Genomic DNA, 72089 nt, shown 5'->3' with positions numbered 1-72089 from the left:
TGTTTTCCTTCAAAACAAGGCTGAGACAGGAGCATATATGAGGGTCTTATATGGGACTTGATGCCAGATGAAGAGTGAGGGCATACAAAATATGAGAAGGGGAAGCAAGTTCACAGAAGAAAATGCTGGTGAATTGGTAGCTAATGTGAGCCAGCTGGTATCCATATCAATTTTAACTGTATCCAGCCAAGAATTTGCTATCAACTGATGTCCTAAGATTTGGAGTCCGATGCCATTGTGAATTGCTGGATATTGTCTGTGAACTTTTTATAGCTCTGTTAACTTTAGTGAGCTTTAAGAGAGCCTGGCATAGTCAATCTAGATGAATGAAAGATCTTTGTAGATTTGTTATAGCAAAAAGTGCCTGGAGATGAAGAACAGGTCATATGGGGCCACTTAATAGAAACACAGTTAGCCACAAGACTGAAGGAATGAAATGTTGTGAACAAGTATTATATTATGGATTCAAGTTTAAAATTAGTTGATTTGGAGAAAGATCTTTGGTGCAGTGCTTAATAAAGCACTTGGGATGTCTGAATTCCTAGATTTGAGTCCAGCTTCATTTCTGATTCTAGTTGCCTGATACTACACATATTTGGATCTTGCCATTCAAATTGGAAGACCAAATTGAGTTCTAACATCCTGGCTTTAAGCTGTGCTGATTCAAGTGCCAGCTGCTCCACTTCTGATTTAGCACTCTGTAATGTGCCTAGGAAAGCGGCTTAAGATGGCCCAAGTGCTTGGACCATGCATCCATGTGGGAGACTCTGAAAAAGCTCCTGGCTCATGGTTTCAGAACTGTTCAGTTCCAGCCATTGCAGCCATTTGGGGTATGAACCAGCAGATGGAAGACCTCTAGCTCCCTCTGTCTCTCTGCCTCTGCCTTGCCCCTCTCTGTAACTCTTTCAAATGAATAAATAAATTTTACAAAAACCAAAATATTACATAAGTTTACTAATCCCTGTCCCCCTTAAGGTAAAATATCAGTCAATGATTTCTTATGTGTCTGTCCTGGATGGACAGATATACAGTAGCTCAGCTCTGAGGGTCCAAAAGAGAAGATGCTCTTGGTGTGGTCAACCATGGCTTCTCAGGAATGGCATTGTACAACCATAAATCCAGAGACTAGATATTGAATAAACACAGCATTTTCAAAATGGTGAACAACAATTTAACCCATGAAATTTTCACATCAGGTTTGGACTAGACCATTTGGGATATAAAGTATTTTATCATGAGATTAAAATTAAGATCACAAATAGAAGTCTTTATAATTTTTTATTCAAATTATACAAATTGCATGTACTTCATATGTACAGATTCAGAAACAGTGATAATTTCAACCCTGCCCTCCATACAACACATGTGCCCACCCTTTTTCTTCCCCCATCCCATTCTTATTTTTAACAAATATCTATTTTCAATTTGTTATAAAAATAACCATGCTCTAAATAGAGTTCAACAAATAGTATGAAGAAAAAAACACAAAAGAACATTGAACCTGAACAGTAGAGACAAAGACTTAAAAATCACTGCAAGGGCTTTCACTGTGGTGCAGTGGGTTAAAGCCCTAGCCTGCAGTGCCAGCATCCCATATGGGCACCAGTTTGAGTCCCAACTGCTCCTCTTCCTATCCAGCTCTCAGCTGGTGGCCTGGAAAATCAGTAGAAGATGGCCCAAGTCCTTGGGCCCCTGCACCTGCATGGGAAGACTGGAATAGGATCCTGGCTCCTAACTTTGGATCAGCTCAGCTCTGTCCATTGTGGTCATTTTGGGAATGAACCAGTGGAACGGAAGACCTCTCTCTCTCTCTCTCTGGTTCTATCTCTTTAACTCTGTCTTTCAAATAAATAAAACAATTCTTTAAAAAAAATCACTGAATTCAAAATGTCGACTTCATTCCTATAGATTACTTTTTAGGTACTCTATTACTTACCACAATCAGACTGGCTTATTTCATTAAGTATAATGATTTCCAGTTGCATCCATTTTTTTTTGCAAACAACAGGATATCATTTTTAACCATTGTATAGTATTCCTTGGTGTATATATAACACATTTTCTTTATCTAATCTTCAATTGATGGACATCTGGGTTGATCTGAAATCTTAGCCCTTGTGGATTGAGCTGCAATCAACATAGGGATACAGATAAATTTTTCATACACTGATTTCTTTTAATGTAACTGCACCGGTTTACATTCCCATCAACGATAAATTAGGATATTTTTCCCCCTCATCCTAGTCAGAATTTGTTGTTTGCTGATTTCTACATTGGAGCTATTGTAACTGTGGTGAGGTGAAACATCATTGTAGTTTGATCTGCATTTCTCTAATGGCTAGTGATCCTGAACATTTTTTCATGTGTTTATTGCCATTTGAATTTCCTCTCTTGATAAAAAGGCTGTTCAAGTCTTTTGCCCCCCTTTTAACCAGATTGTTTGTTTTCTTCTTGTTATATTTCTTGACATTTTGTGTGTTCTGATTACTGGCTTCTAAATGTTTTCTTCCATTCTGTCATGCTTCTTCATTTGGCTGAGTTTTTCCTTTGCAGGGAAGAGGCTTCTCCACTTGATGTAATCCCATTTGTCAATTTTGGCTTTGACTGCTTGTGCTTCTGGGATCTTTTCCAAGAAGATTCTTCCTCTGCCAATATGTTGTAGAGTTCCTCCAATGTATAGTCTAGTAATTTGATTGTATCGGGTCATATCATAGATGTAGGTCTTTGATCCATGTTGGGTAGAATTTTGTGTAAGGTGTAAAGTAGGGGTCTTGTTTCATACTTCTGCATGTGGAGATCTAGTTTTCCCAGCATCATTTGTTGAAGAGACTGCCCTTGATTCAAGGATATATTTTAGCTCCTTTGTCAATGATCAGTTGGTCACAGATGCATGGATGATTTCTCAAGTTTCTACTCCTTCCATTGGTCTACACATCTCTCTTTTTTTTAACCAATACAAGGCTGTTTTGATTTCACCTCACTGATCTTTTTTATTTTATATTTCAATTGTGTTTATTTCTTCCCTAATATTAATTATTTCCTCCTAATAATTTGGAGTTTGTTTTGTTGTTGCTTTTCTAGGTCCTTGAGATGCACTGATAGCTCATTTATTTGGTATGTTTCAAATTCATTGATGTAGGCACCAATTGCTATAAACTCACTTAACCCTACTTTTGTTACATCTCATAAGTTTTGATATATTATCATCTTCATTTGTTACCAGAATTTTTTTATTTTTTTTAAATTTCTTCTGTTACCTACTATTCATTCAGAGCATGTTATTCATCCTCCATGTGTTCACATATGTTCTGGAGTTTCTTGAGTGCTTGATTTCCAATTCTATTACTTTGTGGTATGAGATGATGCATAGTATTGTTGAGATATGCTTTATTACCTAGCATATGATCTATTCTAGAGAAAGTTCCATGGACTGATGGAAAGAATGTGTATTCTTTAACTGTGGCATGAAAAATTTTGCAGATTTCAGTTAGATCCATTTGGTCCCTAGTGTCAATTAACTGTCATTTTTTGTTGATTTTCTGTCTAGTAGATCTGTTGATTGATGAAAGTGGCTTGTTGAAGTCCTCCATTAGTATTGCATTGTAGTCTATGCTTCTCTTTGAATAAATTAATCTTTCTTTTAAATGCCCAGGTATCCTATAATTGGGTTTATATTCATTTACTATAGTCACAGTTTCCTGTTGAATGGATCCCTTAATCATTACATAGTGCCCCTCTTAGTCTCTTTTAACAGTTTTTTTGTTGTTGTTGTTAAAGTCTATTTTATCTGATATTAGGATTGCTATATCTGCTCTTTTTTGCTTTCCACTAGCATCAATTATCTTTTTCCATCCTTTCAGTTTCAGTCTGTGTGTGTCTTTGTTGGTGAGGTGTGATTCTTGAAAGCTACACCTTGGTGGGTCTTGGTTTTTTAATCTTTTCAATCAGTCTATATCTCTAAACTGAAGAATTGAGGCTATTTACATTCAAGGTTATTATTATGTAATGAGATGGCCGAGATTTTCCATACATACTCTTATTGTTTACTTTAGATTTCTTTTGTATTTTTACTGGGAGATTTTCTGTCTTCACATTTTTTCATAATGATGAATATATTCCTGTATTTCTGTGTGTAGCATATCCTGAAGCATGTTTTATAAGGCCAGATGAATGATGACAAATTCAATTTCTCTGTGTTATGAAAGGTCATTATTTACTTTCATTCATAAGTGATAGCTTTGCAGAGTCCAGTATTCTCTGTTTTCATTTTTTTCTCTTAAAACTTAAACTATGTATCTGCATTCTTCCATAGCCAATAGAGATTCTGACAAGAAGTCAGCTGTGGGACTAGTTGGAATGTCTCTGAAAATAATCTGGCATTTCTCTCATGCACACCTTAGAAACTTTTCTTTGTGTTACTATTAAAAGTTCAACTTTCAAAGGTGGGCTGGTCTCCTGACCCCGTGTCCTTTGCCTTATGTCCTCTGAATTTAGGGGAGCCTGAGTGCAAAACCTAAGTGGTTGATGTTGAAAGGCTACAAGAGAGTGCTGGAAGGGGAGTGGATGTGACACAGATGACCAGCGGGGAGAGCAGCGATGCCCAGGGCTCTGAGTCCACACATCACACTGGAAGGGGAGGTGAGCTCAGCAACCCGAGATATTGGTGGGGAAACAGTGGACAGAATCTAGAGGGAAGTGGGCTTGAGGTGGGAAAGTTCACCAGACTGACTACAGGAGAGAAGGGCAAAAAAGGTGGGGGAGTACTGGTACAGATGAGTTTCTCTCTCTGCCAACCTTGCAAAGGTGAACAAGAGACAAAGAGCAGGCCCCACTCTTGATATACATAACAAAAGGGTAGAGTTAAGGAACTGAGGCGCTACAATTCAGTAGCCTAGGCAACCCAGTGGGAGTCTGCAGGAGAAACTGAGCCCGCACAGACTCTTTGGGTAGAAGCCAGAGATCGGAAGCTAAATACCATCAATTCTGCACAGCCTTGCGGTATTACTTACCTCCTGAATAAAAAAATAAAAGAAAGAAAGAAAGAAAGAAAGAAAGAAAGAAAGAAAGAAAGAAAGAAAGAAAGAAAGAAAGATTGATTTACCACGCATAACCTGAGGGTGTCACCTTTGCACACCTGTAACCGGAAAGAACCAAGCAGAGCTCTCAGGCCACACCCATCTCAAGACTCCAAGGCTCCTCCAACAGCAGACAGTCCACTTAACACAGACATAATATTAAAAAAAAAACTCACAGTGAGGGAAGAAAAATTAACAATGCCAAGCAACAAACACAAAAATCAAGGGAACAAGATCAACGAAGACACTATGATGCCTCCAAATAAACAAAACACCCCAAGCCAAGATTATGAAGATGATGAGATAGAAGAAATGCAAGATACAGATTTCAAAAAATTTATGATAAGAACATTTAGAAGTTTTCAAAAGGAAATCCTTGAACTACAGAAATCCTTATTGGACAGGATTGAAAATCTCTCTCGTGAAAATGAAATTTTAAGGAAGAATCAAAATGCAGAAACTAGTAGAACAGGAAAGTGTGATAGTGAAGAGAAATCAAAATGAAATGAAGAGCTCAATAGATCAAATGACAAACACATTAGAAAGCCTTAAAAACAGAATGGGTGAAGCAGAAAAGAGAATATCAGACTTAGAAGATAGAGCACAGGAAAACATACAGTCAAACCAAAGAAAAGAAGAGGAAATTAGAAATCTAAAAAATATTGTTGGGAATCTATAGGATACTATTAAAAAAACCAACATTCGAGTTCTAGGAGTTCCTGAAGGCATGGAGAGAGAGAAAGGATTGGAAGGCCTTTTTAGTGAGATACTAGCAGAGAACTTTCCAGGTTTGGAGAAGGACAGAGACATCCTAGTACAGGAAACTCATAGAACCCCCAATAAACGTGACCAAAAGAGATCCTCACCACGACACATGGTAATTAAACTTACCACAGTGAAACATAAAGAAAAGATCCTAAAATGTGCAAGAGAGAAACGTCAGATTACTCTCAGAGGATCTCCAATCAGAATCACAGCAGACTTCTCATCAGAAACACTACAGGCTAGGAGGGAATGGCGAGACATAGCACAGGTGCTAAGAGAGAAAAATTGCCAGCCCAGAATATTATATCCTGCTAAGCTCTCATTTGTGAATGAAGGTGAAATAAAGACCTTTCATAGCAAACAGAAATTGAAAGACTTTGTGGCCACTCGTCCAGCCCTGCAAAAGATACTTAAAGATGTGCTACACTCAGAAACACAGAAACACGGCCATCAATATGAAAGAAGGTAAAGGAAGAACACCTACCAGTAAAAGAGCATGGGAAGCTCAAAGCATATACTAGAAAATATCTCTGGGAAAATGGCAGGGCAAAGTCACTATGTATCAATAGTCACATTAAACATTAATGTTCTAAATTCTTCAGTTAAGTGACACCGATTGGCTGATTGGCTCAAAGAACACAACCCAACTATTTGTTGCCTACAAGAAACACATCTCTCTAACAAAGATGCATGAAGACTGAAAGTGAAAGGTTGGAAAAAGATATTCCATGCCAACAGAAACCAAAAAAAAAGCAGGTGTAGTCATATTAATATCAGACAAAATAAACTTTAATACAAAAACTGTTAAGAGAGACAAAGAGGGACACTATATAATGATTAAGGGTTCAATTCAACAGGAAGATGTAACTATTATAAATGTATATGCACCCACCGGTCTATTTAAAAGATATGTTTGTTAGGGTCTGAAAAAGCCCACCACCCAAGGAACGACTCCAAGAGACTTTTTCTCTCATGCAACCAGCAAAGGGTTAAATTTATTGATCCAACATGTTGGGGCCCTCTGACAAGGACAGAGGAGCAGTGAGGAACTACAGCATAGGGTTTATAAAGGCAAAAACCGCAAAATCAGGAGGAGGGAGAGAATACACGGTTGTTAAGCGGTTGCTAAAATCTTACAATCAGCAATTATGATCTTAAGACATAGACAAATCACATCTTTATTATTAGCCCAGGTAACCCAGGTGCAACCTTTCTACTTTTAAGCTTGAGCAATCATGCTAGGAGGTTTTTGTGCATTGCCAAGGGTGATGTAGTGCACTGCTATCGTCCAACTATTTGAGATCATAATTTCAGACCAGAGTCTCATGGTGGGGGTGCTTTCCCAGAATGCAGTCTCAAGTGCTCCAAAATGGAGTCCCTACTGTCAAGGTGCTACTTTACTCTGTCTTATTTTCACAGCTGCACCAGGAAGGTTTAAACCTGTAAGCTTAAGCTTAACTTTTTACACCTGCACATATACAATTTTAACTCTTCATTCCCCACTCCTTGTTGTGAGGATCTCTAATCTTAGAGATTATTTGTTTTTGTCTCTTTTAATGTGACATGTTGTTGTCTTAAAACCATGAGTTTAATATTTTTAACTTGTTCCCACATGAAGGTGATGAGTCTATTTAACACACAAGGTCCTATGGTTACAATTAGGAGTAGAACAATTAAGGGTCCTGTTAGGGCTGACAGTAGAGTAGTAAGCCATGGGGACTGGCCGAACCATGACTCAAACCATCCTTGTTGAGTTTCCCTCTCCCATTGCTGTTTTTTCAGTCATTTTCTGAGTTTGGCCACGGAGTTTCTAACCACCCCAGTTTAGTCGGCATAAAAACAATTTTTTTTTTAGGGCCGCGCATAACCCACCCCCATGAAAATGAGATTCAACCCCCGTCTGTTCTGTAATACTGAAATGCAGATACTGGGCTACATCTGGGAGACTGTGGAAGATTTGTCAGGCAGAAGGGGCGGGGATCTCCACCTGGCAGGTTATCAGGTAGAAGGGGGCAGGGCAAGATGCAAAGGCTGGGCTGCCCATGAAACATTGTCAGGATGACTGAGATGTAGATGCATATGCTGGACACATTAGGCCTTTATGTCACACATAAGCTCATAACTGACTTTCTGCCTATTATTTTCCCCTCAAGAGGTAATACCCAAAATTTTTCTTTGGGATTATGGATGGAGTTCCATTTTCTGTAACTTCTTCGAAGCTGGCATGTGGGCGTCAAGGGGGATTTGGGTATTTCCTCTTGCTACCTGTCTTATGATGTGCAACAGTGGCCTTGGAAAGACTGTGTTGCTCGGTGCAGAGGGCTGCTCAAGTTGTCCAGTGGAATGGGCTGGAAGTCTTGCCTGATGACCATTTGGAGTTCAACAGCTTTTAGTCTGTTAAGAGACAAAATGAACAAGGGCATTAAAAACACACAGTGCAAAGAGAAGCATCAAGATTGCAGAAGTTAGTGGGCCAAGGAGAGGAAATAGCCAGGATTTCCGTGACCAGATGTCAGGCCAGGAATCCCAGCCCTGCTTGGCCTGGTCCTGGAGCTGTTTGGCTTTTTCCAGGAAAAGTACAAATTTGGGTTTTTGCCTGTCTAGTCTGATTGACCCAGAGAATTTTTTTTTGGATATTTTGTAGCCGTTTTGCTAGGAAGTTAAGCCAATGTACAAGACTAGAGTCTCAGGCTGGGAAAAGGACAGACTAATGAATTATTTACATTTAACCATTTATATTATGGATTATTGTGCACCCCCCCAAGAGATAGGCCTTTTAAGTCCTCAGTGAGGACTTGTCCAAATCGGTGTAGTGCTGAGTTAGCTGTTACTGAAAGTCTTGTTTTTAGGAACTGGCAGGGAGGGCTTTCTAAGCTTAATGTTATTAGATAGACTTTTAAGGCCTGGCTGGGTGTGTGAGGCCCAGACCTATCCATGGGGTGCTGGAAGAGAATTGAAAGAGATGTAAATCTCCTTTAAGGGAGGCACCCTGTTGACTTGCATTACATGGCTAGACTAGGAGGAGAGCTGAATAGGAGGCTGATAGAAATAGGCAACTTGCGTTTCACTGACCCTAGGCCATCCCCTCAATAGCAGTGGCTGGAGCTGGAAGCTGGGCAGAGGCTGGGCAGAGCCAAAGACTTTTTACTTCAGGGCCACAGGGTCTGTGGTTCTGAACCAGGAGTCCTTCGACACCCAGGGCAGTTCCATGTCCAGTGACTGTGCTCTTGGCAGAGCTGACAGAAGGCATTTGCTGTCACGACACCTGCTTGCCCAATGCCCTGGCTCCTTATATCAGCAACAGGTGCCGTTTGGGGTGCATTGGCCTTGCTAGGTCTCCTTGACAGCAGATCATCGTGTAAAGCATCCATTGATTGGCCTGTTGCCTGTCCTTACATTGCTCCTGCTGCTAGCTTGCTCCTCATTTTCCTGGTCTCTAATAAAGTAGACCAAGGAGGCAGCCTCTATGATGTCAGTCAAGGGGGTGCTCAACCCAATCCTGATTTTTGGAGATTTTTTTAAAATATCAGGGTGAGCTAGAAAAACTATGGTCATGGGCAAATTCTGACACTTAGTATTTTCCTGCGAGTTAAGACCATGCCCATGAGGAGAACTATGACCCTTTAGGTAAGATCAACTGTGGTGACCTGCTTGCATACTTTGAGGTCATCAGTGTAACTTTTTACACCAAAAAATTGATCTAGTTGTCACATTATTTTATAGTTTAACCTTTTTTGTTGTTGTTGTTTGGGGCCCTATACTGTGGCCAGTCATTATCACAGAAAAGGTCAGTCATCCCTTACATAAGGTCTGGGGATCAAACCGTACATCACAGTGGAGAGTCCTGCAGAACAGTAGTAACTTCCCTTCTGGAAGAGAAAAGAGAAGTGAGGCAGCGAGTTGGGTCTCTAGCCTGACTTTTTGGGCTTTTAGATTTAACTGGCAGTTTAACCAGTGTTTACTGTGTAGCCTGACTTAGAGGAGAAATTGTGGCAGAGGTCTTTGCCATTCTTTGGCTTCCAGGTATTTACCATGTAGCCTGTGGACACTAGAGTTTTCTTGGGTTTCTGGAACCCAGTTTTCTAGCATCTGCCGCATAACCATAACTTAACAGAGACAGTAGAGTACACAATGGATTAACATGAATTTTATGTCTCTTGTTGTCGAATAAACCAGAAATAAAAAAAACCTTGTATATAAGAGTTTACATAATTTAGGATTATTTAACAGAGTCAAAAAAAGAGCTTACAGGACCTAACTCTAGAAATGGCAGAGTAACCGAATAATCAGACACTGTTAAAATAGATGTTACAGTTTTTGCAAAAACAGATTTTAAGATTTATGATTTAGACCATTTTTAGATATTTACTAACATTAGTACACATTTTTTTTTAAAAAAACCCATTGTTATAACAGAAGATCAGACTTTAACTTTAGGTTAGTGTAATTTTGGCATTAGCACTCAACTCTGTAAACAATATTTTAAAATTGTAAACATTTTAAAACTTTTTATGACTTGTTTACACCTTTTGAAACTTTATACCCATAGTTACTTTTACATAGCCTTGAATTGTCATGTATGGACAACCTATGAGAATGCATGTTAACAAACTCAAACAGTTTTTTTATTGAATTTGAGATGTTAAAAGTATATATAATATATTTTCCCAAGTTTTACTTAGCACTGATGCCTAGATGACTTAAGACACTGAGTTATTAATGAATACCACACCATTATCTGAAATAAAAGTTAAAATTACATTTTTATGTTTTTAAGTAACATGAGGATAACACCTCCTGGACAGCAAACACTAGTGCATGTTTACAGCTTTGAAAAGATCTTCCTCATTAAGAGAAACAAATTTAAAGCATATCAAAGACATGTAAAACTGAGCAAGCAAGCCACTGAGCAAACCGAAGGGTGTTTGCATTACCTCAATTTTCTGAACCAATCTGCATTGGCTTACTTTAGTTAACAACATAAAGGCTTGTATACATAGAATTTACTTTTATTTTTATAAGACCACTTTAGCTGGAAAGCAAAAACATAAATACAGTATAGGTCTGACACCATTTATAACATTTTAATATATTTTATATAATTTGAATTGACCCAAGCAGCTGTTACTTTAACAAATTTTTGAGTCTCATTCTTTGAGAGTTCCAGGGATCTGGCTGGAAGCCCAAAGTTGGAAGACTCGGTTTAGAATTTAAGCTGTCAGAGAGTCAAACCATTTGGCCAAAATTAGTACATTTCTGATCAGTTGGGTAATCACTCAGACATTAAATACAGATAAACAGTGTAAACAAACTTCGCACTGTAGTTTTTTTTTTTTAATTAAGACTCATAATGGCAATAGAAAAACACAAAACCTTCAAGACAGGTGAACACTCTCATCAGATAAGTCAGGGACAGTAGCACAGAAAAGAGCTGATTATCAGCATATGAACCCATTGTTTAGGTTTTTATTAGCTGCAAAGAGAAAAGCTAATCAGGTTGGAAAGGGTTAATGGCTTAAGGTTCTGGCTCCCTTAGGTAAGGCCAGCAGTGGTATTGAATTGGAAATTCCTCCAGGAGAGGAAAAAGAAGCAGCCCTGGTGTGGGGGCTCTGCCTAGAGATATTTGGCTATGCCTGCCTGGGTGCGGCAGGCCACATGGACTAGAATAGAGTGCAGAGAAAGGCTGTGTTCCCCCATTTACAGGGAAGACTGCACACACCAGGGCCTGGCAGGACTAACCTTGGGGTTGGGTAGGTGCGCCGTTTTACTAAGAGTGTTGGGAACCTCCTATAATTTAACCAAAGCCAGATCAATTAGGACTACTGCAAACACTCAGTCAATTACAACAGATAGTTAACTTTAGCTCTTTTCCAGATTTAGTCCTTAGGCAATCAAAGCTTAGCAACAGTAATAGTTCACAAAAAACTTTAAGACGCACCAGAGCTACCATAAGCTGCAAAGATGGAAAACTTTCTACAAGGTTGGAAAGGGTTAACAGGTAACAGGTAACAGCTTTTCCCTGGGTGGAGAGACCTGTGGAATTTCCCTCTCCCTTTTTCCTGGCCAGTGGTATAGGAATGGAGATGAGGAGAGCAAAAGAGTGGGGGAGGGAGCCCCCGGGAGGAGGAGGAAGGCAGAAAGCAATGAAGCTCTTCAGTCTGGTGTCTGAGTGGGGTTTGAAATCTCCTATCGCTCAAGGTTACCCACTACCTAGTTGTCTGAGTTTACCTGAAGGGCCAATATTAGCCTCGACCGAAGCTAAGCCCTGCTCGCATAGCAGTAGGCAGCGTGACCAGGCGTCCCTCCGAGAGAGAGAGACCTGGTCCTTGGGTCGCAGTCCAGCCATCTGGAAGCTGAAGCAAGCTCAGGGGGTCTCCAGGCTCTCAGCCAACTGCCCTTCCTAATTTCCCTCCCATTCCTTACAATCCCTCTGGAGTTTCAGCCTTAGCTAAGCCATGACCGGGGGGACTCCACCTTCTTGGAGAGCTATGGGGTGCTGGACACTCAACTGTCACTTCCACAGATCCGGTCCCACTTGAGGGAAGGAATACTGACCTTCGATGTCTTCTTAAAAACCCCATCTGGGTGCCCATGATGGCCAGGCTGGAGAATGGCCTCTTTCACTCTGCTAATGAGTGGTAAATGGAATGAGCCCTCTGGGGGCCTATCCACTCTGAGAGCAGGCCATTTAGAGGCACAGAAAGACTGACACTTTACCTTTTTGACTGACAAAGAAAGGTATGCGCCTAGTGGCTTACCTCCTACCAATGATTCAAAGTTAGAGACAAAGGTGTAGACACAATCTGGCCCATGTTAGCAAACAACACAATGTACACAAACAGACAAACAGCATAGAGAAGCAGCACACAAGGACCACACAAAGTGTCTACCAAATGGGAGCCATCAGGGCATCCCATACAAATACAAAAGACAAAGGAGCTCGATCAAATACCAAAGTTTCAGCAGTACAAACAAAACCTGAGTCTCTGCAGTCTATTTCCCTACTGCAGGCAACCCACCAAACAGGAAACACTGGGGGTCCCCAGTTCTCCCTTTCTCCCGGGGCATTCCGGGAGAAGAAATCAACAGGATTGAATCCAAAAAAACATTATAAAAAATCAGCCAAACGAGGAGCTGGTTTTTTGAAAAAATAAACAAAATTGACACCCCATTGGCACAACTAACTAAAATAAGAAGAGAAAAGACCCAAATCAATAAAATCAGAGAAGAAAAAGGAAACATAACAACAGACACCACAGAAATAAAAAGAATCATCAGAAATTACTACAAGGACCTGTATGCCAGCAAACAGGAAAATCTATCAGAAATGGATAGATTCCTGGACACATGCAATCTACCAAAATTGAACCACAAAGACATCGAAAACCTAAATAGACCCATAACTGAAACAGAAATTGAAACAGTAATAAAGGCCCTCCCAACAAAGAAAAGCCCTGGACCAGATGGATTCACTGCTGAATTCTACCAGACATTGAAAGAAGAACTAATACCATTTCTTCTCAAACTATTCAGAACAATCGAAAAAGAGGGAATCCTCCCAAATTCTTTCTATGAAGCCAGCATCACCTTAATCCCTAAGGCAGAGAAAGATGCAGCACTGAAAGAGAATTACAGACCAATATCCCTAATAAATATAGATGCAAAAATCCTCAATAAAATTCTGGCCAATAGAATACAACAACACATCAGGAAAATCATCCACCCAGACCAAGTGGGATTCATCCCTGGTATGCAGGGATGGTTCAACATTCGCAAATCAATCAATGTGATTCACCACATTAACAGACTGCAGAAGAAAAACCATATGATTATCTCAATTGATGCTGAGAAAGCATTTGATAAAATTCAACACCCTTTCATGATGAAAACTCTAAGCAAATTGGGTATAGAAGGAACATTCCTCAATATAATCAAAGCAATTTATAAAAAACCCACGGCCAGCATCCTATTGAATGGGGAAAAGTTGGAAGCATTTCTACTGAGATCTGGCACCAGGCAGGGATGCCCACTCTCACCACTGCTGTTCAATATAGTTCTGGAAGTTTTAGCCAGAGCCATCAGACAAGAAAAAGATATCAAAGGAATACAAATTGAGAAGGAAGAAGTCAAACTATCCCTCTTTGCAGACGATATAATTCTTTACTTAGAGGATCCAAAGAACTCTACTAAGAGATTATTGGAACTCATAGAGGAGTTTGGCAAAGTGGCAGGATATAAAATCAATGCACAAAAATCAACAGCCTTTGTATATACAAGCAATGCCATGGCAGAGAAAGACTGCTAAGATCAATCCCATTCACAATAGCTACAAAAACAATCAAATACCTTGGAATAAACTTAACCAAGGATGTTAAGGATCTCTATGATGAAAATTACAAAATCTTAAAGAAAGAAACAGAAGAGGATACCAAGAAATGGAAAAATCTTCCATGCTCATGGATTGGAAGAATCAACATCATCAAAATGTCCATTCTCCCAAAAGCAATTTATAGATTCAATGCAATTCCAATCAGGATACCAAAGACATTCTCAGATCTAGAAAAAATGATGCTGAAATTCATATGGAGGCACAAGAGACCTCGAATAGCTAAAGCAATCTTGTACAACAAAAACAAAGCCGGAGGCATCACAATACCAGATTTCAGGACATACTACAGGGCAGTTGTAATCAAAACACCATGGTACTGGTACAGAAACAGATGGATAGACCAATGGAACAGAATTGAAACACCAGAAATCAACCCAAACATCTACAGCCAACTTATATTTGATCAAGGATCTAAAACTAATTCCTGGAGCAAGGACAGACTATTCAATAAATGGTGCTGGGAAAACTGGATTTCCACGTGCAGAAGCATGAAGCAAGACCCCTACCTTACACCTTACACAAAAATCCACTCAACATGGATTAAAGACCTAAATCTACGACCTGACACCATCAAATTACTAGAGAACATTGGAGAAACCCTTCAAGATATTGGCACAGGCAAAGAATTTCTGGAAAAGACCTGGGAGCCACAGACAGTCAAAGCCAAAATAAACTATTGGGATTGCATCAAATTGAGAAGTTTCTGTACTTCAAAAGAAACAGTCAGGAAAGTGAAGAGACAACCGACAGAATGGGAAAAATTATTTGCAAACTATGCAACAGATAAAGGGATAATAACCAGAATCTACAAAGAGATGAAGAAACTCCACAAAAAAACACAAACAACCCACTTAAGAGATGGGCCAAGGACCTCAATAGACATCTTTCAAAAGAGGAAATCCAAATGGCCAACAGGCACATGAAAAAATGTCCAAGGTCACTAGCAATCAGGGAAATGCAAATCAAAACCACAATGAGGTTTCACCTCACCCCAGTTAGAATGGCTCACACACAGAAATCTACCAACAACAGATGCTGGCGAGTATGTGGGGAAAAAGGGACACTAACCCACTGTTGGTGGAAATGCAAACTGGTCAAGCCCCTATGGAAGTCAGTCTGGAGATTCCTCAGAAACCTGAATATAACCCTACCGTTCGACCCAGCCATCCCACTCCTTGGAATTTACCCAAAGGAATTTCAATTGGCAAACAAAAAAGCAGTCTCCACCCTAATGTTTATTGCAGCTCAATTCACAATAGCTAAGACCTGGAACCAACCTAAATGCCCATTAATGTTAGACTGGATAAAGAAATTATGGGATATGTACTCTTTAGAATACTATACTGCAGTAAAAAAAATGAATTTCGGTCATTTGCAACAAAATGGAGGAATCTGGAACACATCATGCTGAGTGAAATAAGCCAGTCCCAAAGGACAAATATCATATGTTCTCCCTGATCGGTGACAACTGACTCAACACCAAAATGGAAACCTGTTGAAGTGAAATAGGCACTATGAGAAATGGTGACTTGATCAGCATAGCCCTGACTGTTAATGAACAACTTAATACATTATCCCTCTTAGTAGTTTTTTTGTCTGCTCTACTTAATACTATTGGTTTAATTCTGTAACTAATACACAGTTATTCTTAAATGTTGAAATTAAACTGAAAAGTGATCCCTGTTAAATATAAGAGTGGGAATAAGAGAGAGAAGAGATGTACAACTTGGGACATGCTCAAGCTGACCTGCCCCAAATGGTAGAGTTAGAAACATACCAGGGGATTCCAATTCAATCCCATCAAGGTGGCATGTACCAATGCCATCTCACTAGTCCAAGTGATCAATTTCTGTTCACAACTGATCATAATGAAAGGACTAAGAGTCAAATGGATCACATAAACAAGTCTAGTGCCTGCTAATACTAACCGATAGAATAAATAAAGGGGAGAACAATCCAACATGGGAAGCGAGATACACAGCAGACTCATGGAATGGCGGGTGTCTTAAACAGCACTCTGTCCTCAGAATCAACCCTAAAGGCATTCGGATCTGGCTGAAAAGCCCATGAGAGTATTACAGGCATGGAAAGCCAAGACACTCTGGCAAAAAAAAAAAAAAAAAAAAAACCCTAAATGAGAGACCTCCACAAGTGAGATCCCAGTGGAAAGAACAGTTCTTCAAAGAAGGAGGTACCTTTCTCTGAAGGGAGGAGAGAACTTCCACTTTGACTATGACCTTGTCTAAATAAGATAAGAGTCGGTGAACTCAAAAGGCCTCCATAGCCTTGGAAACTCGTGACTGGAGTATAGGGAGATTACTTATGCCATAAACAGGAGTATCAATTTGTAAAATCAACAACAAGAGTCACTGTGCACTTACTCCTCATGTAGGATCTCTGTCCTTAATGTGCTGTACATTGAGATTTAATGCTATAACTAGTACTCAAACAGTATTTTTCACTTTGTGTTTCTATGTGGGTGCAAACTGTTGAAATCTTTACTTAATATATACTAAACTGATCTTCTGTATATAAACAAAATTGGAAATGAATCTTGATAAGTATGGAATTGGAGAGAGAGCAGGAAAGGGGAGGGTTGTGGGTGGGAGGGAAGTTATGGGGGGAAACCAATGTAATCCATAAGCTGTACTTTGGAAATCTATATTCATTAAATAAAAGTTAAAAAATGAAAAAAAGGAAAAAAAAGAAAGGCTACAAGATGAGATTCTGGTTAATATATACAGGTTGTGGGTCATAGTCCTAACAGTATGTGCAACAGTGGATGCTGGCCAATGCAGTCACCCACATGCATGATCTATGTGAGGGTCTGACAGAGTAATAGTGGGACATCATATTTCCCAGACAAACTGGGGAGTGAGTGAAGCAGGCTAACCTCTTGCCTAGGACTGCTAGAGAAGGGGACGAGAGATTTGCAGGCTAGAAACAGAGCAAAAAGATAGCAGAAAGCAGATCCCTTTTGTCCCTTCCTCAATTTGCACCCCCAAGATTAGCAGTTGACCTCTTCTTAAATCTGAGTTGGTGGTAGTAGGGATGTTACACATCGTAAGTGAAGGGCCTAATACAGCTATGTTTCTGCCCATCTTTCCTGAAAATGTTCCAGCAAATGATATTTCCTTAAAACAAACATAGACATGCACATCACTTGAGGCTTGACTGAGAGTTCTTGTAAAATATAAGTACACCTTGTGAACTTGAAAGATGCTAAATGTGTGGCCCCTCATGGGGATTTGAGTACTGTCATTAGGGCTGGATTTTGTCACTGGTGGTTTGCACTGTTCTCTCTACTAGAGTCTCTGGCCACTTCTATGGCATTCACCCCTGTTAGACATTTCCTCATGTTCTCAGTTAAAGGCACCAAACATGAATCCCTTTAGCTAGAATGAAATCTATGTGAATTGCCATAGATTGCAATTGGCTATATTTTTATTATAGAATTTCTACCAGGGGCCTGTGCCATGACACAGTAGGTTAATCCTCTGCCTGCAGTGCTAGCATCCTATATGGGCACCTGTTCTAGTCCAGTTGCTCCACTTCAAGTCCAGCTCTCTGCTATGGCCTGGGAAAGCAATAGAAGATGGCCCAAGTCTTTGGACCCCTGCACCCACATGGGAGACCAGGAAGAAATGCCTGGCTCCTGGTCTCTGATCAGCACAGCTCTGGCCATTGCAGCCATTTGGGGAGTGAACCAATGGAAAGAAGACCTTTCTCTGTCTCTCCCTCTCACTGTAACTCTACCTCTCAAATAAAATAAATAAAATCTTTTTGAAAAGAATTTGTGCCAGAAATTTCCTTAATCAAAGTGTGCTTTATTCTGACTTCATCATACACAGTGATGGAGCTAGGACAAAAAACAAGATCCATGTTGACCTCTCAACTAACATGCAGGTCCTTGTTTCTCTGCCTTGCCAATACAGCCCCACTCTACCTTGACCAGCCCTGTCCTGCCTTGATTGTTGGACACAATGCTATCAAAAGATGCCTACTACCAGCCTAGGATCTCTCTTACTCCTCCCAAGTTCTCTCCCCCTATTTCAACAGCTCAGCCTCAGAGTCCAGCCTCAGCCCAACCCCTCACAGCTCACACTATCTCAAAGGAACTTTAAATCTAGCCCAAATTCTCCCTTTGTCTCACTAGCCTAGCTTTAGCCCAGACCTTCAAGCCCCTCCCAGTTATTTTGTGCTATATAAAACACTAGTCTTTAAGGGAGGGGGTTTCCCCTCTGCTTTGTATTCATTGGCAACTGTCTTAAATGCATTCACCTGGTAGTGAGCCCCTCCTAGGCTTTATTCTTCTAAATAAACCTGGTCTGAAAGTGGCTTAATGCTTTCCCCTCTTTTGTGACACACAGCATATCTTGTTGTGCAGGCTTGTGGTTGGAGGTTAAAGTACCTCAACCTTTACCATTTAAAAACCAATTTTTAAACAGGACTTGTAATGTGGCTTCACTAATGTGTGCTTGTGGTCTTAGAAATCCTCTTGTTGCATTTTTTAAAAGACTTATTTTATTTATTTGAAAGAGTTACAGAGAGAAGTAGAGACAGAGAGAGGTCTTCCATTCACTGGTTCACTCCCAAATGACTACAATGGACAGAGCTGAACTAATCCAAAGTGGGAGCCAGGAGCTTCTTCTGGTCTCTCTTGCTGGTGCAGGGGTCCAAGGACTTGAGCCATCTTCTACTGCTTTCCCAGGCCATAGCAGAGAGCTGGATCAGTGGAGGAGCAGCCAGGACTCGAACTAGTGCCTATATGGGATGTAGGCACTGCAGGTTGGGGCTTTAACCCACTGTACCAGGGCACCAGCCCAGTCTTAGCTGCTTTTATTGGGAGATGGGTGTCAAGATGGGAGCTGCTGGGAAGGCATTGATAGGCTTCCTTTATGAATTCTCAATAAATTTTAGAGCACTTTGATGATTTAAGCCCTTCAGATTAAAAGCTCATTAATAATTCCTGCTCAAAAATGCTGAAAATGATCAGCTATCTAAATCACAGATGTTGGCTAAGTGTTTTCTCTACAAATTGAAATTTCTATAGAGGACTTCATTTAATTTTTTTAGGAGTGAGGTTTTCAATAAGAGAAGACAAAGAGATACCTTTTTTCCTTGTCTTAGCAGAACTTAGTTTTGAGAAGTAAGGGGAGTGTGGAACCCAGTGACTATTGATGTCTACAGATGTGACTTCCTAGTGAATACTCCCATGATTTTCTACAGCTTTTCTATGTGAGTGAAATCAAGTGAGAAAGGACAGTATTCAAGCAAAAGGACTCTGGCCATCAATATGTTGTCCATAGTAGAGACTGGGGTGCATGAAGAGTCTTTAAAAATTTCATTAAAATGTCTCTCAAGGGGAAGAAAACTAGGTACTGATTTTTTAAATGAAACAAAATTATCTTTTAATTCAATTTCTCCTATGAACTTTTTTAAGCCCATTTGGATATGGTTTGCTCTATGTGAGGTCTAGAGAACTTTAGACAACAAGAGCCATTGTTGTCTCTGAGGCTGCATCATGTGTTGATTGGGCTTATACATTCAGAGTATGGGAACTCAAGTGTGGCCCACTGCACTTAGCCTGATAGAACAGTAGTAGTGATAATGGTAAGCTAGTATTGAGTCATTATATGCTAGACATGGCACTTAGCATTTTAAATGTGTTGTCCCACTTCATTCTTGCTTAAGCAGTAGGTTGCATTATTCTCATCATTTTAGAGGTGAGGAAGAACTGAGAGTGCCCAAGAAGCTGCTGCTAAGAAGTGGCCAAGCCAGCATTGAAACCTGGAAACATTCCTTAATGCTGATGCTTAATTTTGGTTGGATTTGTCATAGTCTGGCTAACTGTACATACTCTATATACTCTGTACACTGGATAAGGTTAAGAATTTTACAAGTCCTTGTACATGACCTAACTTGATGGGTCTAGAGAAGAATTTGATGCCCCAAGGGACTTTACATCCCACTTGAATAAAAAAATCTGAGACTACTAGTATTTCCCATTTCAGTCAACTTTCAGGAGAGTGATTTATTTATTTATTTATTGCAGCCATCTGGGGAGTGAACCAGTGGGAGACCTCTCTCTCTCTGTCTCTACCTCTCTATATAACCCTTTCAAATAAATAAATCTTTTCAAATAAATAAATAAATAAATAGTTATTTAGCACTGTGTCTTCAAAGAAATGTTGTGGGGCCAACACTGTGGGGTAGAAGGTAAAGCGCCACCTGCAGTGCTGGGGTCCCATATGGGTACCAGTTCAGTTCCTAGATGTTCCACTTCTGATCCAGCTCTCTGATGTGGCCTGGGAAAGCAGTGGAAGATGGCCCAAGTCCTTGGGCCCCTGCACCAATGTGGGAGATCTGGAAGAAGTTCCTGGTTCCTGGCTTTGAATCAGCCCCGTCGGGCCATTGCATCCACTTGGGGAGTAAATCAGCAGATGTAAGACTTTCTTTCTCCCTCTCTCTCTGCCTCTCTGTAACTCTACCTTTCAAATGAATAAATCTTTAAAAAGAAAATAGATGTTGAACATTTTTGCTTGTCCTAGATATTCCATAGTAAAACACAAAGTAGCCTTTGTATTTCCAGCAGAGGGATTTTGGCTTTATTTTAGGAGTGACTGTAAAACAATGGGTAAAGCAAGTTCTGTGCTTGTGCAGGATCCAGGAAATATTTCATATAATTTTAAGCCTTACCACAACTGAATCCCCATGAGTTCTCACTAGAATTAAAGGTACTTTAGAGGGCTGGCGCTGTGGCGCAGTGGGTTAAAGCCCTGGCTTTAAGTGCCAGCATCCCATATGGGCACCAGTTCTAGTACTGGCTGCTCCTCTTCTGATCCCGCTCTCTGCTGTGGCCTGGAATGGCAGTGGAGGATAGCCCAAGTCTTTGGGCCCCTGCACTCACATGGGAGACTTGGAAGAAGCTCCTGGCTTCAGATCAGTGCAATTCCAGCCATTGCAGCCATCTGGGGAGTGAACCAGTGGGAGACCTCTCTCTCTCTGTCTCTACCTCTCTATATAACCCTTTCAAATAAATAAATCTTTTCAAATAAATAAATAAATCTTTCAAATAAATAAAGGGTACTTTGGGGACTCTCATTAGCACAGAGCACATAGTCAATATGCAAGTGAGTGAGTGTGTCTAGTTCAGTGAGGCAGGAGAGAGCTGGGGAGAGAAATGACACTTGACATTCCACTCCCTGAAGGGGGTGGCAGTGGGCTATTTGGCTTCGAGCATGCTGTTGACTTCACTGGGTGTCATCCCCTCTACCTGAGATGGAAGCAGCCAGGTGCCCACTTGAAGCAACTCAGAGACAAGTCTTTGGGTGTGTTGCAATAAGGCCATTTCTGTAATGAATGGTTATTAATAGAGCTGAGTGGAGACCCTGTGGCATGTTTCCCAGAGGTTTAATGTGGATAATTGTCACCTAAGAAGTGTCCAGACTTTCAACTTTCTCTCATTTTAGCTTCAGAGCTGCATCTACAGGTGGAGGTAAGTGGTACATGGTGTTTTGAAAATGATTTGGGGGATTCAGAGCTATAATAATGCATCAGACACATAATTAGGGTCTTGAATTTCCAGTGATGAGACACAGGATATGCACATGCTGAATGGACATTACTTGACTGGTTATAACAGGGTCACAGTGGATACAGTAGGAGAGGAGGAACAGGGCTTTTATCTTTATCTTTACTTCCCTCCCCCATGTTTTAGATGCATCTCTGTGTTAAATTCTACCATCTTTACAGATTGTAGTAAATCTCTTGCTTTGTATTTACTTTTAAGAGCAAGGAAAGTGCTAGGTTCCCACTTTCTTCCAGCGGTGTTCCAAATTACTGCTCTATATATTCAGTAGAAAGTTGAAGACTATGATATTCATGCATCCATGGTTACATTAGCATCATTCCTTCCCCAGAGGCATCACTTTTTTAAAAGCAATCACATTTATTAAAGAGATTTATTTATTTATTTGAAATGCAGTTACAGAGAGGCAGAGGCAGAGAGTCACAGAGAGGTCTTCCATCCAGTGGTTCACTCTCCAAATGACTGCAATGGCCAGAGATGAGCTGATCTGAAGCCAGCATCCAGGAGCTTCTTCCAGGTCTTCCACATGGGTGCAGGGGCACAAGGCCTTGGGCTGTTTTCTACTGCCGTCCCAGGCCATGGCAGATAGCTGCACTAGAAGTAGAGTAGCCAGAACTCAAACTGGCACCCAGATGGGTTGTCAGGACTGTGGGTGGCAGCTTTATCCACTCTGTCACAGCACTGACCCCAGTGTGATCACTTTTTAGTGACCAGTTTTGAGAACATGTGTGTCAAGCCACAGACTTATTCTTAGGTACCTGTCACATCATAGCTTCAACAAAGGCAAGGTAGGAAAAGGGGAAAGGAAGACAGCTGTGCCTCCTGGGACCAGGAAGAGGTTTCTCAACGCATCCTGTCTTTTTGTGACTCTTCTGAAATCTCTGCCTTAGAGGCTGGAGTTTGGATTCGAGGATTCTCCTGTGAAGAGACATCAAGGTCGGCCTCAGAGGTCTCAGGAAAGAACTGCGTACATTGTTTCTATCTGCTCTCAGCTTTTAGGAATCAAAACATTTCCTTCTCTCCCATGCTCCCCCTCTTTCCCTTCTATCTCTTTTATGATATGCTTCTTATTCTTTTAAGTACTAGTTCAGCAAATCCCCAAAATGATCCCCAATGATCCTTATCAGTATTCACACCCTTTGCACACTCACTGAATCTGAGATAGCCCTGTAGAAACAGTAGTATGTCATGGAAGTGATGACATATGACTTCTGAGGCACTTATAAAGATCACTCCCATCTGCCTTGGATTAGTCCCTCTGGGGAAAATCCCCATGCTGTAAGGATACTAAGGAAACCATGTGAAATGATACATGTGTGTAGAAAATAGGCTGTAGCCAAAATCTAGTGACAACGTGTCAACCACGTGAATGAGTTATAAGTGAGTCCATCAGCCTTAATCGAGTGTTCAGATGATGACAGCTCCAGTGAATGTCCAACTTCAGCCTCAGGAGAGAGCCTGCACACACTCAATCCTCTCAAACATTCCCAACTCACAGGAATGTGAACAATAGCAACCAATGATCTAATGATTTTTTTAAAGCCACAGTTTGGAAAGTTTCTTGAGAGAAGCATTAGATAGCATAAGTTAGTATATTTTTGGTTGTTAGAAAGGAAAACCTCTTGGCTTCCATATTTTCCTTTAAGAGAAACTGTGCTCAAAGACATTTCAGCTCATACAGCAGTACTCCTAGAAACACAGAGTAGCAGCAGAGAGGCATGTACACTATGATTCTGAGTGCTTAATATTTACTTTGAGGGACAATTGGGGACAGATGCCTTTGTTGTGTCTGACTCTAGGATTATGACTGTCCTACAAGGCTACACCACTGAGATGCATAAACATATCGCTGTGGGAGCTGCTTCCTTAGTAAGCAAAAAGGAAAGAGAGAGAGAGAGAGAGAGAGAGAGAGAGGGAGGGAGGGAGAGAGAGGGAGAGGGAGAGGGAGAGGGAGAGGGAGAGGGAGAGGGAGAGGGAGAGGGAGAGGGAGAGGGAGAGGGAGAGGGAGAGGGAGAGGGAGAGGGATCTTTCATCCACTGGTTCACTCCCCCAAAGGCCACAATAGCTGGGATTGGGGGATTGGGCCATGTCAAAGCTAGGAGTCAGTCACTTTATAGAGGTCTCCCAGGTAAATTAACAGGGAGCTAGAACTGAAATGGGGTAGTCAGGACTCAAACTGGTACCCAATTGACTGGTGCCGTGGCTCACTAGGCTAATCCTCTGCCTGCGGCACTGGCACCCCAGGTTCTAGTCCTGGTTGGGGCACCAGATTCTGCCCTGGTTGCTCCTCTTCCAGTCCAGCTCTCTGCTGTGGCCCTGGAGTGCAGTGGAGGATGGCCCAAGTGCTGGGCCCTGCACCCACATGGGAGACCAGAAGAAGCACCTGGCTCCTAGCTTTGGATCAGCAGTGCAGCACACTGGCTGTAGTGGCCATCTGTGGGGGGAACCAATGGAAGGAAGACAATCCTGTCTCTTTCTCTTTCTCACTGTCTAACTCTGCCTGTCAAAAAAAAAAATAAGCATAAATTAAAAAAAAAACTGGTACCCAATTGAGATACTGGCACTGTGGGCTGTCTTAACACAATGTGGCTGAATACCAGACCCTGGGTTCATTTCTTGTGGTTGGTTTTTTCAGGGGTCTCTAGGAAAGTAGCATCCTGGGGGATAGCATTGGATGTAGCAGGTAGAGCAGCTATGTGTGGGGTCCAGAATTCCATATGAGAGCCAGTTCATGATTTTGCTGCTCTGCTTCCCATCCAGTTCCCTGCTAACATGCCTGGGAAAGCAGTGGAGGATGGCCCAAGCACCTGGGCACCTGCAACCATGTGGGATACCCAGAAGAGGCTTTTGGCACCTCTCTTCAGACCAGCCCAGCTCTGGCCATTACAGTAATATGGGAAATGAGCCAGAAAATGAAAGATCTAACTCTATATGTCTATCTCTCTATCTGAAACATTAAAAATGAAAACCAGTAACAGAAGATATATAGCAGGGAGAGTTCAGGAGATACAGAAGGATCAGTTCCACATCAGTAGATACATTTTAAAAAGTAGCATATTTCACCTATAACAGAACACAACAACCACTTCACTTTTCCCTTTCTTCTCTTATTCTCCATTCACCTGCTTATATATACATGTTATAAGCTTGAAGTGGGATATAAACTCAGATACTTACAGAGCTTTATTCTACTCTTTTGAAAAGGTTCCCATCCATGTTCCAGAAGGTGAAGCCTTATTGGTTTCTCAATTTGGTTGAACATAGGCATTTTGCATCTCTCTCTGTCTAGGATATTTACTTATTTATTCATTTTTACTTTTATATTTAAATGCTTATGACATCATGTAGTTCATATTTTAAAGAACTGCATCACCAATTTCCTTCCTAGATTTAGGCACCAAAATCTTCCAGATCTAGGCCAAGTTAGTTCATGCAGTTTACCAGGACCTGGGCCTGATTAAAGATTATCTCCCGGGGCCAATGTTGTCACATATCAGGTTAAGCTACTGCCTGTGAACCTGGCATCCCATGTAGAATCCAGTTTGAGCCCTGGCTGTTCCACTTCCTGTCTAATTCCTTGATAATGCACCTTTGAAAGCAGTTGAAGATGGCCCAAATCCCTGGGCCTCTGCCACCATGTAAGAGTCCTGGAAGAAGCTCCTGGCTTCTGGCTTTGGCCTGGCCAAGTCCTGGCCATTGACACCATTTGTGGAATGATCCAGTGACCCAGGCCAAAGCCAGGAGGTTAGAATGCCATTTGGGTTTCCCACTTGTGTGGCAGAGGTCCAAGGACTTGAGCTACATTGTGTTGTATTCCCAGGTGCATTCACAAGGAGCTGTATTGAAAGCACAGCAGACAGACTCAAAGTGGCATTCTCATATGGGATGCTGACATTGCACTCAGTGGCTTTACCTGTTATACCACAATGTCAGCTCTGCAGAGAAGATTCTTGACCTGATTGTCAGATAATCAATCAATATACAGCTGAAAGTGCCTGGAGTGCTGAATAATAACTTACACACATTTGTAATGAAGAGAAAATCCTGTAAGATCCATCTAATTTCTTGTTGTATCAGTGATGGATTTGAGTAGACTTAGGACCTGTAAGTGAAATGCATCCTGATCTCATTAAATCTCCACAATGCTGTGAACAAAAATGAGAATGTGACTTTGGGGTCAGACATCTGTTTGACTCCCATCATATCATCTCAGGAAAGAAATGGACAGTTTGAGAACTGAGTGTGGCAGCTTTAAGTCATCTAATTTTCAATATTCTTTCAGGTTTGCAGGTAGTGAGTCTCTAATAGTACTCACAGAAATCTTAAAATATCAGCGGGAGAAGAGAGTCCCAGATAGGACAGCATTGCTTCAGTGAATTCATTATCAGTTGGGTTTTCATTAGAGCTTGTGTGTTGATTAGATCTGGTAAACAAAGCAAGTGTAGAAAAAAGTAAAAAGAAAAAAAAAGCAAGTGCGGAAATTGGAAAAGCTCAGAAGAGGAACAAAAATCATTAGAGCCAAAAATATGTGACTTAAAATTTTTCTATAAAAAGAAAACAAATTGAATACAGTTATAGTAACTAATTTCTTTTCCAGGCTAAAAAACTTATCATGTGGGGAGTAATTGCTCCAAGTAGTATGATGATAACTTCATTTTCCTTTTAATAATGACAGAAATGAATTTAAATTGAGGCAGGAGGGACAGCATTTTGATCCAGTGGATTAAATTGCAACTTTTGATGCTGGCATTCCATATTGAAGTGGTTACTCAAATCCCAGCTGCTCTGCTTCTGATCCAGCTCCCTGCTAATACACCAGAGAAATCAGTAGATGATGACTCAAATGCTTGGGCCCTGGCTACTCAAGAGGGAGAAATGGATTGTGCTCCAGGCTACTGACTTCAGCCAGGCCCAGACCCATCTGTGAAGCAGGAGATAGAAGACCTCTCACTCTTTATCTGTCTCCCTCTGTCTCTCTAAATTTGCCTTTCAAATAAATACACAAATCTTTGAAAAAAAGAAAAGAACTTCAGAAACATTTATTTGTATGCCTACACACTCAGTAAGGCAGTTACTGAGCCTACCATATCATAGGCACAATCCTAAGAGAAGCCAAACATATAAATAGAGGAAGGATTCTGCCCTACATTCAAGTGGAAATATAGAATATGTAAACAAGTAAAACAGAAAAGTATAATCCACCAGTTATACAAATGAAGTGAATAACTTAAAGTAAGGGCACAGAGGAGATGACAGGATATAAGTCTGGGCAGCTCAGAAAATGCTGCAAAAGTAATGCCAAATTTTGACAAATGGACCAAGTGCAAAGATAGTGTGAGAAGGTCATCCTAGAGAGGGAAGCATGAACAAAATATGAGCTATGAAACATGGGAAATGATGTATGCCAAGTCATGTGGTAAAACAAGAACATATTCAATGGGAAAGAGGCAGAGTGAAAAACGGTAAAGTCAGAGCCAACCCAAAAAATATGTGTCATGCTAGAATGTGAACCTTTGTATATATATAGAATTTGTCTATATATAGAGTCATGTCATCTGCAAATAGGTATAGTTTTATTTCCTCCTTCCCAATTTGTGTCCTGTCGAATTCTTCTTCTTGCTAATGGCTCTGGCTAAATCTTCCAGGATTATATTGAATAGCAATGGTGAGAATGGTTATCCTTGTCTTGTTCTAGATCTCAGTGGAAATGTTTCCAAATTTTCTTCATTCAATGTGATGCTGGCCTTGGATTTGTCATAAATTCCCATGATTGTATTGAGCAATGTTCCTTCTATATCCTATTTGCTTAGAGTTTTCATCATGAAAGGGTGTCATAATTTATCAAATTCTTTCTCTGCATCTATTGAGATAATTATATGGTTTTTGTTCAATTTGTTATGATGTGTTGCTGTGGATTTGTTATGAGAGGAGGAGCATGGTGGGGGCAAGAGGCAGGAATCACCACACAGATCCCGGAAGTTGGGTGAAAGTGGGCCAGAGGCTAGCAGCCCACAGACTCATTTATTTCAACTGGTATAGCTGCTTAAATAGTCAAAGCAGCCAATCCAGTCAAGGGGCAGTTTATGCCCTAACCAATCACAGCCTGTTGCCAGGCAGTATCCAAAGCCATCCAATCACAGCCTGTTGCCAGGCAGGCTCTGTTGCCTGGTGGTTTCCCAGGGGGTTTCCCAGGGGGTTTCTGAAGCCACTCCTGAGTAACTGACAACATCTTGGCATGGCCTTCTCATTCCACCACAATGATATATGACATTGATTGGTTTGTGAATGTAAAACCGTTCTTGCATACTAGGCATGAATCACACTTGGTCTGAGTGAGTGATCTTTTTGATCTGTTGTTGGATTCAATTGGCCAGAATTTTGTTGATGATTTTTGCGTCTACTTTCATCAGAGAAATTGGTCTATAGTTCTCATTCTCTGTTGTATCTTTTCCTGGTTTAGGAATTAAGGTGAAGTTGGTTTCATAGAAAGAATTTGGGGGGATTCCATCCCTTTCAATCATTTTGAATAATCTGAGGAGAATTGGAGTTAGTTCTTCTTTAAATGTCTGATAGAATTTAGCAGTGAAGCCATCTGGTCCTGGGCTTTTCTTTGTTGGGAGGGTCTTTATTACTGATTCAATTTCTTGGTAATTGGTCTATTTATGTATTCTATGTCTCACGGCTCAATTGAGGTAGATTGCATGTGTCACAAATCTATCCATTTTCTCTGTTTCTCAGTTTGTTGTCATACATCTCTTTGTGGTAATTTCTGATGATTTTTTTAATTCTGCCATGACTATTGTCACATTTCTTTTTTCATCTCTAGTTTTACTGATTTGGGTCTTCTCTCTCCTTTTTTTGGTTAGTTGGGCAAATGGTGGGTCAATTTTGTTTTTTCAAAAAATCTTTTGCATTGATTTTTGCTTCTATTTTGTTGATTTATTCTCCAATTTTAATTATTTCTTTTCTCCTACTAGTTTTGGGTTTAGTTTGCTGTTGTTTTTCTAAATTCTTGAGATGCATTGATAGCTCATTTATTTGGTGCCTTTCCAATTTCTTGATGTAGGCACCATTTGCTATAAACTTTCCTCTTAACACTGTTTTTGCTGTATCCCATAAATTTTGATATGTTGTATTGTCATCTTCATTTGTTTACAGAAATTCTTTTATTTATCTTTTGATTTTTTTATGACCCACTGTTCATTCAAGAGCATGTTGTTCAGTTTCCATATGTTTACATATGTTCTGGAGAGTCCTAATTTGTTAATTTCCAGTTCATTACATTGTATTCAGAGAGATTTTGATTTTTTTGAATTTGTTGAGACTTGTTTTATGGCCTACCATGTGGCCAGTCCTAGAGGAGGTTCCATGCACTGCTGGGAAGAATGTTTATTATGGAACTGTAGGATTAAAAGTTCTGTAGATATTTGGTCTATAGTGTTAATTAATTCTGTTTTCTTGGGGATATTCTGTCTGGTTGGTTTGTCCATTGCTCAAAGTGGGGTATTGAAATACCCCATTACAATTGTATTTGAGTCTATGTCTCCCTTTAGCTTCCTTAACATTTCTTTGAAATAGCCAGGTGTCCTTTAACTAGATGAATACACATTTATAATAGTTACATCTTCCTGTTGAATTGATCCCTTAATCATTACATAGTGCCCTTCTTTGTCTCTTTAAACAGTTTTTGTTTAAAAGTCTATTTTGTGTGATATTAGGATGGCTACACTGTGGTGGAATGAGAAGTCTCTCATGCAACCAGCACACTTAAAGATCAGTGCTTGGTCATACATTATGTGGATGATAGCTTACTTGCTCACAAGAATGCAGCAACTCTGAATGCCTGTCTAAATGAGACAGTAAGAAATTTACAATTCCTGGGTTTATCTATTGCCACAGAAAAGGTACAACATTTTCCTCCCTTTCAATTCTTGGGTTATCAAATCTCCTCCCATATATCTCCAATAGGACCAAACCTAAAAGTGAAGCATAAATACTCACTTAATTAACTTTGGCAACTATGTGGCCAAATCAATTGGCTGAAGCCTTTCCTTCCCCTAACACCTGCAGAACTTAGACAGCTATATGATTTACTAAGGGAAACAGCCCTTCTTCAAAATCACACTGACAGCCAACCAAAACCAGCTGAACAAGACTGAGACTCCGCCTTGTTAGCAGACATACCTGCCCTATCATCCTACCCTGAGGAACTTCCCATAGCCATACCTGTTACTGTTTTATACCCCACTAGCTCTGGTCAGCCACTCAAATGGCCCACAGCTTGTGTGCGGTCATGCCATTCCTGATAACCATTATTCCTCATTCCTACCCCTATCTGAGCAAGCAATCCTGTGGTCTCTCGATTTGAGCACTGGTTAGTCAATGATGGGTAAGATCCCCTGGGGAACAACCTAAGACAGGCACAGCTGTGTACGGAGACCACATGGAAATGGGGTCAACAATGTTATGGCCAAGAATCATGCCTCCCGTTGCTCAAAAATAAATGAAAAGGGGGAAATGTGGTAGAATGAGAAGGCCATGCCAAGGTGGCCACTGGCAAGCGAGTGTCCGTTACTCAGGAATGGCTTTGAAACCCACCTGGCAATGGAGCCTGCCTGGCAACAGGCTGTGATTGGTTGGAGCATAGACTGCCCCTTGACCACATTGGCTGGTCTTGACTATATAAGATGTGATTCCAACCGTAATAAACAAGTCTGCAGGCTGCTTGCCTCAAGCCTACTTTCACCCGACTCCTGGGGTCTGTGTGCTGACTCCGCATCTCTTGCCCCCACCACGCTGCTCCTCTCAGAAATGAATACACTGCAACATTCTTGAGAAAGCAACAGCAACACTACACTAGCTCTTTTTGGGTTTCTTTTGGCATAGAATATCTTTTTCCATCCTTTCACTTTCAGTCTGTGTGCATCATTGTTGGTGATAGCTGTTTCTTATAGGCAGCAAATAGATGGGTTTTGATTTTTAATCCATTCAGCCAGTCTGTACATTTTAACTGGAGATTTAAGGCAATTTTCATTCAAGGTGACTATTGATAAGGAAAGACTTGCCCTGCCTTTTTCCAAAAATATTCCAATTTTTTACTTTGGATTTCCTTTGTACCTTTACTGGGAGTTTTCTTCCCTTAACTTCTTCCATAATGATGACCATGTTTTTGTGTTTCTGTGTGCAGCACATCCTTAAGTATCTTCTGCAGGGTTGGATGGGTGGTCACAAATTCTTTCAGTTTCTGTTTGTCATGAAGGTCTTTATTTCACCTTCATTCAAAAATGAGAGCTTTTCAGGGTGCAGTATTGTGGGATGACAGTTTTTTTTTCTCTTATGACTTTGAGTATTTCTCGCCATTAACTACTAGCCTGTAGAGTTAATTATGAGAAGTCTGCTGTGAGTCTAATTTCAGATCCTCAGAAAGTAATCTAGCATTTCTCTTGTGCACATTTTAGAATCTTTTTTAATGTTTTATTGTGGAGAGTTTGATTACAATGTGTCTTGAAGACAATCTTTTCCGGTCATATCTATTAGTTCTATGTGCTTCCTGTAGTTAGATGTCCCTTTCATTCTTGAAATTGGGGAAAATTTTCTGTTACTATTTCACTAAAAAGTTCTTATAATCCTACGTCTCTTTCCATGCCTTCAGGAATTTCTAGAACCTGTATGTTGGTTCATTTGATAGTGATCTATAGATTCCCACCAGTGTTTTTTATTTTTTATTTTTTAAATTTCTTCTTCTTGTGTTTGGTCTGACTATAATTTCCTGTGCTTTGTATTCTAAATCAGATATTCTTTCCTTTGCTTAACTGATTCTGTTATTAAGACTCTCCATTGTATTTTTATCTGTTCTATTGAATTGTTCATTTCCAAGATTTCATTCTGATTTCTCTTTAAGATCTCAATTTCATGGGAACAGCCAGGACTCAATTCAATGTCCAGTGGGATGCCAGAAACTCAGGTGGCAGCTTTACCTGTTATGCCACAATGTAGTTTCCCATTTTTGGAGTTTTAGAAGCACTCTTATACCTCTAATTTTTTAGCCAAATTATTAAGACACCTGACCCCCACAATGGAGAACCTGGATTTAATTATCTATCTGGCTGTGACGCCTAACTCCAATTTAACACAAAATCAAACCCTGGAATACAGTGATAATAGCATAATTAATTGGATTCTTTCTACCCATATAGGAGCCTAAGATTAAGTTTCTGGTCCTGTCTTCTCCCCATTACAAGTAGTTGGAGAGTGAACCAGTGGATAACATGGGAGCTATCTCAATCTTTTTTTTTTGAAGGTTTTTTTATTTACTTGAAACTTGGAGTTACACACAGAGAGAAGCAGAGGTAGAGGCAGAGGCAGAGGCAGAGGCAGAGGCAGAGGCAGAGGCAGAGAGAGAGGTCTTCTACCTGCTGGTTCATTCCCCAATTGGCCACAATGGCCTGAACTGTGCCAATGGGAAGCCAGGATCCAGGAGCCTCCTCCGGGTCTCCCATGTGGGTGCAGGGGTCCAAGGGCTTGGGCCATCTTCTTTTATTTTTTTAACTTTTTTTTTTTTAACTTTTATTTAATGAATATACGTTTCCAAAGTACGAATAATGGATTACTATGGCTTCCCCCCCATACCGTCCCTCCCACCCACAACCCTCCCCTTTCCCACTCCCTCTCCCCTTCCATTCACATCAAGATTCATTTTCGATTATCTTAATATACAGAAGATTAGCTTAGTATACATTAAGTAAGGATTTCAACAGTTTGCTCCCACATAGAAACATAAAGTGAAACATAATAGATGATTTTTTTTTAATGATGATGAAATCAGATCAGACCTATTGTCATGTTTAATCCCAGTGAGAGTCAAGTTGGGAATTGATAATTTCTTTTTTTTTTTTTTTTACAGAGGATCAGTTTAGTATGCATTAAGTAAGGATTTCAACAGTTTGCACCCCCATAGAAACACAAAGTGAAATATATTGTTTGAGTACTCGTTATAGCATTAAATCTCAATGCACAGCACATTAAGGACAGAGATCCTACATGAGGAGTAAGTGCACAGTGACTCCTGTTGTTGACTTTACCAATTGACACTCCTGTCTATGGCATCAGTAATCTCCCTATGCTCCAGTCATGAGTTTCCAAGGCTATGGAAGCCCTCTGAGTTCTCCGACTCTTATCTTGTTTAGACAAGGTCATAGTCAAAGTGGAGGTTCTCTCCTCCCTTCAGAGAAAGGTACCTCCCTCTTTGAAGACCTGTTCTTTCCACTGAGATCTCACTCACAGAGATCTTTTGCCAGAGTGTGTTGGCTTTCCATGCCTGAAATACTCTCATGGGCAAGGGACACTAACCCACTGTTGGTGGGAATGCAAACTGGTCAAGCCACTATGGAAGTCAGTCTGGAGATTCCTCAGAAACCTGAAGATAACCCTACCATTCGACCCAGTCATCCCACTCCTTGGAATTTACCCAAAGGAATTTAAATTGGCAAACAAAAAAGCGGTCTGCACCCTAATGTTTATTGCAGCTCAATTCACAATAGCTAAGACCTGGAACCAACCTAAATGCCCATCAACGGTAGACTGGATAAAGAAATTATGGGATATGTACTCTTTAGAATACTATACCGCAGTAAGAAACAACGAAATCCAGTCATTTGCAACAAAATGGAGGAATCTGGAACACATCATGCTGAGTGAAATAAGCCAGTCCCAAAGGGACAAATACCATATGTTCTCCCTGATCGGTGACAACTGACTGAACACCAAAAAGGAAACCTGTTGAAGTGGAATGGACACTATGGGAAATGGTGACTTGATCAGCATAGCCCTGACTGTTAATGAACAACTTAATACATTATCCCTCTTAGTAGTTTTTTTGTCTGTTCTACTTAATATGACTGGTTTAATTCTGTAATTAATACACAGTTATTCTTAAGTGTTGAAATTTAACTGAAATGTGATCCCTGTTAAACATAAGAGTAGGAATAAGAGAGGGAAGAGATATATAATTTGGGACATGCTCAAGCTGACTTGCCCCAAATGGTAGAGTTAAAAACATACCAGGGGACTCCAATTTAATCCCATCAAGGTGGCATGTACCAATGCCATCTCACTAGTCCAAGTGATCAATTTCAGTTCACAATTGATCATAATGAAAGGACTAAGAGTCAAAGGGAGCACATAAGCAAGTCTAGTACCTGCTAACACTAACCGATAGAATAAATAAAGGGGAGAGTGATCCAACATGGGAAGTGAGATACTCAGCAGACTCATAGAATGGCAGATGCCCTAACTAGCACTCTGGCCTCAGAATCAGCCCTAAAGGCATTCAGATCTGGCTGAAAAGCCCATGAGAGTATTTTTTTAACTTTTAATAAATATAAATTTCCAAAGTAAACCTTGGATTATAGCAGCTTCCCCCCCCATAACCTCCTTTCCACTCGCAACCATCCCATCTCCTACTCCCTCTCCCATCCCATTCACATCAAGATTCATTTTCAATTATCTTTATATACAGAAGATCAAATTAGCATATATTAAGTAAAGATTTCAACAGTTTGCAGCCACACAGAAACACAAAGAATAAAGTACTGTTTGAGTACTAATTATACCACTAATTCACATAGAATAACACATTAAGGACAGAGATCCTACATGGGGAGTAAGTGCACAGTGAATCCTGTTGTTGATTTAACAATTGACATTCTTATTTATGGCATCAGTAATCACCCTAGGCTCTTGTCATGAATTGCCAAGGCTATGGAAGCCTCTTGAGTTCGCCAACTCTGATCTTATTTAGACAAGACCATAGTCAAAGTAGAAGTTCTCTCCTCCCTTCAGAGAAAGATGCCTCCTTCTTTGATGACCTATTCTTTCCTCTGGGATCTCACTTAGAGATCTTTCATTTAGGTCATTTTTTTTTTTTTGCCAGAGTGTCTTGGCTTTCCATGTCTGAAATACTCTCATGGGCTTTTTAGCCAGATCTGAATGCCTTAAGGGCTGATTCTGGCTATCTCAATCTTAATCTCTGAGTTCCTGTTTCCCAGCTTTTTCCTGGCCTAGCCCCAGCTATTGTGGGAATTTGGGGAGTAATCCCACAGATGCACAATCTCCCTGATTCTCAAAGAAAAAATATATGATTAAAAAAGCCCTGAAATCCGGCACCGCAGCTCACTTGCCTAATCCTCTACCTGCAACACCGGCACCCCGTGTTCTAGTCCCGGTTGGGGTACCAGATTCTGTCCTGGTTGCTCCTCTTCTAGTCCAGCTCTCTGCTGTGGCCCAGGAAGGCAGTGAAGGATGGACCAAGTGCTTGGGCCCTGCACCTGCATGGGAGACCAGGAGGAAGCACCTGGTTCCTGGCTTCGGGTAGGTGCAGTGTGCTGGCCATAGCAGTCATTTGGAGGGTGAACCAAAGGAAGGAAGACCTTTCTCTCTCTCTCTCACTATCTAACTCTGCCTGTCAAAAAAAAAAAAAAGCCCTGAAAACCAACATGTGAAATTTTGCCCAGTTTGTACTTCTAGTGTTGATTTACATTTTTTATCCCATTACACTTAGGGAATGTGCTTGGTACAATTCCAAGTTTCTAAAACTATTTGAAACTGAATTTTCTGAACTACAGGTGATCCCACCTGAAGAATGGTTAAGAACATGTGATCTGGGATGGGTGTTGTGTTATAGTAGATTAAGCCACTGATACTTCTGTTCCAGCTCATTGCTAATGCACATGGGAAAGCAGAAGGTGCCTCAATTCCTTGGCCTCTGAATCCTTGTCAGAGACCTGGAACAAGCGCCTAGCTCCTGGCTTTCGCCTGACTCATTCCTGACTGTTGTGGCCTTTAGGTGAGTGAACCAACAGATGGAAGATCTATCAATTTATCTCTTAATCTCTTTCTCTGCAACTCTGTCTTTCAAATAACTAAATAAACTTTTTTTTTAAAGTGTATGTGTCCTGATGCTGTCAGGTAGAAGGCTCCTTATATGACTGCTCAAAAAGTTGATCTACACTGTTGTTCAAATAGACTATTCTGTCAGGGTCTCAAGCCCAATGCTAGCCCCTGACCAGCAGGGGCAGCTCAAGCACACCCCAATGGAAGGCAAATGGGAGGGGTAAGGTTGACAGGTGATGAACACACCACAAGCACCCGTGAGTTCTGTGGAAGCAGGAACCACTTTATTGAAGAAGTATGCATGCTTATAAAGCTTACAAAAGACATGGGCAGTAGGGGAGCCAATCAGCAAAAAGGTCATGCAGGCATGGGTGGACCATGCACAGGGGCATCTTAAGCAAAGTATAGGTATCACGCACTGTCCACATGTCCAGAACTAAAGCAGACCTATCCCTGCTGGTGGTCTGATCAGCAGCTGCAGACACACCCCTCGAACATCTGCCAGGTGCCATATTGTAATGGAGATTTTAAGCAATGCCCAAGATTTCCCCCTTTATGTTTTATATTAAAGAGAGGAAGAGGAACTGAATGGATAGGGTGCCTGTCTTAGGTTTTCCCCTCTGACTGGTAGCAGCCTTTTAGGGAGCATGTCTTCCTTAGGTTGTCCCCTCTGGGGATCTTACCTGTCTTTGACTACTTCTCCAGCTATTAAGGGCTGCCCCAAGGGGATCTTACCCATCATTGGCTACCACCTCAGCAACTCAGAGTATGATGTATTATACCTCTACATCTTGGCAGTGGCCATGGGCATAGGGTTTCCAATCTGGTGCTTGAAGAGCAGCATAACCCGGTTCTTAAAGAGTGGCATATTGTTGTCGGACCACCATTAACTGGACTGCAGTGATGCAATCTTGGACAAATTTACAAGGACAATGGAGACCAAGGGGCCCACAAGGGGGAGGAGATAAGGAAGCCATCCCCCAAGCCCCGACCACAGGTAACTAGAGCTTCAAGGTCTTCTTGGAGGGTCTTTATCTTGTCCTTAATGATGCTGGAGCAATTAGCATAAAAGCAGCACTCCTGATGTACCAATGTCACAATGAGACAGAGAGTCCAATACGGTCTTTTCATCCCTGTAAGAGAAAAAGAAAAATCACTCCTCAGGAGGGGGTCCTCCTGGGTGACCTTTTTGGCAGGGTACCCATATGGGATTAGAATTCCCCTGAGGGAAGACACATCCAAATCCTTTACTAACACTTATCAGTGGGTCTGGTCCTTGCCAGCATCCTGTCAGTGGGTCCTTCCATTTTACCCTAACTGAAGGGTAGGATACTTGGAGGGACCAATGTTTGTGAAAGGCTGACAAGGGCTGATGTTTTGGAAAATTTAAAATATGAGCATGGCCATTAGTAGCTGGTCTTGTGGGGGTATGATTCCCCCTTTTTGTTTTATAAGTTTTTTTTATAATCTTATTTTGTTTTTTGATATGTTTAACCTGAGCATTTTAACCAAGGCTGTGGGCTAGATCTGATCAGATTTAAGGTAATCACTCAAACATTAAAGACAGGCAAATCCAATAAAACATGAAACCTTCAAGACACGTGCAAACTCTCATCAGATAAGTTAGCTATAGCAGCACAGAGAAGGGCTGGTTATCAGTGTAGGAGCCCATTGCTTAGGACAGGGAACACATCTCGACTTAAGGTTTCTGATTGGCTTAAAGGAACAGTCAGGCATGTCTTTCGTATTCACCTGTGAGGACTTAAGAGGTAGAAGTTTAATCCAAATTTCACGGAGGTGGTCATGTTCTCTAGCACCTGGTAAGGTCCCTTTTATTTAAGCTGAAACTGATCTGAAGAGGATCTTCTTATGAATGGCTTGCTCAGGAATTTCTAATGTTGGAGTTTTTGTTAAAAACTCCTTGATTCCTTGGAACACCTTTGCAGCTCCCCTGTCCAACACAGTGTCTGTTTCAGAGGCTTTTAAGCAAACACAAGGCTTAGCATACAAATCCTGGACTCCATAACAACTTTTGTAGTTACCCTTTTCAGTACAAAGTCTACATCAGGGCCTCTTTAAAGCTATACACAAAAGTTTGAAATACAAATTTTGGATTCCAAATTCCATAGAATCCTGCCATCAGTAATTCCCAATACCGGAGCTTTTATTTAGAAGCTCCTTAGTTCTCTGGAACAACTTTGCAGCTACCCTTTTCAGTACAGAGACTGCATCAGGGCATCTTTAAAGCTACATGCGAAAGCTTGGGATCCAAATTTTGGAGTCCAAAGTTCACAGAATCGTGCCATTCTCAGAAATCTCCTTGGCTGCCTTTAAATATCTGACCCTATGTTATGGCCATGCCTGCGTGGGTGCAGCAGGCCACATTGACTGGAAGAGAGTGCAGAGAAAGGCTGTGGTCCCCCATTTACAGGGAAGACTGCGCAGGCTGTGGGGTTGGGTAGGCACACTGCTGCGAAGGCTGTGGGGTTGGGTAAGCACACTGTTTACAAGATGGCAGTGGGTGATCCAAGGGAGGGGAATACCCTTAAAGGGGTGACCACAGGGGTGGTACTAGGCCAAATGTCCCCTCTGTAATTGGAGGCATGGTGGGTTGAGACAGCACTAGGCCTTTAGGGGTTGCCACCACACCTGAAGGCTCTACCTGAGTTTTAACTGCCTCTGGGGATTTATGAGCCTTCTGACGTTCCTCATTAAAGGCCACCCAGCCCATCTGTTTCATATCAACCAGCTTAGGTGTGCAAATTTTTTTGTGTGGCTATAAGCCTTGAGTCTTTAGTATGTATCTCAGTGCCTTAGGCACTGGGTCCTCAAACTTAGCATGATATTGCCCCATCCTTTCAGGGATACCTTGCCTCGAGAGCCTTGCTTAGCCATGTCCACCAGTACTTTCACTTAAGCCGGAGTCAGTCCTTCTCTCAGCCAGAGTCAGTCCTTCTTTAGGGCTCTTTCGAGTCCATCGTGCCCCACGTTGGGCACCACTTGTTGGGTTCTCAAGCCCGATGCTAGCCCCTGACCAGCAGGGGCAGCACAAGCACACCCCAACAAGGCAAATGGGAGGGGTAAGGTCGACGGGTGATGAACACACCACAAGCACCCGTGAGTTCTGTGGAAGCAGGAACCACTTTATTGAAGAAGTGTCGCTCCCCCTCTTCATGGAGGAACGACACTAAACCCTGCCTAGGCTTCATATCCGAGTCACGGCACCATTATGTCGCTCCCCCTCTTCATGGAGGAACGACACAGGACCCTGCGCTGTTCTTTCGTCTGCTCGGCCCTCCCCGGGTTTGCTGCTGGTTCTTCCCAGGTTGGCTACTGTCCCTTCCACCTCCGTGGAAGGGCGGTTCCCCCTGGCCACATTCCCCACTTCCGCAGGGGAGCGGCACTCCGCCGGCCGGCTTTCTCGGGGGGCTGCACAGGTGTTCCTTCAGCTAGATGTTCCCCTTAGATGTTCCCCGGTGCATGCCGTCTCTCTCCTCCTTTATAGTCCTCCTCCGCCAATCCCAACTCGGCTGCCCACACGCCGAGTACGCTGCTCTCCTCCAATCAGGAGCAAGTCCTACAGTTTATCAGTTGAATTGGAGGCAGCTGTGTGGAAGCTGTTTACTTCTCTCCCAGCGCCATATTGTGGGAGAGCAGATGCATAGAATAAGTCTTAATTCCAGTAACTCAGTCCAGTCCGGATTGCTCCCCACAAAGAAGTATGCAGGCTTATAAAGCTTACAAAAGACATGGGCAGTAGGGGAGCCAATCAGCGAAAAGGTCATGCAGGCATGAGTGGACCATGCACAGGGGCATCTTAAGCAAAGTGTAGGTATCACGCACTGTCCACATGTCCAGAACTAAAGCAGACCTATCCCTGCCGGTGGTCTGATCAGCAGCTGCAGACACGCCCCTCGAACATCTGCCAGGTGCCATATTGTAATGGAGATTTTAGGCAATGCCAACACTATTCCTTACTGATTTTCTGTCTGGTAGTTCTATCTTTTCTCGGAAATTATGATTTGACATCTCTTTCTAGTTATTCCATTGCTATCTGATTCCCCTTCTGATGTGTCAATCTTTACATTGACTATTACTCATCATAGAATAATTCACTACAACCTAGATTTGGAAGAAATGTCCCTCTAATGATAAACTTGTGAAGAAAACATGCACACAGTGGGATTTATTGCAGCCATAGGAAAGAAGAAATTCCTTGACATGGATGAACTTTTAAGACATTGAAATAAGTAAATAAGCCAAGCAAAGACAAATATTGTAAGACTCCACCCAAATAAAATATTTAAAGCAGTCAAAATGCTAGAAAGCAGAAATGTGAAATGTGGTTATGGATGTCAGGAAGGATTTATTGTTCAATGACAAGAAAATATACTAGAGATTCCTTGCACAACAAAGTGCTTATGTGTGCACTACCAACTGAATATATAAATGTTAAAGATGGTAAAGTTAATATCATTTGCCTTTATCATAATTATGAATGAGTGTAGTTTTATTTTTCTTGTGAGATGCTGTATCTAAGTCCTCTTGTGCCTTACTCTAAAAATATGACTCTGCCTATGGTCTTATGTCACTCTGAGATTGCATGTGGGCATGGTTGGTAACAGGTCACTCCCAGGAGGATGTTGGGCAATCCATGACTGGTGTGTCTAGGAGTATTGAGAAACACTGCAAACCCATGTCTCTTTTCTCTTCCCCCAATCTTTTCTGTGTAGTTATCAGAATGTCTTTTCATGAGAACACAGGAAACCCTAGAGGACTCTGGTGAGTTCATAACAATGCAATTGCAGTGTCTTATGAATGGGACTTCCATTTGTCAGTAAATGGACAGTTTCCTTATCTTGGCTGAAGACTTTCAAGTACACCCAGGAAATGTTAATTCCAATTTTACTTCACTAAGACTCTGGTAAGTGTATATAGCAGTGCAGAAAAGAATCAAGTATGTATAACGTTCCCCACATTTTTTTTTTGGCAGGCAGAGTTAAACAGTGAGACAGAAAGAGACAGAGAGAAAGGTCTTCCTTTTCCATTGGTTCACCCCCCAAATGGCCACTAGGGCCGGCGTGCTGCGGCCAGCGTAACGCGCCAATCTGAAGCCAGGAGCCAGGTGCTTCCTCCTGGTCTCCCATACAGGTGCAGGGCCCCAGCACTTGGGCCATCCTCCACTGCACTCCTGGGTCACAGCAGAGAGCTGGACTGGAAGAGGAGCAAGTGGGACAGAATCTGGTGCCCCAACCGGGACTAGAACCCTGGTTGCTGGTGCCACAGGTGGAGGATTAGCCAAGTGAGCTGCGGTGCCGGCCAACGTTCCCCACACTTTCACTAACACTTCATTCTCCATTAAGAATGTTTTTGCAGAAAAGGAACATGAGAGACTGGCATTTTTCTTTTCTATCCCATCGTCTTGGTGAGGAAATCATCCTCTATTAACTGTGGCAGTGACTGTAGTGGGCTGTGTGCTGTGAGCACAGGAGACAGCTGAGTGAGAGAAATTCAGTGCCCTGTGGAGGCAGCACCTTCCTCAGCGGGCTCAATAAACACAGTGGTAAAAGTGCTGGAAGAGGGCCGCGTAGCATTGATGGAGGAGAAAAGAGGGGTTAGAGTAGGCAACAAGAAGGAATCATGTGTTTGTGTTCAAGTTTTAAATCAGTAAAAGTTTTATTTAGGATTTAATGGAACATTTTGATAAATTCTTAAAATAATTTAACTTTCCTTCCTGTTTCCAGCAAACCTGTTTGCCCCTTGGTAATTAGTGTTTATTACAATTATAATATAGTTTAAACTTATTTGAGTGACAGAGAGAGACAATTACACAGAGAGAAAAAGAGCTCCATTCACTAGATCAATCCCCAAATGTCTGCAATCATTAGGACTGAGCCAATACCAAAGCTGGGAGCCTGGAACACACATTGATGCCCAGAACCCAATTACTTAATCCATAATGGCTGCCTCCCTGGGTGTGCATTAGCAGGAAACTGAAGTCAGGTATATAAAACCCAGTCACTATGGTTAGGATGGAAGAACCTTAACTATTAAGCAAAATGGATACCCTTCATTCTCAAAATTTTTAAAATTCGTGAAGTTTATGGCAAATATCGTTTCCTTACTTTTGGTCATGTGGTTAGTACATAACAAAAAAAAGTGGGATAATGTGAAAATTTTTGAATGACTAGTGAAGTCACATTGAATTGAATTTTCTTCTATCCATTTAACAGATAAATACATTAAGATACAAAAAAAAATGACAACTGGTATTTGGAGGCTCCAGAGAAGAGAACAGGAGGTCTCACCTCCTGGAGAGACCACAGGAAGTCAGGTTATGACCATCCTTTTCTACAGCAGTCTTAGGGTTCCAGGCCTATCTTCTGACTGTACCTTATTTGTTACTGTGAACACATGGCTGTAGAGATGAGGGAAGCTGCACCCACTGATGTCCATGCTGTGTTTAGACCATATAATCTGCAGAATGCTGAACACTGTTTCATCATCCTTTGCCACCTTAACAACAATAAGAAAAAAAGACAATGGTTAGGATGCCAGCATCCCACATTGGAGTGCCACTTTGAGTACCAGCCAATCTGCTTCTTACCCAGCTTCCTACTGACATGCCTGGGAGGACACCAGATAATGGACCTAAGTGATTGGACCCCTGCTGCCCACCTAGAAGACCCAAATGGAGTCCCTGGCTTTTTAAAAAATATTTATTTATTTGAAAGTCAGAGTTACACAGAGAGAGGAGGGGCAGAGAGTGAGAGTGAGAGAGAGAGGTCTTCCATCTCCTGGTCCATTCCCCAGATGGCCGCAACGGACAGAGCTGTGCTGATCTAAAGCCAGGAGCCAGGAGCCAGGAGCCAGGAGCTTCTTCCAGGTCTCCCACTTGGGTGCAGGGACCCAAGGACTTGGGCCATCCTCCACAGCTTTCCCAGGCCATAGCAGAGAGCTGAATTGGAAGAGGAGCAGCTGGGTCTTGAACCGGTGCCCACACAAGATGCCAGGGCTTCAGTCCAGGGCATTAACCTACTGTGCCACAGCACCAGCCCCATCCCTGGCTTTTGATTTTGGACTTGTCTACCCCCAGGTGTTGCAAGTTTTGTAGAGTGAACTAGCAGATGGACGATCTCTCTCTCTTCCTCACTCACTCGCTCGCTTTCTCTCTCTTTCAAGTAGATGAAAAATAAATACACATAAAAACAGTGTTTTAAAAATGTATGTTTTTGATTCCGGGGACTAGCATTGGAAAGGTATTACTTTGTGCCTAGCGCTGTGCCAGGACTTGAGCCTACTGTTAGTTCTTAAAGACTGAAACAGACAGCAACAAGACTCTGGTCATTTTTCCACTGGAAGTTTTCAGAAGAGGGTAAGCTTTCCATTAGAACCTCAGCAGCTCCTGTCTGAATGAACCACTGTATTTGTGTCAGGTGTTGCATTTTTACTGATAATATTTATATGCATATGCTGTAGAGTTATATATACATGTGTTTATATACTCCTGTTTGGGAGATTTAATAATTATTTATGTCTATATAATTCACTTGAAAGTAAGAAATATCAGTATATGTGTAAGTCTATCCATACATAATGGAGTGAACTTATGAGTGTCTTCCATGTTATGGTGAATCATCTAGTGAGAAATATGTTGGAATAAACATGCATTTCATAGACTCTCCAGGTATTTTCATTGTAATGTGCACATTTGTTATCTTTATTTATACATTTTAACAAACATATACCTACATATGTGTGTCATTGTTACTTCTTAATTTACAATTGATTTGTGAGTTTAATTACCCAAGAAAACCACATAAAGATCACTCACTATTGCTAAACTCCTGAATATTGTCTGAAATCTTCCTAGGACTAAAAGCCTAAGTGCTCAGATGGGCTTGAGTCCTCTGCCTTGAGCATGCATTGCAGCATGTCCTTTGCTTTAAACATCACAGAAACATCCTCACACTACACCTCAAACACAGGAATGAAACGCATGGTCAGAAATATGGGATCTCTCATTAAATATACACCTCATCCAACTGCCTTGAAATGGGGGTGGGGCTAACACTCTAATTTTGACCAATTGTTGTTGCTCCATCACAAGTCTTGCTAAACACAAAGATAGCTGATCTATTCTCCACCTGCAAGGCACCTGAAAAAATGAGCCCTCAAGGATGCTTGATCCCCAGCTTTGTGGAGTCTAGATAATGAGCAGACAACAGACCACCAAAAGAGAAATGCCTGCCTCCTTGTGGACATGGATAGAAATTATCAGACCAAGAATGTGAAGTCCCAGAGTCAGGGTTCCTTAGTCTGGCTTTAGGATATTTTCAGAAGGCCATAGGTGCTGCTTTAAACCCTGGCAACATTTCCCCCCATTCTGAAGCTCTCTTCCTTTCTGTATTTTCTTACTGTTCTCAGGGCTGTCTGAGATCCCAGAGTTGGCTATAGTTCTCCTCAAGGCAGAGCCTGAACCCTACTCTCAGCATTGCCAAGGCACACTCCAAATCCTATTATTTAAAACATGAGTTCTTATCCTGGAGCAACTCTGTATAAAGGATGCCAGTATCTCACTGGGAATTTTGTATCTGTAGTAGGCCTGGTTAAAGGCCAGGCTCTAGTTGTTTCTCTCAGTCATAAGTCACCTGCAATAGACAGCAAAGGCTCCTTTTCTCTGGAAATGTGGCTCTGAGTAGAGAACGAGAGGCTTCTCTGGCCCCCCTCCAAAACAAACATGTTTGTTTCAGATTTGGTTTGTTCATACTAGGTTTTGGGTTTTTTTTGTATAGTGGTCATGCATTTTGTAGATATGAGTATATTTTCTTTCTATTATATTTGGAAGATACATTAATTGGTCCATATTCATATAATTTATTTCACAAGAATGTATGTGTTTATTTAGGTGCAAATTTATATACAAATCTGTATTCATGCTCTTTATTTTCTATGGTGAAGCACCTCAGACTTATGAATTTTACTTGTATAGGTTCTGTAATGTTCATTACATCTATGATTTTTTCACAGGGTTATGTAATATGTTACTATATTAAATCTATGCACACACATGCATAAAATAAACAACATAAGCATTGCCTAAGGAAATTCATAAAATATGAAATTCATATATTCATTCATTCTTTCATGAGAAGGATGAGTATGGACTGTTGTTTTTTCATCATAAAGATTTATTTTATTAGCGTCAGTATCGTGGCATAGTGCCTTCAACAGCCACCTGCAATGCTGGCATCCTATATGGGCCCTGGTTTGAGCCCTGGCTGCTTTAGTTTTGATCCAGCTCCCTGGTAATATGCCTGAGAAAGTAGCAGAGGATGGCCCAAGTGCTTGCACCCCTGTACCCATGTGGGAGACCTGAAGGAACCTCCTGCTTCCTGATTGTGGCCTGGCCCCACCAACACCAGCCATTGCAGCCATCTGTGAATTGGACCCATGAATGGAGTACCTCTCTGTGTGTATCAATTCATTTGTGTTGAAGGCATAGTTACAAAGAGATGGAAAGAGAGAGAGAGGTGAAGAGGCGGGAGGAGAGAGAGATTTTCCATCTAGTATTTCACTCCCCAAATGGCTGCAACATTCAGGGCTGAGTCAGGCTGCAGGCAGGAGCCAGAGCTTCATCCACATTTCCCCCATGGGTGCAAAGGCGTAAGTACTTAGTCCATCTTCTACAGCTTTCCTGAGCAAATTAGCAGGGAGCTGCATCAGATGTGGAATAGTCTGAGATGTAAACCAGATGCCCATATGAGATTATGGCATTGCAGGGGGTAGCTTAATCTTTACTGGCAACAAGTAGAGAAAAAAACTTCCAGGCAGGCCATTTCCAGCCAATTGCAGCTGCCCATGTCTGCCAGGAACTTCTAGAACTTGGTCCTCTAGCCAGGTACAACCAAAGGTATAGCATTCTTAATGAGATACTGGCTTCTTTATTATTATTTCCATCAGCATAAGAATTCATCTAGTGGACAAAAAATGGAATTTGGGATTTTGCCACACAGTGCCTTGGGTGGAGTTGAGACTCTATCTTAAAGAAAAGCTACACTAATTCTGAGGTTTCAGGTTCCCCTGCAAACTTACAATACAGAAGGGTAGATAACACCAGGGTGCTTTCACTGGCTGATACTCTGGGCAGATCAAAAATTTTTATTCTGACTCTTCAATGTTTAGACCTGATGATCTCCAAATTTGTCTTCAGCTTTTCAGTCACATTGCAGGAAGACATGAATCCAGCAACCACCCTGGAATGGCCCACATCCTACTGAAGAAGAAAAGTCTGAGTAGATGGATCAAAAAGTACTGGGGCCAGCGCTGTGGTGCAGTGGGTTAACGCCCTGGCCTGGAGCATCGGCATCCCATATGGGCACCAGTTCTAGTCCTGACTGCTCCACTTTGTATCCAGCTCTCTGCTATGGGAAAGCAGTGGAGGTGGCCCAAGTCCTTGGGCCCCTGAACCCAAATGGGAGACCTAGAAGAGGCTCCTGGCTCCTGGTTCAGATTGGGTTATCTTATTTGCAACATCTTCCTTTACTTCACAATTTTTGGTGCATTCCTTAGAACACACTGGAAAATGAGACCAAAATTTTGACTGGGTAACATTTTGTGGCCCAGTTGAACCTCACCCTTCAGAGTTCCTGGTCTTCTAACTCCCCATTTTCTCATGAACAGTGCAGAGGACAGTGGCAGAGAGGCTAGCCTAGCTCATTTATTCTACTGTAATTTGAGGTTCTGGCCTCCCTGAGGTGGCTCCAGCCTTGGAAATGTTGCCACTGGTCCTCCTTGCCCCTCAAGATGCTCAGTGGCTGCACTGAGTATATTTGCTTGTATGATATCTTGGTAGAAATAAGTGCCACTGACCCTCATTGTGTGGCTATAAGTGGTCTAGAAATGCCCATATAATGCCTGGCTTCTGGAATCTGAAGACCCCCACCACCTAGATCAAGCAATGCTCTAGCATGAAGTTTGACTAGCCAATCTGAGGTGTATGGCACAAGTAGGTTAGCATCCCTTTGGCAGATTTAGCCCATGACAAATCAATGGTTTGACTCCCTCCAAGACATCAAGATCCTTGTTACTGCCTGTGGTTTGAGAAGTTTTCAGGGATGTCTGGCACTTTTTCCTTCCTTCTTTTTTGATCAGGCTGGATTTCAGGCTAGATGAAACACTTTCCCTCTGTTCCTTTCCCAGTACACCTTAATGGGCCATGGTAAACTTTGACTTTCTCATAACCCAGCTCTAAATTTTTGACCTCCATCATTATTCTGTCTCTACTTAAGTTGCCCAATTTTTGTGATTGCATTTTGTGTATCTGGTTTGTCATTTTCCCAAACAGTGGATTCAGAAAAAAGTCCTTATGGAGACATTCATCTTCTCGAACCCCATGAGGAATGAGAAACCACCCTCTTCCTCTTTTCAATAAGGCAAACTCATAGGGAGGCTGTCCTCTTGAGTTGTTCTATCTCAGAGCTTATTTCTGACTTCAACCTTTGTCAGTTCCTGCCTACTGAAAGCCAAGTACAAGTGCCCAATTGGATCTTTATTTTTAAATTACAGAGACTGGGATAACCAAATATGTGAAAGTAGTCATATTTATATGACCTAGCTTCAGGTCAGCAAGATTTATAGTTTGATTTTGGCAAAATTTTGATGTATCTGTGTACCTGTTAAAAGATCAGGGAGCAGGTATTATGGTACAGCAGATTAAGGTGCTGATTATGGCACACACACCCCATATTAGAGTGTCATTCAAATCCTGGCTACATTCCAGGTTCCAGTGAATGTGCCCAGGAAGTAATGGAATATATCTCAGGTGCTTGAGTCTCTGTCATTCAAGTAGAAGACCTATATGAGGCTCTAGTTTCATGACTTCTGCACGACTCAATCCCAGCTGTTGTGGTGACTTGGGTGTTGAATCAACAGGTAGAAGATCTCTCTCTCTCTCTCTCTCTCTCTCTCTCTCTCTCTGTGTGTGTGTGTCATGCTGCCTATCAAAAAAATCTTTTGAAATGCCTTTGAGATGTTAAAAACTCTGAGAAAGAATTATAGAATGCATGGAGGCAAGTCTCATGCCGGAGAGAGTAGACAGGGCTGCAACCTCCCAGAGTTTGAAGGCCTTTGGTTACACCTCATTGATCTAGAAGCAGATGATCTTTCTTGTAGCACATCCTGACTGCAGCATTAATTAGGAAATATGAAATGATGATCCACATTTGAACACCACATTATAACTGGACTTACACTATAAAATGCCTAGAAGTTGGGAGCAAATCCCATCATGTTCAGTGGATTGTGGCACACTGTCAGAATAAGGGATTGCACAGAAAATGGAAATTATTTTTTTGTATTTATTTGGCAGATAGAGTTATAGACAGTGAGAAGGAGAGACAGACAGAAAGGTCTTTCTCCTGTTGATTCACCCCCCAAATGGCTACTATGTCCAGAACTTCTGATCTGAAACCAGGAGCCAGGTGCTTCCTCCCAGTCTCCCATGTGAGTGCAGGGGAGAAAATGGAAAATTTATAGACTGAAAATGTTGAACTTTAGACTTTAAATATTTCCTCATACTACAAGTTTTGTGGGTGAGGAAGAATTGCTCCTCCAGGCTAGGAAGTAATGAAAAGGGCACATGAGGATAGGCCCCGCTCACAACTTCAGCCTTAACGCCATCACTGAGTCAGCTGGTCAGCCCTGAGAGGCCCCAGGACCAGAATATACCCTTGCTAGAGCAGGGCATCAGGAGCCCAAAATCTCTAACCCCAGTGGGTTTGTCACTCTTCTGTGAGCTTGTCTCCTCAACAGCCCCAAATCTTTTACCATTCTCTCAGAGCTCCACTAGATCAAGAATCAGCAACAAGACTAGAATGGCCCTGCAAAGGCAGGGGCCTGGTGATAAGAGGAGACTTTCTGATGCTCATGACCCCTTATCCAGAGCTGATTTACATAATTGAAAGGCACACACTGTTCAAGAAATTCAACAACAAAATCAGCAATCCAGTTAAGGAATGGGCAAAGGAATTGAACACACATTGTTCAACAGAGGAAATTCAAATTGATGCTTGAGAAAATGCTCAGGATCACTAGCCATCAGGGAAGTGCAAATCAAAATCCCAGTGAGGTTTCACTTCACCCCAGTTAGAATGGCTGCCATAAAGAAATCAACAAAATATAAATGCTGACAAGGATGTAGTCAAAAAGTACCCCCTCATCCACTGTTGGTGGGAATGTAAACTGGTGCAGCCCCTATGGAATACAGTATAGAGATATTTCAGAAATCTGAATATAGACCTACCATGTGATCCAGCCATCCTCCTGGGAATTTACCCAAACCAAAACAAATCAGCATATGAAACAGTTATTGGTCCACTCATATTCATTGCAGTTCACAATAGCTAAGATCTGGAATAAACCCAGATGTCCATCAAATGTTAGCTGGATAAAGAAATTATATATTCAGCTGTAAAAATAAAAAAGAAATCCTGTCTTTTGCTACAAAATAGATGCAACTAGAAATCATTATAGTTGGTGAAACAAGCCAGTCCCAAAAAGACAGATACCATATGTTTATCTTGATCTGAAATAACTCACAGAATAACTAAAATAATGTAGTGGAGTGAAATGGACATTTTGAGATTCAATCATTCCTTATAGTCCATGTCTCTTCTATTGAGGAACAGCAATTGTTTTTTTTTTTCTTCATGCTATTTGTTGAACAGTTTTACTTAGTGTAGAGTTAACTTTATGATGATTAAATAAATTGAAAATATATTTTTGTAAAAAAAATTAAGAGTGGGAATGGGAGAGGGAAGAGGAAGAAAGTCTGGCGTATGGGCAGGAGGGCGAGTAGGGTGGAAAGTATCACAGTTTTCCTATATCTGTGTATCTGAAATACATGAAACTCATACTAGTTAAATAAAATTTTTTAAAAAAGAAAGGCACACATCACAGGGCACAGAATTGAGTCAGAGAAATTTATAAACCTAAGGATTTTCTCTATGCACAGTCCAACTTGCATAAATATTCAAATTCTGGTGCCTGCTCACCTCCCTGTTGAGAAGTTGGCTTTTCTGCTGGAGATGAGAAATACAAGCTAGGGTAAAGAGTTAGGAGACTCAGTGAAGAGGATATGCCAGGGATCTGCCCTAAACAAGATCCACAAGATCCTGAGGGACAAGAGAAATTAGGACACTTTTGGAGTCTCCTATTGAAGGCAATGTGGCTACTAATCACCCTCCCAACAACTGCTTTATCTGAGAGAGGTCCAGCAGGGCCCTGAAGAAACCACATCACATTTTGCAGAGGTGGCAGGACTGCCTCAGAAAATCTGAAAAGCAGAGGTCTGAGGCCTGAGCAGTGCAGTGGTTGTTTTTAAAGATTTATTTATTGATTTCAAAGGCAGAGTGACTGAAGGAGGGAAAGAGAGAGAACTATCTCCTATCAACTGATGCACTATCAGAACACAATGGCCAAAGTTGAACCAGGCCAAAACCAGGAGCCCAAAACTAAATTGAGGTCTCCTACATGAGTGTCAGTAGCCTAATACTTGGGCCTTTTTCCACTGCTTTCCCAGTCACATTAACAGGGAGCTAGAAAAGAACTAAAACAGCCAGGACATGAACCAGCACTGCCATATAGGATGCTGGCATTGCAACAGCTTTACATTGTACCAAAAATATGGCCCCAGGGAAGTGGTTCTAAATATGTACTTCATATCTCAGAGTACCCCACACATCTGGAGGTAGCTTCAATAATTGATGATACATCCTGATGCTAACCTTACTCATTCAAGATACTATTCAGTGTTTAACAACCTAGGAGTGCTGAGGAAAGAAAAGAAGACAAAAAGATACAAAGATCACAAAATTCTGTGAGCCATGACTCCCCACTCTGCTGGAAATAACTGGGGGAGAGGAAGAGATGCTATGTATGAATGACTATATCCTTCACTAACGGCTTAAAAAGGACATCAACAATACTGGGGCTTATCAGTATGGTTATTGCAAACAAGAAAAACAGTGGAAACAAAATGTTTGAACTATCTACAAATAGGTAAAGAATCAGAAAGAACTGAGTCATGCCAATTTCATTTGGCTTAAAACAGATGACAACACAATGAGATTCTCCAGTTAGTCCTTGACCACATCTTCATCTCCCATGAGGGTCTCCAGGTAATCTAGTTAGAGACAAAGTTAAATTTACGCTAAATACTGGAACCTTATCTTCAGAGTTAAATATTCATAAGGAAGACCTTTCTAATAAAAGATGTGTTATAAAGAGAACATCAGGAGAGAGGGAGAGACAAAGAGGTTTCTGTAGTCCTTCACCTGTGGAACAGGGATAAAGATGTGAATGCATTCCATTCTGCTTCTGCCAGAATCTCCTGTTTCCATGTTAGAAAGGAACATTATCTAAGTTAGTGGCATTAATAAACTGAATTAGACAAAATTTAGATCCACATACCTATACATTGCAGGTTTATTGCAAATACAATAGTGCCTGAAATGGAAAGGATTCCTCCAAGTGTCCTCAGGTGAATTAACTTGGAAGTTGCAGCACAAAGCTGAGTGGGACAAGTGGCTTCTGCCATTCCATTAAGAGTAGAATTAAAAGAGATGGATCCCTCAACATGGGAAGCAGGACACACAGCAGACTCATAGACTCGCAAATGCCCTAAACAGCACTCTGGCCTCAGAATCAGCTGTCAAGGCATTCGGATCTGGCTAAAAAGCCCATGAGAGCATTTCAGGCATGGAAAGCCAAGTCATTGCAGCAAAAAGATAACCTAAATGAAAGATATCTTTGAGGGAGATACCAGTGGAAAGAAGGAACCATTAAAGAAGGAGGTACCTTTCTCTGAAGAGAGGAGAGAACTTCCACTTTGATTATGGCCTTATCTAAATAAGGTCAGAGTTTGTGAACTCAAGAGGCTTCCATGGCCTTGGCAGCTCATGACAAGTGCCTCGGGTGATTACTGACATCATAAATAAGAGTATCAACTGGTAAATCAACAATGGGAGTCACTGTGCACTTACTCCTCATGTAGGATCTCTGTCCTTAATGTGTTGTTCTATGAGAATTAATGGTAAAACTAGTCTCCATCCTTAATGTGCTGTACATTGTGATTTAATGCTATAACTAGTACTCAAACAGTATTTTACACTTTGTGTTTCTGTGTGGGTGCAAACGGTTGAAAGCTTTACTTAATATATGCTAAATTGATCTTCTGTATATAAAGATAATTGAAAACTAATCTTGATGTAAATGGTAGGGGAGAGGGAATGGGAGAGGGGAGCGTTGTGGGTGGGAGGGAAGTTATGGGGAGGAAAAAGCCATTGTAATCCATAAGCTGTACTTTGGAAATTTATATTCATTAAATAAAAGTAAAAAAATAAGTAATACTCTAGCAGGTTCCTCAAAATAAAAAAAAGGCCTATTTCTTCTCTTACGGGTCCTTTTGCATGCCTGCCTGCAAAAACAAAACCAGTCTCCTCAACTCTGTTACCATTAGTAACCACATGCAAAATTTTTTACTGTTTCTTTAAAAAGTAACCTCATATTGGAAAGATACATCATACTGATGGTCCCAAGGCCAAACAATCTGAAACTACACAGGTGCACAGCAAGAACAGAGATGAACCAAGGCCATTTCCCAAAACTCAAGCCTTCCCTTGAATGTCCCCCAGGTTCTGTTTCTGTTCTTAGGGTAAACCTTTCCCTGAACTAGAGGGAGGGATGAGGTTTGGAGCAATAGCCATTACCTCAGTGCCTCTAAGTTGGACTATAAAGAGAACTGAGTGACAGATGTCCTTCATTCAGTCCAATAATATTAACTTTAGAACAGAATAGTTTATTTGTAAGATGAGTAACTTGAAGAAAGCAGTATCTAATAAGTAATGTGATCTGTGTTTTATTTTTAAAGTTCTAAAAAGAATTAGACTTTCTGGCAAAAGAACATCTTTGCAAGAAGTTTCCTGATGTTAACCTTCAATTTATTGAGGTATCATGTGAGGGCATTCACAGGAAGCTAAATGGTTTCAGTTGCTGATTTTTTTTCTATTTTTTTAAAGAATTTATTTATTTGAAAGGCAGAGATCACAGAGACAGAAAGATAGAGATAGAGACAGAGAGAGAGATAGAGAGAGAATCTTCCATCAACTGGCTCACTCCCCAAATGGCCACAACAACCTGAGCTCAGTTGATCCAAAGGCAGGAGCCATAAGTTTTTTCCAGGTCTCCCATGAGGGTCCACAGGCTGAAGCACTTGGGCTATCTTCCACTATTTTCCCAGACATATTAGCAGGAAGTTGGATCAAAAGTGAAACATCGAGGACTAAATTGGCACACATATGGGATACTGGCACTGCAGACAGTGGCTTAACCCACTGTGTCATAGCACTGGCCCCTCAGTTGCTGATTTTGCTATTCTGGACAACAAGCAGTTGAGGCTGACAGAACAGAAGCAATATACAGGCAGATCTTGTGTTCTGATTCCAGTGCTGGTATTGTGTGGCACACATCTTCCAGACCCTAGCATACAGATGGGCAGAAAGTCCCCAGCAGTGCCTGCAGGGTTCTGATTTTGTCCTCTTCCTACCCACAACACACAGTTTCTTATGGACTAGTATTTATATATATTCTGCTGCCTCTTCTCCAACCTTCCTGACATGAACAGACAGGGTAGAAATAGGTTTAGAGTAATTTTTATTTTAAAAGCACAAAGCTGAAAGCAGGAAGTTTCCCTCAAACAGGGCAGAGAGCTACTGTTTCTTAAGTATTTCATCCAGAATCCAAGAACACAGCCAGCACCACCAGGAACACATGTTATAATACCCCATTACAGACAACATGGCTTCTGATCCACCAGTAAGACCGTCTTTGAAACTTTATGAGTTACTTTGACTTGTCACACTCAGTTGCAGCACCACCACAACCATGACGTGAGAACGGGAATAGAGTTCACAGCAGCAAAATGACAGGTGTAGGTGTAAGAATCTTAGTGCTGGAGATAGACAGAGTCATGCCAAATGTAAGACCTTGTTAAAATCAAAACCCTGGGGCCAGCACTGTGACACAGTGGGTTAAAGCCCTGGCCTGAAATGCCAGCATCCCATATTGGCATCAGTTTTAGTCCCTGCTGCTCCTTTTCTGATCCAGCCCCCTGCTATGGCCTGGGAAGGCAGTAGAAGATGGCCCAAGTCCTTGGGTCCCTGCACGCATGTGGAAGACCTGGAGGAAGCTCCTGGCTCCTGGCTTTGGATCAGCACAGCTCTGGCTGTTGTGGCCATGTGGGGAGTGAACCAGAAGATGGAAGACTTCTCTCTCTGTCTCTACCCCTCTCTGTAACACTTTCTTTCAAATAAATAAAATAAATCTTTAAAAGAAAAAAACAAAACTCAGCCAGACTAGTCACCTTTCAACTTAACAACATCACACTGTAAGCAGAAACCAAAAGAGAGACAACATGCAGATTGTAGTAAAGTTGATCCTTCTAATGATTCTGAGAGCTAAATCTGATCATTGCTGTTTTTCAGAATAGTCAGAAACTCAGAAATTCAGGACACAGCTTGGACTTTTGCTCAGGTCTTTTTGCTTCTGATATGCATGGCCTCTCACTCTCCACTCTGCTGATTTCCTTATCATCTGAGTTCCTTAGTGCAGTCAATTTACTTATTAAAACTACAAGAAAACAGAAAGACATCTTAGAATTAAGGGCAAGTGTTATTAGTGTGTTTACATATTTTTCTAAACATTATCCACAAGGAAAAGATAAAAGCAAAACAAAACAAAACAAAAAGAGTGAAACTAAAGCAAAAGCAAACCAGTACCTATTAGCCTATCCACAAAGAAATGCCATAAGTTTATTAAAAAATAAAGAAGAGACATCTGGAAACAGCATTTTGACCTTTCTTTTTTCCCCTCTTATGCAACCTATATTCTCCCTCACTCAACCATATACCTACTCTCTTCTCTGTAGCTCTCAGCTCTAACACTTATCTGCCTGAATGCTTATGTAACCAGCAATCTCATAACTCTCAATATAAATCCTGGAAACTCATTTAGATATCCCTCTCTGTGTGTGGGCAGCTGTGAGCCTGGGTAATTGAGGGAGTCACTGTATGGCCAGATAAGGTAACTTGCTTACTAGAACGGCTACTATATTAGTTTTCTAGTGCTTCCCTAAAGAAGTACCACAAGCTGAGTTGCTTAAAACCACAGGAATGTATTGTCTCAGAGTTTTGAATGCCAGCAGTCCAAAATCAAACTCAGTCTGAACACCTTTCTGAGGACTGGACTCTGAGGGAGAAATCTATTCCATGTCTTTCCCCAACCTTCTGATGATAGCCAGGGGCTGTATCACTCCAGTCTCTGCTTCCATTATTGCATAGTCTTCTATGTATTTCTGTTTATTCTCTCTTTTTATAAGGACACTTGCCATTGTGGATCAGTGCTCACTCTACTGCAGTAGGACCTCATCCTAACTAATGCCATCTGCAACAATCCTACTTCCAAATAAGGTCACATTCTGAGGTCCTGTGCAAAGGACTTTAACATATCTTTTCTGGGTACACATTTAATATGTAACAAGTGCTGAGTGCCAGGTATGAGGGCCATGCCATTTCCTTTGGTCCTAAAACTATGAAATTTATCAGTGGCTCTCTACCCTGGCAGCACACAGAAATGTTAGCAGAATGATTTTGCTCTAACATATCCATGCATAGTCCCACAAACTAGATTAAGGAACTGCCTGTGATGCTGGCATTCCATATGGGTGCTGGTACAGGTTCTGGCTGCTCCACTTCTTTTTTTGAAATTTATTTATTTGAGAAAGAGAGAGAGAGAGAGAGAGAGGTCTTTCATCAGCTGGTTCACTCCCAAAATGCCCACAATGGCCAGAGCTGGGCCTAGTCAAAACCTGGACCCAGGAGATTATCCCACATGGGTGCAGGGGCCTAAACACTTGAGCCATCTTCCATTATTTTCACAGGCCATTAGCAGGGATTCAAATTAGAAGTGGGGCATCTTAATTGGACACCGGTGCTGCAGGTGGAGGCTCAGCCTATGCTACAGTGCTGACCCCTGTCCATTTCTCATCCATCTCCCTGATAATGGCCTGGGAAAAGCGGTAGATGTTCTGAGTGCTCAAGCCCATGCCATGCATGTGGGAGACCTGGATGATGCTCCTGGCTCTTGGCTTCAGCTTGACCCAGAACTGGTTGCAGCCATCAGGGGAGTGACCCAGAGGATGGAAGACCTTTCTCTCTGTCTCTCCCTCTCTACTTATAACTCTTATAACTCTTACTTATACCCAATAAACGTCTCACAACTGAACTCTGGATGTCCTCCCTAGATCTACTCTTACCCTAATCTTCTCCCTTAATTTTCAGTAAATAGTATTTCCATTCTTAATGTATAAGATAAATGTAGTCATTCTAAGATACACAGAAGAACCATCCTCTTTCTCAACTCATGTATCAGCTAATCTGATTTATTCCAGATTCAAAATGCTTATGAAACTCAATTTTTTCTCACTGCCTCTACTGATCCCATCATCTCTGGCTTGTAATATCATAATACCCTCTCAACTTGTGTCCCTGCTACCTTCTTGACAACCTATAGTCTGTTTTCCAAATAGCAACCAAAGTAATTATTTTAAAGAGTCGATATAGTCAAGTCACTCTCAAAATTCTTCAGTGGTGGGCTGGTGCTGTGTCATAGCAGATAAAGCCGCACCCACAATGCCAGCATCCCATATGAGCACTGGTTCAAGTCCCGGCTGCTCCACTTCCGATCTCTGCTATGGCCTGGGAAAGCAATGGAAGAGGGCCCCTGACCCACATGGGAGACCTAAAAGAAGCTCCTGGCTCCTGGCTTCAGATCAGCACAGCTCTGGTTGTTGTGGCCATCTGGGGAATGAACCAGTGGATGCAAGATCTCTATCTCTCTCTGCCTCTCTTCCCTCTGTGTGGAACTCTGACTTTCAAATAAATAAAATAAAATCTTTTAAAAAATTCTTCAGTGGCTTTTTAGGCTGTTGGGAGAATCTTAAGGCTTTATTTATTTAGTTTCTGGGTCCGTCTCTAAGTTCTTTTTCTAAATCATTTCCCATCTCCTTTACCTCACCTTCTGTTACACTTACACTCAATAATTGTCTTATAGTTGCCCTGGTCTCCTTGATACTTCTCAAACAGTCTAAGTAAGCTATTGCCTCAATCCTCAATTCCACTGAACTTACCACCCCTTTGCCTAAAACTTGCTTCCACTGAATACCAGAATTTTGCAATCCTAACTTCATTCAGGTCTGTTCAAATGTCCCCACACCAAAGATGATTCACTGAATATTATTTCCTTATCCAAATTGCTTATAACTCTCCAATCTGTCTCTAAATGGTTAATTTTAACTCACACTTTGTTCATCTCATCAAGTGACACTTCCTCAAGTAACACTAAGCCCAAAATCTAAGTCAACTTATTTGCTAGTTTCTCCCACACAATACACATTTCCCCAAATTTATCCAAGTTGGTAGTTATTCATATCTTGGCATGAATATTTTATTTTTATACTAGATTTTAAGATCCATTAAGACAATGAATATCCAGCACCTACCTAAAAGAGTGCCTGGCAAACAGTAGATAATTAATAAATTTTTGAAACTAAAAAGAAGGCTAAAAACCACTATATGCCCTAGTCCAACGAGTACAGAGGAAAAAACTGTGAGAAATATGGGTGCCTAATAAAGATGTGGTAGTCTTTTATATTAGGAAAAGAAGCAGTCTTTAAAGATGCATGCAATAAAAAGATGAAGCATAACATTTTGCTAGACTACATTTACCTCCGTTCCCCCCTTGTCTTTCATGCCTGCCTTTTCTGATGTTCAACAAAGTCAAGTAAAGAAGGAAACTTACCTATGGAGAGGTCTAGCTCTTTTGCCTTGAGCTCCAAGAAAGTAATTTCTAGGTAGTTGGAATTTCCTGCCTGATAAGAATGTTTTCCTTACTTGGTGGCCTTGGGCTGTAGGATATCAGCTTGACCTCCAGAGAAGTGAGAGGCTGTGATCAACCACATGGTCAGTCAACTTTGTGATACAGCCAACGTCCAATTAAAATCCTGGACAGTAAGGCTCAGATGAGCTTCCTTGTTTGGCAACATACCGTGTGTATTGTCAAACATGGTTTCTGGAGAAATTAGTTTGTTTGCCACTCCACTGGGAGAGGAATGTGAGAGATCACAAATGTGAGTATAACAACTTTCAGTAAGTTCTATGAGTCTTGTTGGTATATTATTGAACCTGAATGGAATCCTGGATATTCCTGAACTTGCAGTTGATGCCAGAAGTGAGGGTAGTTGAGGCTGGCACTGTGGGGCAGTGAATTAAAGCCCTAACCTGAAGCACCAGCATCCCATGTGGGTGCCAGTTCAAGACGCAGATGCTCCACTTCCTATCCAGATCTCTGCTATGGCTTGGGAAAGCAGTACAAGATGGCCCAAGTGCTTGGGTCCCTGAAACCATGTGGGAAACCTGGAAGAAGCTCCTGGCTCCTGGCTTTGGATTGGTGCAGCTTCAGCTGTTGCGGCCATCTGGGGAGTAAACCAGGGGATGGACGACCTCTCTCTCCATCTCTACCTCTCTATGTAACTCTGTCTTTCAAATAAATAAAAATAAAAAAAGAAGTGAGAGTAGTCTTCAGCTTCCTGAAGTCTACATAAAGTCACCTAACCCAGGTGGTACTAGAAGCATGAAGTAGACAAATGAACTATTTTGTTTTTTTTTTTCCCTAGGTTTCTCAGATGTTTAACATGAGCCTTAGAGTCTATGACTTACTACATTAGTTATATGACTTAGGGCCTCTCTCACACCCCTAAAAATCATCAATAAAAACAAAAAATAGTGTAGCTCCCTCATAGAATGACTGATGTTTAAATACAAAGTGCATAAAGCCCAATGTATGGAATGAGAAGTTAATCAGTGTTCATTATATATTTTCTTGACTGTTTCTCTGACTGGTTTCCCTTCTTTTCTCTTATCTGTAGAGTTGGAATTATCCAAGTTTCTCCCCATGATATATGCAGCCAAGACTTTAAGACATTTGCCAGAATATTTTTTCTCTTATTCAGAGATACAGTTAGACCTATTTCCCAGGCTCCCTTGTAATTAACTGTTGTGATGTTAGACAAAATTCTAACCAAGGAACACCAACAAACTTTCCAAACCTGAGGCATTAAATATTTCCACACACATTTCTTCAGTACTGGCTGATTCAAAGTTAGCCCCTGCACTGATTTTGGAAGCCTACTAGAAAGACATTAGTATAGATGATTTAATATTTAAAAGTGGGCCCAACACCCCACCTAATTCCCTGGAATATTCTTGGTCCATTTTGTATGGGTGAAAAACAAACTTCTACTACATTGAACCATCACACATTTGAATCTTTTATTTACTGTGGCCTGGTTTATCCCAGAAAATATACATCTCTGCTTTTATTTTTTGTGTTTGTTTTCCTTCATTGTATCAAATGCCAAATTAATTATTACACTTTGGATAGTATGTCTAATCTGTAAGGCAATTTTTCTTCTCAGAACTCTTCGATATGAAAACCTCATTTATTTTGCACTGGTATAAATTTAATTACCCTAACAAACAGCTTTGACTATGATTCTCCCTTGCTTAGAATATTAAGAGAATTCCCTGAATTTATAAAATAAAATCTAAATGCACTAGCAATTGGGTCTTCTTTTAAGGATTTCAGTTTATGCTTAATTTCTCTTATTTAACTTCATACATTTTGCTCTCATCACTCTTCATAAAAATGTTCTGTATTTTCCATTTAAGATGTCATGCTTGATTAATTCCACTGTTCTCACCTGGGAGCAACTTTCTGCTGCTTCTGTACATATCTACCTTGAAATACCACCTCAAATATCATATAAAATGACTCTTTCACTGCTTAATGAACATAACATTTCATTAGTCCTTGGGAGTGCTGAGAAGTACATACACTTATAAATGTATACGTTTATATCAATAGATTTATTTACATTATAGTAGAGATTCACTCAGATATACATAAATATAGATTTACAGATTGAGAAATGATTCCTTGCTCAACCCTAGTAAGGGTTATCCATGAGAAGGTAAAGGTGTGTTGTATGCTAGAGACTGAACAGCAAGTTTGAAAAATTTACAGTCACACTAGAAGCAAATTATATACAAAACATGAGAGCACTTACTCATAAAAATGTTTTGAAACAATAAGAATGATAAGTATGTATCTTATATAAATGTCCTTACAAAATCCTAAAAGAAAATAGAATGTGGATTTCCTCTCAGACAAAAATTGTCTCGGATGATTTAGAGTGGCAATGTTCAGTGTGTTTATTGCTACACAGTGCCTGAAATGTAGCTACCATTAACCAAGATATGCTGTCAGTGTGAGTCTCACAACAGAGTCAAAGACTTGGTGTTGAAAAAAGAATGTAAAATTCTTCACCAATAATTTTTAATAAGTTGAAATATATTTTATATATTTAGCTGAAGAGAATGGCATTAAATAACTTTATCTCTTTATTTTCACTTTTTTAATAATACTACCAGAAAATTTATAATTACAACTCACATCTGTTTCTACTGAAATCACCTGTATGGAAGTAGAACAGACATAGACACTTGTCCCAGACCTTTGAAATTACAGAATATTAATTCCCCCAGCTTCTAGAGTAATTTATCTTGAAATCCTCTCAATTTCAGAAAATAAAGGAATAGTGAGGACCATGAAATCATGGTAGACCTGCCCCACTGCTAGCGTAGCTGGCTAGGGCCAGGACTGTCACTGATTTATAGCAAGGATTTCCTCATGCTCTGCTCACCATTTTTCTGTCTTGATAAGCCTGACTTAATTTTTGAGATAGGATGGGGGTGGAGAGATATGTGGGCAGGACATTGACACCGAAACCTGATTAAGAGGGAAGACCTAATACTTGAAGGAAGGCATAGATCTAGGGCTTGCATATGAAATCACATGGAAATGAGAACATATACACATGAATGCATGTGTGCATAACACCCACAAACACACACACACACACACACACCTGCTCCTCCTGGCTTTTCATTCATGGTTTCTAAAGATAAATTTAACACACTATCTAAAAGGTAATCTATAGAAGTGAAATTGACACATTGGGATATGATCACTTTGAACACCCTTGTCTCAACTGTTGAGAAACAGTTTTTTTTCATACTATTTGTTCAACTCTTTAATTAGTATAGGGTTAAAAATTTTATAAAGTTAACTGAAAATAGATCTTACTAAAAAATAAGAATGGGAATAGGAGAGGGAGGAAGAAGAAGGGTGTAAGTGCGGAAGGGGAGGAGGGTAGGATGGAAAGAAACTATATTCTTAAATTTGTGTTTATGAAATCCATGAAGTTTACCTTAAATATATATTTTCCAGGTAAAAAAATGAAATGAAAAAATGCTTTCTCTACATCTATTCAGATCATACTATGCTTTTTAGTTTCCAATTTGTTAATATGTTTTGTGTTTATTGATGTTCATATGTTGGGCCATCACTGCATCCCAAGTGATAAATCTTACTTTGTCTAGGTAAATATCTATTTGATGTGTTGTTGAATGTGATTAGCTAGATTATTAAGAAAAAAAATTATAAAAACTGAAAATAATGTCTGAGACTTATGGGAGACTTCCATCAACCAAACATATGTCTGAGGAGTTGCTGAAGGTGTGGAAAGAGAGAATTGATTAGAAGGCCTATTCAGTAAAATAGTAGCAGAAAAAAACCCTAATTTGGAGAAAGATAGGGACATCCAAGTACAGGAAGCACAAAAAACTCCTGAAAACAATTATCAGAAAATATTTTAATGCAATGTAAATTTTCATAGGTAAAACATGAGGAAAATGTCCTAAAGTGTACAAAAGAAAAACACTAGATTACATTGAAAGGATCTATAATTAGATTGACAGCTGATTTCTCCTCAGAAAATCTATAGCCTAGGAGATCATGGAGAGATAGTCCAAGTACTTAAAAAAATCTGTCAACTGTCAATCTAGAATACTGTACACTGCAAATCTCTCATTTATGAATGAAGGTGAAGTAAAGACCTTTCAAAGCAAACAGAATTTGTCAGCACTCAAACAGCTTCACAAATGATACTTAAGGATGTACTACACACAGAAACAGAAAAAGATAGCCACATCAAACAAGAATGTGAAGGCAGAAAATCTAGTAAAAGTATAATAGAAATCCAAATCAAATAATAGGAATATTTATGGGAAATGGCAAGAACAAATTGATACTTATTGATAATAATCTTGAATGTAAATGGCCTAAATTCTAAAATTAAACACACAAACTGATTGAATCAATTTTAAAAAGGACCTATCTATTGGCTCTCTACAAAAACACAAACCTCATCAACAAAGATATACACAGACTGAAAGTGAAATGATGGAAAAAGTTATTTTATATTAAAAAGCCAAAGAAAAGGAGTAGCCATCCTAATACAGACAAGGTTAACACAAAAACTGTTATAAGAGACAAAGGATGGCATTATGCAATGATTAAGGAATCAATTCAATAGGAAGATGTGAATATAGTGAAGATATATGCACCCAATGCTAGGGCACTGGATATTTAAAATAAATGTTAATGTACATAAAGGGAGACATAATTTCCAAAGCAATAATAATGATGTACTTCAACACCCCACTTTCATGAATGGACAGATCAACTAGACAAAAAACCAACAGAGAAACAACAGAGCTAATCCACACTATGATCCAAAGGACCTAATTAATATCTACAGAACATTTCATCCCACAGCTGCAGAATACATATTCTTTTCATCAGTGCATGGAATTTTTCTAGGATATACCATGTGCTAGGCCATAAAGTAAGTCTCAACAAAATTTTTTTAAAAAGCTGAAATCATATTATGTGTTTTTTCTGAACTCAATGTAATGAAGCTGGAATTTAACTCCAAAAAATACACAAATGGAGACTGAAATCAAGAGAGACATCAAAAAATTCCTAGAAACAAATGAAGATGACAGCCTGGCATTTCAAAATATGGAATACAGTAAAAGCAGTGTTAAGGGGAAAGTTTATAGCAATTAGTGCCTACATCAAGAAATTGAAGATGTATCACCTACATGATCTAACAATGCATCTCAAGCATCTCCAAAAAAGAACAAACCAAATACAAAATTAGTAGGTGAAAAGCAATAACAAAACATTAGAGAATAAATAACAAAATTGAAGCAAAAAAGATACAAAAGATCAGGAAGAGCTTTTTATTAAAAAAAATGATACATCATTGGCCCAACTAACCAAAAAAGGGGGAGAAGACTCAAATTAGTAAATCAGACATGAAAAAGTGATGTTACAATGTTTATCACAGAAATTAAAAAAAAATCAACAGGCAATACTACAAACAGCTATATGCCAACAAACTGGAAAATCTGGAAGAAAATGATAGATTCCTGGACACATACAACCTACAATAATTGAGTCAGAAAGGCACATAGAGGTCCAATGATCTATCCATTGCACAGCAATGCCAGCTCATGAAGCCATACAAAATGTAAACAGACAAAAACCAATATAAAAATTTCAAATTTCATCAGAAATATACTCTCCCAACAAAGAAAACCCTGGAACCCAATTACTTTACTGTTGAATTCTACAAAACTTTTAAAGAATAATAATTCTAATTCTTCTCAAACTATTAAAAAGTATGAAAAAGGAGAGAATCCTCTAAACTGCTTGTATAAGACCATGCCACTTGAATTCCAAAACCAGAAACAGATTTAAAAAAGAGAGAACTACAGATGATGGGATCAGATGAACAAAGATGAAAAAAGCATCACCAAAATACTAATTGAATTCTTTTTTTTACAAAACTTTTATTTAATAAATATAAATACCTGAAGAACAACTTTTGGATTATAGTGGTTTTTCTCCCCATAACCACCCTCCCAAATGCAAACCATCCCATCTTCTACTCCCTCTCACACCCTATTCTTGATTAAGATTTATTTTTAATTATCTTTATATACAGAAGATCAACTCTATACTAAGTAAAGATTTCAACAGATTGCACCCACACAGACACACAAAGTATAAAGTACTGCTTGAATAGGAGTTTTACCATTAATTTGCATAGTACAACACATTAAGGACAGAGATCCTACATGAGGAGTAAGTGCATAGTGACTCCTGCTGTTGATTTAACAATTTTTAATTAATTAATTAATTAATAATTTGACAGTCAGAGTTAGACAGTGAGACAGAGAGAGACAGAGAGAAAGGTCTTCCTTTTTCCGTTGGTTCACCCCCAAAATGGCCACTAGGGCCGGTGCGCTGTGGCCGGTACCCTGCAGCGATCTGAAGCCAGGAGCCAGTTGCTTCCTCCTGGTCTCCCATGCGGGTGCAGGGCCCAAGGACCTGGGCCATCCTCCAATGCACTCCCAGGCTACAGCAGAGAACTGGACTGTAAGAGGAGCAACCGGGAGAGAATCCGACGCCCCAACCAGGACTGGAACCCAGGGTGCCAGCACCTCAGGTGGAGGATTAGCCTAGTGAGCCATGGCACCAGCTGATTTAATAATTTTTAAAAGATTTTTTTTTTTGACAGGCAGAGTGGACAGTGAGAGAGAGAGACAGAGAGAAAGGTCTTCCTTTGCCATTGGTTCACCCTCCAATGGCCGCCGCGGCCGGTGCGCTGCGGCCAGCGCACCGCGCTGATCCGATGGCAGGAGCCAGGAGCCAGGTGCTTTTCCTGGTCTCCCATGGGGTGCAGGGCCCAAGCACCTGGGCCATCCTCCACTGCACTCCCTGGCCACAGCAGAGAGCTGGCCTGGAAGAGGGGCAACTGGGACAGAATCCGGCGCCCCGACCGGGACTAGAACCCGGTGTGCCGGCACCGCTAGGCGGAGGATTAGCCTAGTGAGCCGCGGCGCCGGCAATTTTTAAAAGATTTTTATTTATTTATCTGAGATGTAGAGTTACAGTGAGAGGGAGACAGAGAGAAAGCTCTTCCTTCTGTTGTTTCACTCCCCAAATGACTGCAACAGCCAGAGCTGATTCGAAGCCAGGATCCAGGTGCTTCTTCCAAGTCTCCCATACAGGTGCAGGGGCCTAAGCACTTGGGACATCTTTTACTGCTATCCCAGGCCATAACAAAGAGCTGGATTGGAAGAGGAGCAGCCAGGACTAGAACCGGTGCTCATTTGGGATGCCAGTACAGCAGGTGGAGGATTAACCCACTGCACCATGGAACCAGCCCCTGTTGATTTAACAATTGACACTCTTATTTATGATGTCAGTAATCACCCAAGGCTCTTGTCATGAGCTGCCAAGGCTATGGAAGCCTCTTGAGTTCACAAACTCTGACCTTATTTAGACAAGGCCATAATCAAAGTGGAAGTTCTCTCCTCCCTTCAGAGAAAGGTACCTCCTTCTTTGATGGCCTGTTCTTTCCTACAGGATCTCACTCACAGAGATCTTTCACTTAGGTCATTTTTTTTGCCACAGTGTCTTGGCTTTCCATGCCTGAGAAACTCTCATGGGCGTTTTAGCCAGATCCGAATGCCTTAAAGGCTGATTCTAAGGTAGAATGCTGTTTCGGGCATTTTTGATTCTATGAGTCTGCTCTGTGTCCCGCTTCCCATGTTGGGTTGTTCTCTCCTTTTTAATTTTATCAAGTATTATTAGCGGATACTTGTCTTATTTATTTGATCCCTTTGACATGCAATCCTATCTTTATGATCAATTATGAACTTAAGCTGATCACTTTAACTGGTAAGATGGCATTGGTACATGCCTACTTAATGGGATTTTGAGTCCCATGGCACGTTTCTAGCTCTACCAACTAACTAATTGAATTCAACAACATACCAGAAATATCATTCACCTGGACCAAGTGGGATTTACTGCCTGAGTGTGCAGGTATGGTTTAACATATATAAATCAACAAATGCTATATATCATACTAAGAAACTGAAGAATACAAAAACATGGTTGGGCTCAGCACTGTGGCATAGCAGGTAAAGCTACTGCCTGCAGTGTTAGCATGCCATATGGGCACCAGTCCTGGCTGCTCCTCTTCTGAACCAGTTCTGTGCTATGGCCTGGGAAATCAGTAAAAGAGGGCTCAAGTCCTTGGGCCCCTGCATGCACTGGGGATATCCAGAAAGAAGCTCCTGGTTCCTGGCTTCATATTGGTGCAGCTCCAGCTGTTGAGGCCAATTGGGGTATGAAACTGCAGATGGAAGACCTTTCTCTCTCTCTGCTGCTCCTTCTCTCTTTGTGTAATTCTGACTTTCAAATAAATAAATAAATCTTAAAAAGCTTATGATTATCTCAAAAGATGTGAACAAAGCAGTTGATAAAACACAAATCACTTCATGATTAAAAAACTTAAGCAAATTGAGCATAGAATTTACACATTAACACCATCAAAGCAATATATCACAAAGCCACAACCAGTATCACATTCAATAGGGGAAAGCTGGGAGCACTTCCACTAAAATCTGGAACCAACCAGTATGCTCATTCTTACCATTACCACTCAATATAATTCTGGAAATTTTAACCTGAACAATTGCACAAGAAAAAGAAATCAAAGGGATGCAAAGAGGATGGGAGAAAGTCATATTATATTTGCTTACAAATGATATGATCCTATACATATGGGAACAAAAGACTCCACTAAGAGATTACTGGAACTCATAGAAGAGTTTTGAAAAGGTGCAGGATATAAAATCAACAAACAAAAACAAATAATCTTTATATAAACAAATAATTTCATGGCTGAGAAATAAATGGTAAGATCTGACTCATTCATACTAGCTTCAAAAAACGTATATACCTGGGATAAATTTAACCAAAGATATGTAAGAGTGCTACAATTTATAATTGTAAATGAGACTCACATAAAAATGAAGGTACTCCAAAAAGTTTGTGGAAAATGGAATTCAAAGATACGTTTATTTTGCTATGAATATTTTTAAATTCATACATAACTTTTTAATAATATGCACTTCCATGAACTTTTTGAAGACCTCTCATGTATATGAAAAAAGAGGAAACAAATATGTATGTAAAATAGTGGGAAAGGAAGTAACTTCTGATTACAGCTTTTCATTCTTCCAAGTATGCAAGAGAATACACTTTTCTAATAATTCATGAATGTATAGACATATTCCAAATTAAGATAGTAATTTAGTTATACCTCAGATCTCAAATAAAAGTGCTATAAGTTATTTTTCTATTTGAATTTATTTTGATTGTAGAAAATGACATTTAAGATTTTGGTAGAAATGCACAAATAAGGGATCCACAGATGGCATTTACCAACCAGCACTAAACTTACTTGTTCACTAACTCCTGCTTGATGCAAGTGTAGATCAGATAGTGCTGGGTAAACAGTAAGTATGAGATACTAGGCATGGTGCTGGTCATGCATGAAGAATAAGATTGCTGTTGTTATGCCTGCAGGTGGGCCATCAATAAGAACATGATGGTGTAAGCACAAGCAATGGCTGCTTTGAAAGGCAGAGGTCAGGTGCAAGGGCACTGCATGGTGAGAGGCTGTCCTATACCAACAGGGTATAAAAATGGCTCCGGAAAACAGACAGTGATACTCTACTTCAAAATGAGTAAGAATTATCAAAGGGAGAGGGCAAGAATTAACAAAGGAAGAGGGTGATGTAAGTGTGTTATTGCAAAGGGCATGGCCAAAAGCTCTGAGGTGGAAGAACGTGTGGCATATTCTATCAGATACTGCAAGCCAAACTCGAGAGGTTTTGAGCTTCTAATTCTAGCTCTACCAATTACAATTTATGTTACCTTAGGCAAAATATAAAACTACATGTCAGTTTCCTTCATCTGTAAAATGAAGACAATTATTATACTAATACTTCATAGGCTGGTTGGATCAAGAACATTAACATACAGACAGCATGTTCCTAGTATTGTTAGATATTATTATTGTTAGATGTTATTGTTAGATATATATGTTTTGATATTTTATACTTTTTAGATAAAATTAAAACACTGATTATTTTTCTTCTGTGAAAGGTTCATGCCCAAGTTTATGCACATAGGAATGGATCCAATCCCAACATGTAACTCCAGAGCATACATATTTAACCATGACATAACTCCACCCTTTATGAAATGCTTCCAGAACACAAATACATAGGAAATGAGACATACTATACAATTAGCCTCTTAAATGCTGTTTATAAATTTTCCTAATTATGTTCTCTTCCAAATAGTCATTAGAGTACAGTGGTTAAGGGTACACCTTACTTTGTGTTGTCAAGCTGCTTGATCTCATTTGGCCTCAGTTTCCTTATACATAAAATAAAACCACTGTGCCCAACTCACAGTGTAGCAGAGAGAATGAAAAACAAATTTGTACAGAATTCTAGGCTCATAGGAAACACAGTAAATGGCTACTGCTATCAGTATTCTTAAACAGAGCACTGGCTCCCACAGCCTCCAGCCAAAGCTGAGTGTACTGCAAATTACTGAAAACGTATAGGATTTTAGGTTTTCCCATATCTTCCAATTTCTTTGGACACTTCTGCTCATTCAATAAACATCTAAGCAGTTTCAAATTCATGTCAGGCTATTCAAAGGTGTGAGCCAATTAGAAAACATGTCTTCTAATCACTAGATAGTGCCCTGGCTGTCTAAGAAATCATCCCTCACCCCCAACTTGGTCTTCCTTCCTGATAAAAAATTAGAGGGCACCTCACTCCCTGCTGACAAATTTACCAATATATTAAACATTGAACTCCAATGAAATTGGAATTATTTTAGGACATTCATGCAAATGAATTTAGTCTGAAAAAAATTCTTTAACATGTAAAAATGGACTGGTTGGGGCTGGTGCTGTGGCAAAGTAGGTTAAGCCTGTGGTTGCCAGCATCACATATGGGCACTGATCTGAGTTCCTAGCAGTTCCTCTTCTGATTCAGCTCTCTGCTTTTGACCTGGGAAGGCAGTGGATGATGGTCCAAGTGCTTGGGCTCCTGCACATACATGGGAGATTGAGACAAAGCTCCTGATACCTGGCTCTGGATAGGCTTAGCTCTTGCCATTACAGCCATTTGGGGAGTTAGCCAGGAGATGGAAGATCTCTCTCCTTGTCTCTCCCTCTCTTTGTCTGCAGTTCTGCCTCACGAATAAATAATCTAAAAATTGACTGGTTTCTAAATTCCCCTAAGAACTTGTGAGCTCATCTGGTAGACAGGATTTAGTTCCCAAATGTAATTCACCATAACATCCACAGTCAGGTTGGAGTGTACTCGGTGTGAGGTGTGACAATGAACTTCATTTTAGAAATGGTGAAATTTCTTTCCTAGAACAGGTCATCAAAGAAGGAGGTACCTTTCTCTGAAGGGAGGAGAGAACTTCCACTTTAACTATGACCTTGTCTAAATATGATCAGAGTTGGTGAACTCAAAAGGCTTCCCTAGCCTTGGCAACTCATGAGAAGAGTCTAGAGTGATTACTGATGCCATAAACAAGAGTGTCAATTTGTTAAGTCAACAACAGGAGTCATTATGCACTTACTCCTCATGTAGGATCTTTGTCCTTAATGTGCTGTACATTGTGATTTAATGCTATAACTAGTACTCAAACAGTATTTTTCACTTTGTGTTTCAGTGTGGGTGCAAACTGTTGAAATCTTTACTTAATATATGCTAAGCTGATCTTCTGTATATAAAGGGAATTGAAAATGAATCTTGATGTGAATGGAAGGGGGGAGGGAGAGGGAAAGGGGATGGTTGTGGGTAGGAGGGAAGTTATGGGGGGGAAGCCATTGTAATCCATAAGTTATACTTTGGAAATTTATATTCATTAAATAAAAGTTAAAAAAAATAAAAAAAAAAGAAATTTCTTTCCTGAGAATGTCTCATGAATTAATGACATTCTGTTTCTTAAGATGCCATTTAAGGGGAAAAGTCACCTTTAGGAGTTCAGAAGAAGTAATCCTACTGTACAGTTTGAATTGTGTCCCCGCAGAGATTCATAGGTTCTAGTCTCAACCCCAGGACCCCAGAATGTGACGTTATTTGAGATAAAATCTTTGTAGAGGTAATCAAGACAAAACAAGTTCATTAGGATGGGATCATGAGCCAGTATGACTGGCATCTTTATAAAAAAGGGAAAATTTGGAGGCAGACACACATATAGGGAGACACCTATATGAAGGTGAAAGCAAGCTCAAGGTGCCAGAAAACCACAGGCTGCCAGGGAGAGATGTGGATCCAGTTCCCCCATAGCCCTCAAAGGAACTCACCCTGCTGATACCTTCATCTCTGACTTTGGGCTCCAGAACTGTAAGACAATAATTTCTGTGTTTTAAGCCACTCAGTGTGTGGGATTTTGTTATGAGAGCCCTACCAGGTACATCAAAACGATATTTGAAGTTTGGACTTAGTATTATAGAGTTTGGCTAACTTCAGAGTGCTTACTTCTCTTTTCCAATTGCCCCCCATTGCATAGTGTATTGTACAAGCATTCCAAAACATTTATGAAAAAGTGTCATTAAAAGATAATGTGAAAAAAAAATTTTCTACAACAAAGTCCTCTCAAATATCAAAACACCAGGTTGCATACCTTGAATATACCTTGAATATACACAAATTTTTCAATCATATTCTAACAATCTTCAAAAAATTAAAACAAGCAAAAAGAAACAGAATCCTATATTAAAAATAAATTCAAAATAAGAGTAAACTAGACATATCTTCAGGATCTGGAAGGCTTTTATGGAGCTGAAATAATTTTTAAAACACTCATAAATTTGGTAGCCAAAATTTCTATTTTGAACGTGCAAATACAGATGGCAGCCTGTCAGGAGAAAGTGTCAGGGCTACAATGATACCCAAGTACCAAATTACAGGGGCCTCCTGCCCCTCTAAAACCTGGATAAAAACTCTGAGCCAAATAAAACTTCTGGTTTTACTTTACTTAATCTATGTTACTGTGTTACTGGAAACAGAAAGTGGAGCAAGACGCCCTAGAATCAGCAATGTGAAGAGGTCAGAGTCCCGGAAAAGACCCTGGAGCCCACATACTTAGAAAACTTGGGGGAATCAGGTCCCAGGGGAAGGGAGGAGGAACTGACAGCTCCTGTCCAGTGTGAACTCCATACACAAAGCCTGCGTTCTCCCCAGTGACCACCCAGTCCCCACTGCACAATTGGAGCAACACGGGGCCACTGCCACACAGCTGCCCAGAGATGGCCATGGGGCCGAGAAGTCGCTGCAAGCAGGGAAGGGGCAGGACATCAGGGGTCACGGATGCCAGTTCTGTCCCCATCACATGGGTCTGAGGGGATCACAGGAAGCCCTATGCCAGCTCCAACATAGTGCCCATAGATTCCAGAGATGGGAGGCCCGTGGCTCCAGGGCCCTTCAGCGACTTCCATAGGGCGACCTTCCCCCTCTCTGGAGACCTGGGCCCACACACTCACCATGTCGTGGCTTTTGGCTTCCTAGGTGCCCGGCATCCCCTGGTGAGCAAGGATGGAGAACAGCAGAGCCCGACTTGTCTTGGGAGCCTCCTGGCAGCAGAGGCGTCTCCTAGGACCTCTCTTCCCTGTGGAACTGAAGGATGATTGTGACGTCAAGAACCTGCATGATTTCCTGGTGTGAGCATCACCATTCCTGATTGGACCATTTGCATGGCTGTGAGCGTACCCAGTGTCACACAAGACACAGCCAATCAGCATCCTCCATAGCATGGACCCCTCAGTTCAGGTGGTGCTGGATGAGAACAGCGACAGGCCAGGCCTGGGTTCAGGTCAGAAACTGCCTCCTCCTTTTCCGTTGGTTCACCCCCCAATGGCCGCTGCGGCCAGCACACAGTGCTGATCCAATGGCAGGAGCTAGGTGCTTCTTCTGGTCTCCCATGCAGGTGCAGGGCCCAACCGGGACAGAATCCAGTGCCCCAACCAGGACTAGAACCCGGTGTGCTGGTGCCGCAGGTGGAGGAGTAGCCTATTGAGCCACGGAACCTCCACTTTGACTATGACCTTGTCTAAACAAGATAAGAATCGGAGAACTCAGAGGGCTTCCATAGCCTTGGAAACTCATGACCGGAGCATAGGGAGATTACTGATGCCATAGACAGGAGTGTGAATTGGTAAAGTCAACAACAGGAGTCACTGTGCACTTACTCCTCATGTAGGATCTCTGTCCTTAATGTGCTGTGTATTGAGATTTAATGCTATAACGAGTACTCAAACAATATATTTCACTTTGTGTTTCTATGGGGGTGCAAACTGTTGAAATCTTTACTTAATGCATACTAAACTGATCCTCTG

General features: G+C 40.8%; 1 protein-coding gene across 1 annotated transcript in view; it reads left to right on the top strand.

Annotated features, from left to right (window-relative positions):
* The window catches only part of LOC138843426 (zinc finger protein 271-like), a 10661-nt gene extending 10571 nt beyond the window's left edge, over positions 1 to 90 (top strand). Inside the window, exon 3 of the mRNA XM_070047286.1 lies at positions 1 to 90. This exon is cut by the window's left edge and continues 5538 nt beyond it. The gene's annotated coding sequence lies outside the window, so the exon portion shown is untranslated.
* The last annotated feature ends 71999 nt before the right edge of the window (positions 91 to 72089 follow it).

Source organism: Oryctolagus cuniculus, chromosome 8, assembly GCF_964237555.1.
Source record: "Oryctolagus cuniculus chromosome 8, mOryCun1.1, whole genome shotgun sequence".
NCBI lineage: Eukaryota > Metazoa > Chordata > Mammalia > Lagomorpha > Leporidae > Oryctolagus > Oryctolagus cuniculus.
Note: the sequence above shows the minus strand (reverse complement) of the source record. Positions and strands in the feature narration are given on the sequence as shown.